General features: G+C 37.6%; 1 protein-coding gene across 2 annotated transcripts; it reads right to left on the reverse strand.

The window, feature by feature from the left end:
- Positions 1–360: 360 nt before the first annotated feature.
- efr3a (EFR3 homolog A (S. cerevisiae)) lies at positions 361–45,141 on the reverse strand. Of its 2 annotated transcripts, XM_056244478.1 has the most exons (18): positions 45,001–45,141; positions 44,704–44,817; positions 32,433–32,509; positions 29,126–29,253; positions 28,323–28,473; positions 27,151–27,272; positions 24,523–24,672; positions 22,794–22,898; positions 9,443–9,521; positions 9,175–9,310; positions 6,513–6,680; positions 6,307–6,421; positions 3,051–3,102; positions 1,962–2,134; positions 1,019–1,094; positions 773–934; positions 516–647; positions 361–432 (listed from the first exon to the last, which is right to left on the reverse strand). In XM_056244478.1, exons 2-18 carry the CDS (start codon positions 44,711–44,713, stop codon positions 361–363), a joined length of 1,908 nt encoding a protein of 635 aa, XP_056100453.1. In that variant the 5' UTR covers positions 44,714–44,817; positions 45,001–45,141. The 2 variants fall into 2 exon arrangements, with proteins under 2 accessions (XP_056100453.1, XP_056100452.1); XM_056244477.1 differs by lacking the exons at positions 44,704–44,817; positions 45,001–45,141 and adding an exon at positions 40,629–40,716.
- Between the last annotated feature and the right edge of the window lie 10,143 nt (positions 45,142–55,284).

Here is a 55,284-nt window from a genome sequence, read left to right on the forward strand (position 1 = left end):
GTTACTATGGAAGCTTGTTTCCGCCACAGAATAAAAAAGGTAACGGTGACTTTTTAATTCAAGATCACTTTTCACTTTTTTCAATTTTGAATTTGCATCTCGCAAATATTGCTTGATATAAACTCGCAATTACATGTTATAAAGTCAGAATTGCGAGTTATAAAATAAGAATCGTGAGCTATATCTCACAATTGTGAGAAAAAAAAGTACGAATTGCGAGTTTATATCTTGCAATTGTGAGAAAAAAAGTCTGAATTGTGAGATAAAAAGTTGCAATTATCTTTAAAAAAAAATGGCGGAAACAAGCTTCCATAGATTACTGATATAGTTCTGAGGAAAAACACATTTACACAGAAATACTCACACACACTTCTCTCTAAAAACGTGTTCAGGCAGAAGGTACGGAGCATCAAGATTTCTCATCTCAATCACCTGACAGGAAAAAAAGGAGTTACAGAAATTTGTATGTAGGGTGTATGTGTATGTGTGTGTGTGCCATAAGTGTATGCATTTACCTTGCTGACGTGTTGGCAAAAAAGGGGAATTGCAACCATCTGACTGAGGAAATTGAGATATGCGGCGACCAACGCCATGACGCCACAGCGAATAAACATGGGCATATTCTCCTCATTGACCAGGGCCATGTCCTTCAGCCAATCAAAACACAGAGATTAGCATAACAAATCTGAAATCTCAGATTAATTGCTTCTGGTACGTCGCTTCGGATTCAAGCATCTGCTAAATCTATAAATGTAATCGTAGGTGAGAATACCTGTAGTGCGATGGATAGGCGGATGAGGTCAATCACCACCTCTTCATTGGCCAGTTCAATAGTGATCAGAGCCAGAGCTGTGAAGAGCAGCTCAAAGTTCTTCTGCACGTTATCTTCCTCCTTACAGCCCAGATAGATGTGTCTGTATAACTGCTGCCCATGCTGGAGGGTGAAAGAGCAACAGTTTAAGGGCTGAGGTTCTACATGTGTGTGGTTGTGATGTCTGTGTGCATTTGTATCTTGTACCTTTTTCATGAAAACCACATCCTGTTTGGAGATTTTTTCTCTTTTGAACTTCAGAGCAGCTACATTAGGAATAATCCTGCGTACACACACACACTCAATTTTATTTAATTGAAATAAAAATATATATATATTAAATGAAAAACTGAAACTTAAAATAATTTAATAATAAACTGTAAAAAGATATCTATTCTATAACAAAATAACCCATTTAGATTGAAAAATACTAATAAAGGGTTGCTAAGAATTGTGTAAGTGAAGATGCACTGTAGTTCTGCTCAGTTTCAATCAGGCTTTACAAATCACACATAAAAGAATAAAACAGTTCTGTCAAATTGAACAAATGCATTTACAGCATTATAGTAAGTGAAACGCTGATGAAAGTGGATTGGAACGAGCACCACAACACACTTGTAGCCAATCAGCAGTAAGGGGCGTGTCCACTCATGATGGGGGAGGGGAGAGCGAGCAAGAGGGAGATTTGAAGATAGACTGTAGAAAGAGAGATGGCTGAGAGACATTACAAAAGAGAAAAGCTCAGAGGAATATCAGTGGAAAAAGAAGGGTTATCATCAGGCAAGAGCTTTAGGACCGGCTTTAATTAGAAAAGCTTTCCAGCGCTGAAAAGATAAAAGCTGGAAGGCCTGAAAACAGATGCAGAGGTTGTGTTGTTTCTGCTCCATACGTGAGTAACACTGGTATGCTGTTTCACAGAACCAAGATATGCTGTTGTTGTAATGTTAGCTATAGTAACAGGACAGTTTTGAGTGTCACTGAAGCATTATTTTGATTTTCAAATATCAAGTGTTTCTCAGAAATCACTTACTGCACCTTTAAATTATTAAGGTGTTAAATTATTCAATTTAATCACAGGCGTTAGCACATTGACTTTTGACACCCCTAGTTTTCACACTTTCACTTAAGGGTGTTAGTTGAGCATCCATACCGGATTCCCCTGAGCTTGGCTCTGTTGTCATGGCGATCGATGATGTTGTGCAGAATCTCCAAGACGAGTTGCCGGAGTTCGCTGTCTTCCATCAGAGAGATGGAGCACAACGGCTCCAGAAATGCTGCAGGCAGGCCAGCACAGATCGTTTTACACTTAAACCCCGACGTAACCTACACAAACAAAGAATCCATCAGATATGACCAGCACCCCCAGAACTAGAACCTATACACACCAGTAACTAGTAACACATTGTCACACTTCTGGAAATGGCCAGCAGTGGGAGATGGAGAGCAAAAGCTGTTGACATCCAAAATAACAATCATACGCCTCAACCTGCGGCCCATTTTACTGCCTGTTGCCGGGCAACGGTGCCTGAAAAGTTGCCCTGTCGAAAGCCAGCCATAAACCAGACTAAAGACAAAATTGGACATTACAAAAAAAGAAGAAAAAGGACACAAAGCACCACAGGCAGCTGTAATCTGATGTTATGATCTGTGTGTAGTCTGCTGTCTAGGAACCTTCAGAAACTCCCTTAAGGAGAGTGTGGATGGTTTTTACTAACAAACTCAGACACAATGTAAGTCTAAAATCTTCATTCTGATGTTATGCCTGATACAAGCCTGAGGATTTGCTTACATTAGCGAAATAACATTTTGGGGAAATCTTTCATCCTCATGCAAAATTCATAATAGCATGGATTCCTATTAAAATTACTGGATTTCACGGAGCAATGGTAAAGCAACTGCAATTTTAGTTTCCCTATATCGTTACTACCTTACAGTACACACATGTTGGGATTCGATGTTTTATGGGGACTTTCCATAGACTCCATGATTTTTATACTGTACAAACTGTATAATCTATCCTCTAACCCTAAACACAACGCTCACAGAAAACTTCCTGCATTTTTTCATTTTCAAAACATAATTTAATATGATTTACAAGCTGCTTTACTCATGGGGACCAAAAAATGTCCCCACAAGGCCAAAGATTTCTGGTATTACTATCCTTGTGGAGACATTTTGTCCCCTTAAAGTAGGGTTTTACAAGGACCACACACACACACACAAAAGATTAGAGATTTACCATAATGAGAGAACTTAACAGCATCATCTGGATTCTCTTAGTGCCCTGATGCCTGAGAAAGGAAGAGGAGAGAATTCAAAATCCTCAATATGAATACTTCACTGTAGTGGTAAACTAATTTTTTAGTTGTAAACCTACATACTTCAGCAATGCCAGCACAATACATACTTTTTGAAATATGCAACTTGGGAAAATAAAATACAAATAAAGAGCATAAATAGTAAAAGTATATGCAAAAACAAGACATTTCAGTGGTCGGTAGCAACATTAATAAAATTGAAATCCGAGACCACAGCAACATTTAACATACTCATTAATTAAAGCTGCAGTCCGCAGTTTTTCCTCTTTGTCGCCATCTCTGTTCGAAATCTGCAATTGCAGTTATTCGCGGAATTATCAACTTTACTTGAGTTGTACTTCGACACGGCACAGTGCGGATGAACACAATGTTTGAGGAGAGAGTGCAGCTGTCAGTCACCGCGCCGGTGTGGATACTGGCATTATTCTTTTTAGAAAGTATGACCAACATAAGAATTTTCACCGGAAAATGTCATCTGAACAAGTAAGTAACATCCACTTTTGTTCTGGTTCTGACATTGCAGTAAATCGCGCTGATTAAATCTAACAATCGCTTATCATATCACGCAAAAACGTGCAAATTATACTTTGCTGACGTTGTTAACATTAACAATTTGAGAACATTGCGTGACTACATGTAATGTCCTTCCAATATGTAACGTTATCCTTGTTTTCGCATGGGATCGGTTGCAGCCTCTTTTTTTCTGTAGCCACTCCGAAGTCCGAACGAAGTCTTTTGCATTTTACAGCGGGTGAATCTCTAGTTGTCACTGGTGATTGTCGTTTGAACCTTTCTGGATCCGCCATCAAATTGATAAGTTTAATTATATCAAGTGCTGTGAGAAAAGGCTATAAATCTCCACCTCCAGCATCCTCACACACAATATAGCCTACTAGCCGAGACTCCTTTATGTGTACAGATGTGTGTGTACAGATGTGACGTAATGACGCAAAGACATGTTTGACTCTCTAGCGGAAATCCACTAGTACCACTGGAATTAAAAACATTATTACAAGCTTACCGCTTTGAATCGAGCTACGGCAAGCAGATAGTTTTGAACACTGGCTGGTTATGTATTTTCTCAAATATGTATTTTGGATAATTTTTAACCCCAAAAAAGCTACGGACAGCAGCTTTTAAAAAGAAATTAATTAATTAAATATTATAAAAAAATATTAACAGATATTATTAAATTAGATAATTAGTGCCAGAAACGGCATTTTTAAAAGTGCTAAATGATCTCCTCCTGGCTTCTGATTCTGGTGCCCATAGTATTCTGGTTCTTCTTGATCTCAGTGCAGCAAGATAGGTGAGAATCGGTCCCATACCGTCACTATTTCTCATGGTGTTCCTCAAGGTTCTGTACTTGGTCCTCTTTTATTTCTCATTTATGTGCTGCCACTAAGTCAGATCATCAGACGGCATGGTCTCAATTTTCAGTTACGCTGATGATATTCAAATTTATTTCACGGTTAAACCCAACCCACTTTGTTCACCCACTTCTGTTGTCTCTTGCCTTCAGGAACTTAAAACATGGATGTCCAATAACTTCCTACAGCTTAATGCTGGGAAAACTGAAATCCTGTTGATTGGCCCTAAATCACAGAGCTTACCCAGGCATGACTTTTTCATTGATATTGATGGTGTCCAGATTAGGCCTTCAAAAACTGTGTGGAATCTGGGAGTTTTGTTCGATCCCTCGTTATGTTTTCACTCACACATCAGTCAGGTTGTTAAATCGTGCTTCTTTCACTTGCAGAATATTGTTCCCATACGCCCCTCTCTTAACTTTGGAGATGCGGAAACTGTTATACATGCTTTTATAACCTCCAGATTGGACTACTGTAACTCCCTAAATAGCGGCCTACCCACCAACGCTATACATCGCCTTCAAATGGTACAAAACTCTGCTGCTCGAGCCCTTACATCTAACAAAAAAACTGCACATATCACTCCTATCCTTTCCCAACTTCACTGGCTTCCTGTGGTCAATCGCATCCAGTTTAAACTGTTAATCTTAGTTTATAAAGCCTGTCATGGCCCTGCACCTAAATATCTCGCTGAGTTAGTGCAACCATATGTTCCTGCTCGGACCCTCAGATCCAGCAATGATAATCTGCTTGTTGTGCCCAGGTATAAACTATCTACTGTGGGTGGAAGGGCTTTTAGTGTTGTCGGCCCTAAGCTGTGGAATAAGCTGCCATCTGATCTTCGTGCCACCCCTAACCTACAGACCTTCAAATCTCAGCTTAAAACCAGCTTAAAATATTCACCATGCTCAGTAAATAACTGTTTTTCATTCTATCTCTCTGTCCTCCACTTTTTCACTTCTTTGTTACATGCTTTCTCTATCAAAATGTATGTTTTCTTTGCCTCTAATCTATTCATTATTGTTGTCTCCATCTGCTTTTCTGCTTGTTTAATTGTTATAACTAGCAGATTGCCTGTCTCTTGTCTGTCAACTGTTTGTATTATTTTGTGAAGCGACCTTGGGTTCTTGAAAGGCGCTATAAAAATAAACATATTATTATTATATTATTATTAGATAAATAAACTATGGCATATACCCTTCTCTCTGGCAGCTATTTCAGTCATACAAGTTCAGCTCCTGTCTCTTTGAATGGGGAAACAAGCTTTTCACCAAGCTTAAGATTAAATTCCAAAATTTTAAGACCCCCAATGAAATCTCACAACAATGTTCTCATAAATTTAGTTTCTAAATGCTCAAATCATGACAAAAAACTGATCAAACGGCAGCTGCAGTGACGCAATGACTTAACCAGTTTTTATTTAGAAAGCAGGACTTATTCCGGCATATTGGGCTTTGCACTTTCTCCCATTTATAGTAATATGAGTGCACCTATCTAAAGTCTTGGACATTACTTAAAGTCATTCAAGACAAGTAAACTGTAATGCTGTACAATAAACAACAAAAAAGGAATAGTACAAATAAAAACAACTAAACAAGGACAAAAATGAAATAAACAGTGCTTGAAGTTCTTCAGATCTGTAACAGCAATACTTTATCCTGCCTTTTTATACTCACTGAAGACAAACTTTGCATGTTGCAAATGTGCATGTGTCAGTTTAGCAATCTGCAATTATCATGGATTTAAGAAACTTTCTCCAAACACTACTACTGCCGATAATGACAAATGTAGAATCACACTGTCCTACCCGATCTTGACGGTGTCCAGCGTGTGGCACGGCGTGCCGTAAACAGGCACTTTCCCCATAATGAACATCATCACTTCTGCTCTCTGATAATCAGGAAGATTTCCTCCAAAGAAACCTAGACACACACATGAATCCATTTTATTGAATTTGTTCAGTGTTTGGGCATCACAAAAGGTCAGATCTTAGTGAGCACATGAAGCTGTCACCGATTGTTTGGATGATGGCGTTCTGGACGATCCGCTCCTCGCTCTCTTTGGTGCGGGTGGAGGAAAGGCTACTCGCGGAGTTCCTGCGGGAACCGTCGCCCAGCTCAAAATCCACACTCATACGCAGATGCTTCAGCAGGGTGTTAAACACCTCCAGGACCGTGGGACCTGAGAATACACACACAGCACAAAAGTAATTATGCAGAATTATGCTGATTTTGCTTCAAGCAAGCACAGAGGATGTCACACTCAAAATGTCACAGATGTCTGTGCCAACTTAAGCACTATATGATATAAAAAAAAAAATGTAAAAAAAAACAATCACAGCGTGTGACTCAGACTAGACACAGGAACTACAGAGCACTGCTAGGGGGAGCTGCAGTTACTCTACACAGCAAACCCATAAAACCTTCAGCCACTCAGCAAATACACATCCTTAAAGGGAAAGTTCACCCAAAAATAAAAATTCTGTCAATAATTACTCACCTCCCTCCATGACGTTCCAAACCTGAAAGACTTTCGTTCATCTTTGGAACACAAATGAAGATCTTTTTGATGAAATCTGAGAGATTTCTGTCTCTCCTTTGACAGCTGCACAACTGAAACTTTGACGCTTCAAGAGATCGTAAAACTAATCTAAATGAATTGAGCGGTTTAGTCCAAATTTTCTGAACACTCTATAGCTTTATATAATGAACAGATTGAATTTAGGCTTTTATTAACATATAAACATTCATCAACGCACACATCAGCTGTGGTAAACGGAAGCTCAAGCATGTTCGCTTGACGTGTGAGAACCAATGAGGTTCATTCTTGTTACGCAGCGCGTTTGAGCTTCTGCAAGAGGTTTGTTCTTGTGCATCAAGCAGCTTCTGTTTATGTTCGCTGATCAATGTTTATATGTGAATAAAAGCCTAAATTCAATCCGTTCATCATTTAAAGTGACCGAGTCTCTTCATAAAATTTGGACTAAACCGCTCAATTCATATGGATTAGTTTTACAATCTTTTTATGAACTTTTTGAAGCTTCAAAGTGGTAGTTGCGTAGCTGTCAATGGAAAGCTCTCATTTGATCTTCATTTGTGTTCTGAAGATGAACGAAAGTCTTACAGGTTTGAACTATCCCTTAAATAATCAATTCACCATCAATACCATATGACGGGACCCTAAACAGTTCACTAGTTCACCATATACGTGCCCAATTTAGTGACTGCCTGAAGGTTTTGATTGGGTGAGAACTGTGCTTGTTAACATACCCAACCACAGATTGGGTGGTGAAGAGATGGGACTGAGAAACGTGTAAGCATTGTGTTGAATAGGAGCAATATGACCTGTGAGAGAAAACAGATTTCAGGAAGGAGAGATGGAATAAAGACAAAAGACAACGAGGAATGAACACCAGGAGAGATTATGAGAGGAAAAGGGAAATGTGAGTGTTCGTTTGGTATTTTTTGGCATCTGTTTGTAGTTGTAGTGACTGACACATAAGCAAAAGAACAAACAGAATAACAAAATAATTATCTGAATAATGATAATAATCAGAGTAAATCAATGACAGGTTGAGTTTTACACTCTAAAGTTTGGGCTTTTTTTAATGAATACTACTTATTCAGCAAAGACATTTTTAATACTAAAAAATAATGCTGTTTTTAATGCAATTTCATTGAGAAAATTGTATCATGGTTTCCACAAAAATATGAAGCAGCACAACTGTTAGTTTTTTTAACATTGATAATAAAACATTTCTTAAGCAACAAATCAGCATATTACAATAATTTCTGAAGGATCATGTGACACTGAAGACAAAAATTCAGCTTTGCATCACAGGAATAACTTGCATTTAAAAAATATAGTTTATTTATATCATAACATTTTACAATATTACTGTTTTACGGTATTTTTGATCAAATAAAGATAGCCTTGGTGAGCATAAGATGCTTCTTTTATAAACATCCTTCTTTTCCTTTTTGGTGAGCAGAAGAGACTTCCTTTAAAAATGTAACCAACCCTAAACCTTTGAATATTAGAGTAAATATAACAAATGTAAAAGTAGATTTTTTTTTTTTTATCCAAGCTGCTAGGATGATTACTTACTAAGTCAAAACATACAAATCCCATGATATGCAAGTCCTCCGTTTGTGTATATTTAAGTCTTATCGCTCAGACTAATTCATCTCACCTCAAAAAGCCACACAATTTGAGTAACTATCAATGTTCGTAACACAAACCACGCAAGATGGGTTACGTGCCAAAGCTGAATACTTATGGTTAATGCTACTACTACATAATACTTATGGTTGATACTAATGGTTTGTAAACCACACACACAAAGTACGAGAAATAACAATCAAAATGCTCATCTTAGGGTACGTTTACACGACAACGATGTAATAAAAACCTTTGTGTTTTTCGTGTACTGACGACATCATTGTCAAAATGATCCCCATTCACATGGATCCACGAAAACGACTAAAAACGTTGTATTATGCTGTCAGTTGGGCGATATCACTTTGTAAAGAAACACTATGCACCCTATAGACTGAACAGGCCCCCAAAACGCCATTGTCAGTTAAATGAACAGCCAAAACGCATAAAAAGTTTTACGTTAGTTGAAAGCGGTGTCGTGTAAACGGCCCCTTAGATGGTCAATACTCAGTCTTACCGATGGAGCCCTTGGCTGCTATGGCAACCGTCTCCAGCAGCACCTGAACGATACCTGCCCTCACACGTGGGGTGTTCTTACTGTGGGTGTCAAGGTGAGACAACACTTGCTGGATCACGTGGTGAGAATGCTGGGCCTGAAACACACACAAACACTTCATAAAACATACTGTACAAGTGAATTTAATTTACTCTCCATTATAATTAAACGCTTCAACGGCCACACAGGATTAACACAAAGAGATGGAGTGAGAATATGTTCACCTTACCTGTATTGAGTACATGATTATCCTGAAACAGGAAACAGCAAAATCGTTCGGGTCCCAAAGACGATGGTTGTCTAAATGCCTGTAGGAAAACAATGCTGTGAATTACAGTACGCCCTCTTATAAGACAGCATATTTACCTAAATAGTCGTTTTTGACAACTTTTTGACATGCATCCCTTTTTCCTGTGTTTATCAAATATTTAGAATAATATGATAACCAAAACTGTTGAAGTGGGCTCAGTTCTGTTAAGCAAATTTGCCACATTTAAAAATCCGCAGAATTGAGCCTTTGCTAAGCCTTGCCGTAAAAATGGTCCTACGTTAGCACCCGTTGCAATACACAAAGGATGCTTTTGCTCTTTCATAAAGTAAGTCTTTGGAGGATCTGTGAGACGTTTTTTTTTATTTGACATTATGGGAATTATCCAAAGAAATGTTAAAATGTTGTCTTTTATAATAGTGACACAAGGTACTCAGAGATAAAAGTGGTCTTTTTGCCTCCTTTTCCAGAACTTTTAATGAATCTCCCAAAAGGGGACCAAAAATACAGCTTTTTTCCTCTACTGCAATTAGATTAAACATTGTCACCCCTGAATTTAGATTCAGTCTCCGCCATTTTTAATCATGCTACTGTGTAATTGGACAATTTCTTGAAAGAAAAGCAGTAGATAAAAAGCTCTGCAATGTCCCAATTTTTTCCAGCCCATTTAAGAATAATATCCAAACAACTTTTAGCACTTTTTCACAACGTTTACAAAAATCTCCGGCTGTTCTATAAAGCTTGCCTGAGTTTAATACTTGTGGGTAGAAGTTTTGGATTTTTTTATAAATAAATCAATGGTCACCAGCACCAGCATATTTTGATGCAGAAAAAAGTCATACAGGTTTGAAAGTCAAATGGCCAATTTCTATTTTTTAATGGAACGTTGCAGTTTATTATAATTGCTTCATCTGTGCATATCATTTTTGTTTGAATTAATTCTCTTCTCTTCGCATCTGAAATCGCATACTCTCTTGAGTAGGTACATGTTTTGAACAAGTACTTACTTTGTAAGCACTAAAAAAAGAATGTTCTATATAGTATGAATGTGTGTAATATGAATGTAATCCGGACATACTACATTCGTCATGTTGTCATTATCACAACCTATATAGTAGGGAAGTATGTGATTTCAGATGCAGCCAACGTGTTTACTAGCACTCACTCACATGAGATTAGAAATAGCAAACCACAACGATCCAATCAATTACCGCTGGACAAAATCAAGTCCTGCTACTCTACATTTTTTCTTGTTCGAGGAGCTCTTTCCCTAAGATATACACTCACCGGCCACTTTATTAGGTACACCTGTCCAACTGCTCGTTAACACTTAATTTCTAAGCAGCCAATCACATGGCGGCAACTCAGTGCATTTAGGCATGTAGACATGGTCAAGACAATCTCCTGCAGTTCAAACCGAGCATCAGTATGGGGAAGAAAGGTGATTTGAGTGACTTTGAACGTGGCATGATTGTTGGTGCCAGAAGGGCTGGTCTGAGTATTTCAGAAACTGCTAATCTACTGGGATTTTCACGCACAACCATCTCTAGGGTTTACAGAGAATGGTCCGAAAAAGAAAAAACATCCAGTGAGCGGCAGTTCTGTGGGCGGAAATGCCTTGTTGATGCCAGAGGTCAGAGGAGAATGGCCAGACTGGTTCGAGCTGATAGAAGGGCAACAGTGACTGAAATAACCACTCGTTACAACCGAGGTATGCAGCAAAGCATTTGTGAAGCCACAACACGCACAACCTTGAGGCGGATGGGCTACAACAGCAGAAGACTCCACCGGGTACCACTCATCTCCACTACAAATAGGAAAAAGAGGCTACAATTTGCAAGAGCTCACCAAAATTGAACAGTTGAAGACTGGAAAAATGTTGCCTGGTCTGATGAGTCTCGATTTCTGTTGAGACATTCAGATGTTAGAGTCAGAATTTGGCGTAAACAGAATGAGAACATGGAACCATCATGCCTTGTTACCACTGTGCAGGCTGGTGGTGGTGGTGTAATGGTGTGGGGGATGTTTTCCTGGCACACTTTAGGCCCCTTAGTGCCAATTGGGCATCGTTTAAATGCCACGGCCTACCTGAGCATTGTTTCTGACCATGTCCATCCCTTTATGGCCACCATGTACCCATCCTCTGATGGCTACTTCCACCATGTCACAAAGCTCTAATCATTTCAAATTGGTTTCTTGAACATGACAATGAGTTCACTGTACTAAAATGGCCTCCACAGTCACCAGATCTCAACCCAATAGAGCATCTTTGGGATGTGGTGGAACGGGAGATTCGCATCATGGATGTGCAGCCGACAAATCTGCGGCAACTGTGTGATGCCATCATGTCAATATGGACCAAACTCCCTGAGGAATGCTTCCAGCACCTTGTTGAATCTATGCCACGAAGAATTGAGGCAGTTCTGAAGGCAAAAGGGGGTCCAACCCGTTACTAGCATGGGGTACCTATTAAAGTGGCCGGTGAGTGTATGTCACAATAGGGAAGAAAAGGCTATCGCAACTTCTGTTTCACGCCGACTTTAAAGGCTCAAGTGGAAGTCTGCAGACAACTATGTGTAATACAGCTATTTGGAGTCGGTTCTGTCACTGGTGTCTGTCATATCGAGCACAGTGGTTCCATTCAACAGCAGCTGTGATGCGGAAAACCTGAGCATTCCTGCGCCGCAACACAAATCATGTTTCCACACCTTTATCTCTCCTCTTTTCCGCAGTCTGATCTAACTCTAAAACCTCTATGCCACCATCCTCTCCCTTCCTGCTGTCGCCATGGTAACGTCAATCTGATCTCACCCCCCATCCGATGAGAGCTATTTTTGGAACGCCTGAAATCCCCTTCCACCCAAAAAAAAAAGAGAAAGCTCTCGCTGTACGTCTCCGCGAACACCAGCCGTACGTGTTATCAGAGGTACAGATAACTACCCTGGAGCTCAACGTTCCCTCAAAACCTCACACAAGTTTAATAAATACAGAGCACACAGCGAAACAGTTTAATAAGGAGAGAGGGAGAGAGTTAGAGAAAGAGCGAGACACGAGAGACGATGGAGAAGGTGAGGGAGTGTGATAGAGAAAGAGACGTGCTCGAGAGCCCCTCGGCGCTTTGATATTCTCTTTTTACAGACATCTCACTCAGCGCTAATTGGCCAATGACTGAGATGAGCCAAAACGGTCTCATTAATGAGCTCTTAGAGTGTCTGCACACACACTGCATACGGCTGCATGTGTCTGAATTGTGTGCTAATAAGCTACAGATGGAGACCAGGTCAGGGCAGTCAAACCGAGAGCTGCTCATTTACACACGACGCCAAAGTCGTCAGATCTGAATCTAAAGTTTCACCTTCAGCCTCCGTTAAACTCACCGCAGACATACACGTTTACAGACCTATAGTAGAACATTTAGTCTTTAACTTAAAAAAAACGTAATGTGGCTTTTTTCCATTTCATCATCAATTTAGAATGTACACTACTGTTCAAAATATTGGATTCATTTATTAATTGTAAGATTTTTATTATGTTCTTGAAAGAAGCTATGCTCACCAAAGCTGCATTTATTTGATCAAAAATGCTGTAAAAATAGCAATAATGTTGTGAAATATTTTTACAATTTAAAAGAACTGTTCTTTTTTTTAAATATTTTAAAATGTCATTTATTCCTGTGATGCAAAGCTGAATATTCAGCATCCTTACAGTCTCACATGATCCTTCAGAAATCATTCTAATATGCTGATTTGCTGGTCTATTATTATCAATTTTTACTGGTGTTCAAATATTAAGAATGGTTCTTATTATTAGCAATGTTGAAAATAGTTTTTGCTGCTTAACATTTTTGTGGAAACCATGATACATTCACCATTTATTTGAAACATCAATGAAAATCAAAAATCATTCATTTTCTTACCCCAAACTTTTTAATGGTAGGGTATCACGGTTAATGTTAAAATATTAAGCAGCACAACAGTTTTCAACATTGATAATAATAATAAATGTTTCTTGAGCAGCAAATCAGCATTTTAGAATGATTTCTGAAGGATCATGTGACACTGAAGACTGGAGTAAATTAATTTCTCCATCAGAAAAATAAATTAAATTTGAAAATATGTTAAAATAGAAAAGAGTTTCAATATTACTTTGTACAGCTCAAATATAAACAGTTTATTTCAATACTTAAATCACATTTCAGTGCATTATAAAACCTTTTTTTTGTGTGGTTTTATTGCATCAAGCTCTGCGTCATAATGTAATAGTTATCATTAGACCATTCCCTCGCTTATAAAATGACCTGGAAATGACTTCAATGTTCCTCTAGACTTGCCTGGATGTGCGCTGCATGAAACAGGGGAACATTAGTGCTAATGGAGGAAAAAAACAGCTCTAATATGATATATGAGATATTCAAGTAATAAGCCACAAGAGGACAAGCTACAGATATTGTTAAGCATACAAAACGGGTAATGAATATAACAGAAATTTCAGCTACAGGTTTCTTTTGATAACGAGATCTATTAATTTATCATATATAGTTGTATTTCAATATTTAATACTGCTGAACTAATTCTAGCTGCATTAGAATAACCAATACTGCATTGCATTCATTGTGTACTGCCTACTTATGTAATACAGACGGTTTTTGTTGCTTGTCCAATTTAATTAAAATGAGCAGATACGATTGTTGCACATTTTATCATGCATGTAATTAATTTACATTTATAAAATGAAAGTTTGCTTAATCCATTTGCATTGAGATGAACAATTTTCACTGCCATAAGGGGATGTACATAAATCTAGTTCGACTGACCGACACTGGAAAATGATGCGTGGTTTTTAATCTAACATCATCCGACCATGTAGCTTACTTCATTCTGCTAGATTAAAATATGGTTATTTCCTTAATTATTTTTGTATGGCAGGAAAAAAAAAATCAATAGCTAATATTTGCCTATTTATAAATATCCAAAATCAAAATGTGTAACATCATTATGCAGTTATAATAAATATAATAAAGCTAAATAATAAAGTAATTGAATACAAAATCAAGCTTTATCCTATTAACTTTTTATTGAATCTTGAAATTAAGATAGCTAAATATATGCACTATATTACACATTACTGTTCTTCAATATCCGATGTATGTTTGAACAAATCCTCCATGAAAAAAAAGTTATGACAGCCAATCATTTAAATGTTTATATTTAAAAAAAATAAAAATAAAAAATCTGCGAAAAAAATAATGTAATTATAAAGTTAGTATTATAACATTATTATTATAAAACTACATTGTGTGTAATTTAAGTGTTTGTAGACAAATCAGTTTATTTTAACCAATATTATATGCATCAACGTATTATAGTAATGTAACAACTATAGTTTACAGCATTAGTAATTTTCTTTTCCTTGAGAAAATTTGTCATGTACTGTACTTTATATGAATCGAGATGGAAACGAATTGATTCGAAATCAGAATCGAATCACAAGCTTGTGAATAGAAATCAAATTGAATCTTTTTTTTTGCATTATTTAATTTAGTTTATAATTAATTTAATTGTTTTGTTTTTTTAAATTACATTTAATTACATTATTGAATAAAAAATAACGCCATTGTTGATGTCGTCTCATTACCGATTTAACAGTCTCAATGAAATGATAAAATACTTAAAATGTGACACAAATTTTGAGGATGTGAAATCAGGGAAAGCCCATATGAAGGGAAATATATGACAGGAAAGTCCCTAGGCTGCAGAGTCAGTGTGCAAACAGAGACACATATTTGCATCTGTAACCCATTTAACACCTAAATCAAGCTTAGAACAGCTGGATTCAGATCACAACAGTTCCTTTAACACAAAACAGAGGCACCTGGGCGCTGCTTGCATTTTCTGCATGGTGTTTGTGTTGAGAGTGGAATGAATGAATCCCATCATGCCCACAGCGTGAGAGGAAGCAGACGAGCAGCTGACAGCAGCATCAGCGTCTGGACACCTGAGCTCGCAGGCTAACACCGCGCCGCGTGCTTGTCTGAAAACATCTGCGCGTCTCTGTGTGTCTCAAAGTGCTCTGGCACCCTTTGCATACGGGTATGCGCTGCATATTTCAGACTAAGGTTCGCTTAGCTCATAAAACACCTGGGCCCGTATGTATAAAGCCACTCAGAGTAAAATTTTAGTCTCAAATCTGTCCAAATTCTAAGAATTACATAATTTTACTCTTATTCCTAAACTTAAGAATAAGTGTGATTCATAAAAGTTCCTAAGTGCTAAGACTTGGTCTCAGCTCCTAAATTATTTAAGAGAGCTGGAGAGGTCTCCTAACCTAGTTAGGAGTAACAAGATGGCAGCAGAGAGGTTAGGCCATGCACTTTTCAACGAAAATATGATGTATTGTAGTTAAATGAGTTGATCAAACAATAAAAAAAAAAAAAAAGTTTAATCATCAAGGTATTATTTTTGTAACTTACCTTTAAAAAGTTTCATAGCAATGAAATTAAAGTAATAATTATATTTTTGGCGACTGGAGAAATGCAGCAGTGCACCTGTGATGAAATATTTATTTGAATGGCTGGTGAGCCAAAGACAATTTTCCACCTTGGTGGACAATAAAGATATTACAATTATTACAATTAAAAAGCTCACAGGAGAAAGAAAAAAACATATATTGTCTGCAACATAATCATTTATTAATATTAGGGGTGGGAAAAAATTAATCGTGATTAATCGCATCCAAAATAAAAGTTTTGTTTACATAATATATGTGTGTGTAGTGTGTATAATTATTTTGTATATATAAATACACACATAAGCATGTATATATTTAAGAAATATTTGCATGTATATACTGTATATATATTTATACATCATTTATATTATATATAAATATACATATTTTTTATATTAATAACACATTTTTCTTAAATATATACATGCATGTGTGTGTATTTATATATACAAAATAATTATACACACTACACACACATATTTTATGTAAACAAAACTTTTATTTTGGATGCGATTAATCATGATTAATTTTTTCCCAGCCCTAATTAATATTTGATTTTCCTCTCCTGTTTTTTCACCTGTTCATAATTTATTTGTATGACAGCTTAGCTAAAAATTATGTCAATTTGGAATGTTTCATTGTGTTATCACAAATAAACAATTGACTCCAGGCACAACTACACAATACGCTTACAAAATATTGAACACATTTTTAATACTATTTGAATAAAGGGTGAATCTGACAATTTTCCTTCAATACTAAGTTGTGATAATTTTGCACAATGCAAAGCCATTTAAAAAAAATACATTTAAATATTAAAGTTTCAGTGTCTTAATTAAATTATTTTATTATAATTACATTAAATAATTGGTGTCATGCTGCTGTGACCTCACCCTTGCAGGCTCACTATTGGCTGATTCAGAGGTTGAGGGCGGCCATTTTGGGTTAACATCATTGTAGTCCTTAGTTTGCAGCACTTAAGTCCCACTTCAGTCAGCACTTAAGAATCAGTCTTATACTTTACTGAAAGTTGCTTTTAGCTGCTTTATAAAAGTCTCCTACTCTTAGAAAAGTCCTACTCTTTACTAAGTATTTTTTTACACTTAAGTCAAAGCTTAAGACTATTCTTAAGATCATTTCTTAGAAGTTTTATACATACGGGCCCTGGGGCCGTATTCACAAAGAATTTTAAGGCTAAAAGTAGCTCCTAACTGGCGAATTTAGGAGCAACTCCTAAAAATAATGGGCGTGTCACTCCTAAATCCTAAAAGGACTCCTAATTTTTTCACTAAGAGTAATTCACGAAGCATTTTAGCCCTAAAAGTAGCACCTAAGTCTGGGACAGCTTAAAAGAAGTCGAGAGGACTCCTAACTCACTAAGACCTATTCACAAAGGATCGTAGCGCACACCACTGCCTCTCGCAGTCGTCCGGGGTCCGCGACACAAGCGGGAATGCTGCATTGATCTGCAAACAAATCATCTCCCATTCTCACGCTTAGTTTTGCTTGATATCCCAGTGCCGAATTTCACTTTTATTATGTTTTTTTTTCTCTTTTTTTCAGCACCAACTCGGCCAGCAGCAGTAACTGATCCTGCGTCCAGTTGGGCTTTCTTTTACGTTTTGGCGACTTCATAATCCACTGTCATTCAACTATTACATTACTTCAATAAGAGCAACATTTCCTTGCTTTAAGTAGTCTATTTAGGCTAATAGGATGTCAATTAACCAAGCAAGTGTTAATGCAAGTGTTGTTTTTCATTATTAGGCAAGTGGAGGTTTTCATTAGGGTATTAGGCTACCTTGATTTAATTTATTTTAAGTGCCGGATGCTGCGTGCCGAAACCTTATATCTACCGCCGGTTACTGCGTTGCGCAACTCTGAACCTCCTGCCGGCTGCTGCGTGGCGCAGCATTTTGTATTCGTCATCCTTTTCATGACGCTTGCAGCATAGAACGCACTGTCATTGGTTCAAATACACATGAGGTGGGTCTTGTTGATTTTTTAAAGACCACGTGACCACCCAAATGTACTGTAGTTCGCTAAAAATCACGTCAATCAATCAGCTATACACGTGCATTTGTTTGGGATTTTTTTTGGAGACGCGAGCGAGAAAATGGCAACGACAGAGGCGTGTGCAAAGGCAAGAATACCGAAGGCAAGACACAGCCCGACAAATTAAGCGTCTGGGACTTACTTTCACTTTGATTTGCGATAGTTTGCAGCGCGTTGGCTTGATGAATAGATGCTCAGCTGCTCATCTGAGGTGATGCGTCGTGTCGCAGTAGCGTCGTCATATCTGACTATAACATGACATATAGCCTATAACACGCTCTCACACGTTTATCTTTTAGCATTTTTGGGAGGAGTAAATTTTACTTATGTGGTTTCAACAACCAGATGCATTTACACTTGTCCAGTTTCGTCTGGAATGCGGCCCAGACCTCCTCCTGAAGTGGTTTGAGCGATTGGATTCAAATCCATCTCGGAGGGCATTTACACCTGGTCTTTTCACGATCGGATAGCTATCCGATCACAGAAAACGCGTGAAGTGGCCAGGTGTAAACAGCCCCACACACACCGCGCGCGCCGAACAGACGCGCGGTCACCAACTCGAAGTGGAACCCTGTCTCCAAAACGGAGATGAAGACATTTGTCGGGCTGTGTCTTGCCTTCGGTATTTTGAAGCTGCCAGCACGCAGGGATTTCTGGAGGCCATGGCAAGGGACCGCTTCGACATGATCTGGAGGTAATTATTTGTGTTTTGTTGTTATAATGAATAACTAGCATAATAAATTGTAATATAATTATGTGATGATGGTTGATAATGATAATACTAAATACAATAATGTTAATATAAATACAATACTGGCATAATGAATAAATAGCATAATAAATAGTAATATAATTATGGCATAATGAATAAATATAAATACTATAAATATACATAAATAACATAATACATATGAATAAATAAATACAATGATGGCAATAAATGTTATGTTAGAAATTATTTTTATCATATGCATTTTCAGATATCTCCAAGATAACATCGATGCATGAGCCAGAGATGTGAGCCATGGAGCATTTATTTTATATAATTGATTTATATTTTTTTTCTTCCCCATATGATTTTGAGAATTTTTAGAAAAATGTGTTGTTATGTTAGTGCTAAGGGAGCATGTCTTAATAAAACCTGTGATTCTTACCTTTAAAATGTATTTTATTTCATGTTTCTAAGTACTACAGAGGCTGAGATATTAAGGTTTTGGTAGACGTTGACAATTCGAAGTATTTTTTCAGAAAACCCTCAGGAGATTAGGATATTTATCCTAGAATAACATAGGTTTTTATAGGCGTTTTTAGCAGGCGTTTTAGGAGTAAATGGGTTAATTCACGACTTTTCTCTCTCTACCTTTTTAGAATTACACTTCACTGGGGCCTGCACAAACATGTCATTATATATGCATTTCGATGACATTACTATTATTATTTTGTGTAGGACACAGACATATTTAGATGTCGTAATTCCATGATTTGTTGCGTCTGTGTTATGATCCGCATGATGGCCCTGTCATCTCACCCCGGATTTCCACCAACTGCAGAACGGCTGCGTATCCGCTCAGGAACGGCGGCGGAGTCAACAGGTTTCCATTAAAGTCAATGTGTGCATTTTCACTGACTGCGGAACGGCTGCGTTCCGACTCCGTCCCAGCTCCGGCGTCCCGCAGCCCTCCGGAGAAGATACGCAGAGTTTCTATTTTTGCCGGATGCCGGAGAGCGCCGCAGGAAGTCGAGCAGAAACTAAATAAAACATCCGGTAATTTCCAAAATAAAAATATAGTTTTCACTTTTCCAACAAGAACAATAGTTAACTTTATTTACACAGCCTACTACTTTCCCAATACATTCAAAAAGGAACCCAAATAAACATTTAGCATTTTATAAGTTGATTATATTTAATTATAAATATAGTATTAGAATCACAATAATCTCCACAAAAAAGGCGATCAGCAGGTCAGCACATAGTTGTTTCCCCTGTACTCCTCTGGATGGAAACAAACTGTTGCTGGTTTTGTGGTTCTGTTTATAGAAACTAAATCCTGTTATATCGCGCGATCAAACGTAAATTCGCGAGATATCGTGTGTCCTCGTGACTTCAGCTGTCAGTCATGGCCGCAGCCGTTCCGCAACAAATCCGTATCTGGTAGGTATTGAAGGACGGCGGAGCACGGATCCGACACGCAGCGGAGCCAATCCGCAGCCGTTCTGCAGTTGGTGGAAATCCGGGGTAACAACCAATCACCGTGATCACTGCGAGGAAGCTCGTGCATGAGAAGTGACGTCATCCATAGCAACGAAGACTCACTCTTAGTTTAGGAGTTGTCAATTTTCCTTACTAAGAGTAGGTCTGAAAGGCGCTGTGAATAACTTTTAAGAGAAAACTCCTAGCTAAAATATTTTAGTGCGATTTAGGAGTACTCCTAGTGGTAAGATAAAATTCTTTGTGAATACGGCCCCTGATCATTTTGAAAATGTTATCATCATTGTATTGTACGCTTTCAATTTTCACGGTCAACCCTGAAAAATGATTAATGGAAACTGACATGCTTGAAAAGCTGAAACGGCCACACATATTTTAGCCTGTGAGCTTGTGTGTGTGTAATTTAAAATGGTACAATACCAATATTTTGGGAATTAATGTGAAGCATAATAAGGCAGTTTTTATATCATCTTTTTAATGACGTAATTATGTTTCTACTCCAATTTGTCATGGAAATATAGACATTTAAATGATAGCTGTAATAAAAACTTATTCAGGTTTCAATGTTTTCATGACAGATGTATTCAAACATACATTAAATCATGACAACAGTAAGTAAAACTATACTGAATATGTAATATTGTGCTTATATACATATATTAAAAGTTTGTTATTAGCTAACTAACTAGATATGAACTTGGCTTTCATGAGGTAAATATCATTTTATGTGACAAGCTGTTTTTCCATGGTTGAAACACTGACTGAGTACCGGTAATTACATGAGACATGACACATTTCAGTAAGTAATAAGTTCAGTAAGTAGTAATGAAATAATCAGTTCACATGTCAAATTTTTGGTGCAGCACTAAAATCTAAACGAAATCAAAGTCTACTAAAGTGAATCCCATGATACATTGGATTCCCATAGCAAAAAAAACCCAGAAAGTTATAAAAATGATCTTTCAACTTTCCTGCTGGATCTGTCTGCTGCTTTTGACACAGTTAACCACCAGATCCTTCTGTCAATCCTAAAGACGAAGGGCATCTCGGGAACCGCAATCCAATGATTCAAGTCTTACCTCTCAGGTAGATCCTTTAGGGTGTCATGGAGGGTTGAGGTGTCTAAGACATCTAGCTACTGGGGTGCCTCAGGGTTCAGTGCTTGGACCACTTCTCTTCTCCATCTATATGACATCACTAGGATCTGTGATTCTGAAACATGGCTTTTCCTATCAGTGCTACGCTGATGACACACAACTCTACCTCTCATTCCAACCTGATGATCCGACTGTAGCTGCTCGCATCTCAGCCTGCCTGACAGACATTTCTGGCTGGATGAAGGACCACCACCTTCAATTAAACCTTGTGAGGACAGAGCTGCTTGTGGTCCCGGCCAACCCAACAATACACCACAACTTCTCCATTCAGCTAGGCTCATCATCCATAACTCCATCAAGGTCAGCCAGGAACCTTGGAGTTGTGATTAATGATTAATTGAACTTTACAGACCACATTGCCCGGTCCTGCAGATTTGCCTTGTACAACATTAGGAGGATCAGGCCCTTCCTATCGGAGCGTGCTACACAATTTTTTGTCCAAGCACTTGTTCTATCCAGACTGGACTATTGTAATGCTCTCCTGGCAGGTCTTCCAGCTTGCACTATCAAACCTCTGCAACTGATCCAGAATGCTGCTGCAAGAGTGATCTTTAATGAGCCGAAGAGAGCACACGTCACTCCTCTCCTCACAAAACTGCACTGGTTGCCAGTTGCTGCTCGCATCAAATTCAATTCACTGACTTTTGCCTACAGAACAAACACTGGCTCTGCTCCCTTTTACCTAAACTCATTACTTCAGACTTACGTGCAATCCAGAAACTTGCGCTCTGCAATTGAACGCCGTCTTGTGGTGCCATCTCAAAGAGGCACAAAATCTCTTTCTCAGACCTTTTTCTGGTCTGTTTTAATGCTGGTGGAATGATCTGCCTAACTCAACCAGAGCTGCTGAGTCCGTAGCCATTTTCAAGAAACGGCTGAAGACGCATCTTTTTCGGCAGCACCTGATCCATTAATACTAACACTTTATCATTTATTCTATATCTATCATCTTAAAAAAAAAAAAAAAAAAAAAGTACATGTACTGCGTTAGATAGCACTTGCATATTGTTGTCCTATTGTTAGTTTGACTGCTTCTATTGTTCTCATTTGTAAGTCGCTTTGGATAAAAGCGTCTGCTAAATGAATAAATGTAAATGTAAACTGCACTAGCAATGTCAAAATAGCTCCTTGTTGTGTGCATTTAAAAAAAAATAGGGCAAATTTTATAGTCATGGTACCCCGATCACAATGTGATGTTACCATAGCAACAAGCCCAGAAATAAAACAACAGCCTTAACTTAAAGTCAAGGCTTGAGTTATTAATTTTACTGTAATGAGTGAATAGTGAGTAAACCACTGCTGCCAGAGAGACTATTCAAACAATAGCACTGGATAATGGTACCTACAGCACAGTGTAGCCATTGCAATAGTACTTAGTACTTACACCAGTACAGGGCGCACAGCATTGTTCATGTTGCCGTAAGCAGCTCGACCCAGCAACTCTCGAAAGCAACTCTCTGCCAATGAAGCCGGATTTTCCTCTCCAGCCCTGAAAAAGAGACGCATACATATAAGAGCACATGTACTAAACTCGGTCATTTACAGCCCGTGGTTTTACGCTCTGCATTCTGATGTCAAATACACAAGTGTATTAAATGATGCATTAAAGACCTGTGAGGAAAAAATCCCAGCCACCTCTCTCTCTCTCACACACACACACACAATTCTTTGTCCCTTCAGCTCACCGACAGCCCATGGAAAGCAATTAACAGAATCTGACGACCTTGAAAAGCTGAAATAACCACACAACTCTGCAGGCACACACACATCAGCTGTGTCTATGTGTTTTCTGAGCCAATAATAGTCACAAACTGTATTCAACCTAATCAGAGTGCCGTATATTAAAACACTGCTCCAACAGCAAACAGTGGCTATGCTTTGTAAAGAAATACTAGTATACTGTTTACCTCACAGTATATTATACTGTATATTTCCTGCTATTTTTGTCAATAGTTTGTATAATAGTATGAAATAATGTTTTAAACTGTGTTGTGCTGCAAAATAAAATTATCATATTATTTTCCTGAGATACTTTTACTTTATTTTGCAGTGAAATATTACATTAGCAAAAGGTATTATTATAATTATTATTATTTTATAGTCATATGTCACAAAATTTTAGGCCAAATTGTGCAGCCCTACAAACTAATGTAGTACGTCTGGTTATACTATGCACACAGAAATTATGCATACTACTGCAAAAGTAGAATGAATAGTATAGCAGATTATGACATTTCTGAACATACTCTTTACAATTGTATGAATCTAGAAAGTAATTGCAGTAAATAATGAATTGAATTAAACATTTCTAAGGCGGTTTTAATTTATTCTGAGAGATAAGCTTTCAGATGAGAAGAGAGTCCTCTGTGACATCAGCAGGTCAGGTGTCATTCCAGCCAAGCTTACACACGTCAATCAAACACAGCCCTGTTTCGTGTTTGCAACCTTAATCACCGATCGATACACTAGATCGGATTTCAGCTCCTGATTATAGGGTAGAGGGGGACAATTGATGTTTCCATTCGCATAAACACAAACAGGCAATTAAACTTAAATATTCTGTGCACAAAGGAGCCATTATCTGAGACAAACTCACGTTTTATTCTCACACACAAACACACACACACACACACTTAAAGGAATCAGATATCCTTGATTGCCCTCTACATGTGGACCTCCAAAGATCTCTTATCAAGAAAATCTCTCTATCTCCCTGCCTCTCTGTGTTTGGTGGTGTTATTCAGTGTGTGGTACAGAACAAAAAAGTTGAATTGAAAAATTGAAAAGCAATTTGAGTATGAAAAATATTGATTATTAAAAATTAAATGATTTCCCCTGCTCGAGTGTGTGTGTGTGTGTGTGTGTGTTGTTCAGGTATACCAGAAATCTTTGACCTTGTGGGGACATTTTTTGGTCCTCAGGAAAACGGCTTTTAAATCACATTAAATTATGTTTTTTGAAAATGTAAAAATGCAGAAAGTTTTCTGTGAGGTTTGTGTTTAGGAGTAGTGATAGGAGATAGAATATACAGTTTGTGGAGTATAAAATCATTATGTCTATGGAAAGTCGCCATAAAACATGGAAACCAAACTTGTGTGTGTGTGTGTACCTACCTCTCTGAGTCGTCATTATCTTGCATGTTGAACAGCATAGAGGGGATGAGTTTATCCATGTGTTGAGGTTCCCAGATAATTGCCTGGAGTTCATCATTCACAGTTTTTCTGACGACACCCTGAAGACCCTTAATGCCTGCTACACGGATCCTACAGGAACACGTTAAACACAGTAAATAACGCACTCATTAGATCACATCAACTTTGGAATCGGACTGCATTAGTTAACACAATATCAAAAAGCAATTTGCATCTGAAAACAAATTATGCAAGACCTTTTCTCAATACTATGTTCATAAGTCACCTATGGGCTATTTTGGGCTTGTGGTTGAAAATTGTTACATATCTATTGTTTTTCTTTTATAAAATATTATAATAATATTAAAAATAGTATGTGCATATATATATATACACTCACCGGCCACTTTATTAGGTACCCCATGCTAGTAACGGGTTGGACCCCCTTTTGCCTTCAGAACTGCCTCAATTCTTCGTGGCATAGATTCAACAAGGTGCTGGAAGCATTCCTCAGGGAGTTTGGTCCATATTGACATGATGGCATCACACAGTTGCCGCAGATTTGTCGGCTGCACATCCATGATGCGAATCTCCCGTTCCACCACATCCCAAAGATGCTCTATTGGGTTGAGATCTGGTGACTGTGGAGGCCATTTTAGTACAGTGAACTCATTGTCATGTTCAAGAAAACCAATTTGAAATGATTCGAGCTTTGTGCCATGGTGCATTATCCTGCTGGAAGTAGCCATCAGAGGATGGGTACATGGTGGCCATAAAGGGATGGACATGGTCAGAAACAATGCTCAGGTAGGCCGTGGCATTTAAACGATGCCCAATTGGCACTAAGGGGCCTAAAGTGTGCCAAGAAAACATCCCCCACACCATTACACCACCACCACCAGCCTGCTCAGTGGTAACAAGGCATGATGGATCCATGTTCTCATTCTGTTTACGCCAAATTCTGACTCTACCATCTGAATGTCTCAACAGAAATCGAGACTCATCAGACCAGGCAACATTTTTCCAGTCTTCAACTGTCCAATTTTGGTGAGCTCTTGCAAATTGTAGCCTCTTTTTCCTATTTGTAGTGGAGATGAGTGGTACCCGGTGGGGTCTTCTGCTGTTGTAGCCCATCTGCCTCAAAGTTCGACGTACTGTGCGTTCAGAGATGCTCTTCTGCCCACCTTGGTTGTAACGGGTGGTTATTTGAGTCACTGTTGCCCTTCTATCAGCTCGAACCAGTCTGGCCATTCTCCTCTGACCTCTGGCATCAACAAGGCATTTCCGCCCACAGAACTGCTGCTCACTGGATGTTTTTTCTTTTTCGGACCATTCTCTGTAAACCCTAGAGATGGTTGTGCGTGAAAATCCCAGTAGATTAGCAGTTTCTGAAATACTCAGACCAGCCCTTCTGGCACCAACAATCATGCCACGTTCAAAGTCACTCAAATCACCTTTCTTCCCCATACTGATGCTCGGTTTGAACTGCAGGAGATTGTCTTGACCATGTCTACATGCCTAAATGCACTGAGTTGCCGCCATGTGATTGGCTGCTTAGAAATTAAGTGTTAACGAGCAGTTGGACAGGTGTACCTAATAAAGTGGCCGGTGAGTGTATATATATATATATATATATATATATATATATATATATATATACAGGGTTTAAAATGGACTTTTCCAGTCAAACCGGCCAATTTGGTTACAAACATTTTAAGTAACTGGCCATTCAGAACTTCTACTAGCCAAAAACATAAAAAGAAAAAGAAAAGAAATTAACCAGATTAACTACGTCACAGCTTATATATATATTGTAAAATTTGGATTTCATACATTCATTTATTCAAACAAAATCCTGTCATCCAGCCGTCTCCTCCCTTCCTCTTTCATCCTCATCACCAAAAATGTGTTTTAGGTAGACAGATCAATACAGTACAAAGAACTTTTCAATTTTCGCTACTTCTTCAATGCAAATGAACAAACGCGCCATTATTTGTTGCGTAGTGATGGGCATGTTCAAGTAAGCCAGATATGTGCAGATTCTACGCAATACACTGTATTTATATCATGATGACTCACGAGTTGAGTATTTGCGCTAAATCTGCGCAGATTTGGCTTACACAAACTTCCCCAGCAAAGTGAGTAATAAAGTAACATGCCAAATTGGCAAGTGATTTGACAGCGTTACCCACCACAGTTGATTTTTACCCGGGTTGGCGGGTGTTCATTTCAAACCCTGTGTATACACATACACATACACACTGTTCAAAAGTTTGTGGTTGGTAAGATTGCTAGATGTTTATTTTTGGCAAAGCTAAATTTTCAATCTTTAGAAATCATTCTTCTTAATATGCTGATTTGCTGCTCAAGAAACAATTCTTATTATTTTCAATGTTGAAAACAGTTGTGCTGCATAATATTTTGTGTTACATTTTTTAAAGGATTCTTTGACGACAGTTCAGCATATTATGTATATTATATTTTATTATAATTTATTATTAAATTACACTAAAAGTCAAATTATAGTTTTTTCTTTTCTTTTCTTTAAATTCTTTTCATTTATTGACAGCCCAACATAAAACAACCATAGACAGACACTAATGCACACACCTGCTGCGAGTTTCGGGGTCCTCATATGTGGAATGACACATGGCACTGAACTGTGAGACGAAAAAGTCATATCTGCGATGGTAAGAGGGTGTATCCTCCTCGATGTTCGCGAACTTCACAAACTACAAGGAATCAGACACACGCTCAGAATTTGTCCGAAAAACACACAACCACGCCCAGTCTTTTGCAAATTTGCAGTCTCACACAATGACAGAATCAAAAACACCCCCAAACAAAGGTGTGATGGCGATATTCCCTTTCCATGATGTGCGGAGGAAGTTACTGCTATCAGCCAGACAAGTGTGACATCTCGTTAGATGAACTAACGTGTGTTCATGTGCATATGTGTGAATCATTGTCTGTTTGAAATAAATCGGGGGTCCATATTTAACATTTGTAGTGCTGATTTCACAGACAGGGCTTAGATTAAGCCATGATTAGACATTAGTTCAATTAGGACATTTATAAACGTGCCTTAGAAAAAACATCACTGGTGTGCATCTTGAGATAATACAATGGCACTGACATTTTAAGATATGTCATTGCAAGTTGCTTTCAGTTAAAACAGCTCAAACATGCATTTTGGTCTGGGACCAGCTTAAGCCTTGTCTGTTAAACCGAGCAATAGCATTTTATTTCACAGAAATTCGCCAAAGCAGCAATAAATGAACATTTGCCACCCATTCCTTGACTCTCAGTATTTAACATACATTAAACAACCTCTGTATTGACTGGCTTCTGTTTTCAAAATTTCCTATATAAATGATGTGAGTCATCATATGTTGATGCACAGAATTCTTTCTGAATGACCTGCTTTTGCGAGGACATTAAATAATATCTCATGTTACTGAGAAATGTAGTTTCAGGCTTCAATAGATGATGCAATGTTCAAAACACACAAACAATTCAATGCAGTAGAATCTTTGCAATGAAATGCTTCAGATCCTCTGTGAGCAGATATGAGAAACCCAGATGAGGAATAATACAGCAGAAAATTGAGTGAGCAGAGAGAGCGAGAGGGAGAGCAAGAGACTGAAAGAGTGAGAAAAAAGAAAAAAGCACCATAACAAATGGCAAAATAACAGTCAAAGCCATTTCTCATCTTCCACCTGAATCTCTCACGTCTCCTGCTGAGATCACTCAGGCTCCTTCAGTCACACACACAAACTTACCGAGTTGGTGCCCAGCACTTGTAAATCTGGTTCTCTGGATTCCAGCAGTTTGGCTACCATGTGTAAGAAGCTCTCCACAAATGGCTTGATACTCTGGGAATGACAGGCCATCAACAACTGATCCAAAGCCTCCATCGCTATCACCACGTACCTGTGCGTACACACACACACAGAGAGAGAGAGAGAGAGAGAGAGAGAGAGAGAGAGAGAGAGAGAGAGAGAGAGAGAGAGAGAGAGAGAGAGAGAGAGAGAGAGAGAGAGAGAGAGAGAGAGAGAGAGAGAGAGAGAGAGAGAGAGAGAGAAGAAACAGGGTCCAAAATGAACACTTGCCAAGCTCCAAATATAAGTCAAAATTAAAGTGTAAGAACAAAAATAGTATAAATAATTCAATTGTAAGAAATAAAATAAACAATACAATTTTAAGAATGATAGTCTGAACATCTTTGATGTGATATTCAAAGCATATACACTCTTAAAAATAAAGGTTTCAAAAAGGGGTTTTTGCAGTGCGTCCAAAGAAAAAACATTTTTTGGGCTCCCCAAAGAACCTTTCAATGAACAGTTCTTAAAAGAATTATTTTAATATGATTTTAGTTAGGTAGGGTTGGGTACCAAACTCGGTTATTTTGAGGGCACTGACCGAATTACGTTGGTACTACCAAGCACAGATTCACATTAAATCAATCGGTGCCAAATTTCGGTACCCGAGAACGCATCTGGGCGTGAGAGTAAGGTACGTTATATATATTACTCCACAAAAGCGGTGTGGGAAATAACTGTGTGTGTATTTGTGTGCGTCTTACCCATAGCGATGTCGTACCACATCTCTGCTAAGACGTTCAGCCAGGTATGCTCCAATGCGGTCCAGCTTCTCTGGTGCCGACACCGCATAAAACGTCAACTTCTCCATGTCAGATTTCACCAGTCCATCCTGGGGAACAAAACAAAGAACAATGAACATTTGTTAAAAAAAAACAAAAAAAACAACATCTAAACCTTGACTGGAATTTTACGAATAAAATCAAAGCCAAACTGTTTGCACTCTTCAAAAACATTGCTAATTGTTGACACACTAAAATATATATATTGAAACGTGTATATATATATATATATAAATGAAATGACCAGGTAACCACGTTAGTTAATCTGTGATGCTGTTTACGAATGCAAGTTTAAACTATGGTTTTGGGAAACATCGAATCGTTGAACTACTGTGTTGGTAACAATGGAACTTGCGACCATAGTTAGCTAAGTATTTTAGGAAACGCACCCCTGGTCTATAATGGTGCCTAGCGATGTCTACGTAAACTGACTGTGCAGAATATTTGAAGTGAATATTTTTTGGAAAAAGTGTTTACAGTCTAATAAAAGGCGTCAGAAGTAGAAACTCACTTCTACCCAAAATCCATTTGGAGAAATAAACTCCTGAAGCTCTCAAAGTGCTAATTAACTTAACACGATTTTAACATATGGTACATAACATAACTGTGGGGAATCTGTGTGTGTGTCAGTGGAAACAGTCACACCCTCTCATGAGAAAATTACTCACACTTCAGAGAAAACAATTGTGTGGGTGTGTGTGTGTGTCTCACTCTAATCAACAGAGCTGAATGTAAATGATGAATATGGAGTAACAGCAAGGTTAAAAAGCTTCCCAGTGTGTATGTTGTTGTATATCAAACTGTTGAGAAGGTCAAAGGTCAAAATTAAAGCATTAATACATATTCATAATGACAGTGCCATAACATTTCTCTCCAACAATATGAATAACAAGCAACAGCTGCCAGTCAACTGCGCTTTAAATTTAGATTGATAGTCCAAGCAGCTTCTTTCTTATTATGCCGTGGCATTTACTTTACCGAGTCTCTGAGGACGGGAAGAGCCAATGAGAATATATTTTGATCACAGCACTTGAACTTGAATGCATCTGAAGCGCAGTGCATCAACTCTGATATAACTATGGTATTTAAAGATTTTATTTAAAGTCTCTGTCAAAAACCTGAGTTTATTATGTAAATGAGCAAGACCTCCTGTGGTGAAAATCAAGTTTTTAAATGTTGTATATATGTCTATGTGGTGTTTTTAATATGCTTTAAAAGAGATAGTTCACCCAAAAATTTAAATTATCATATGATTTACTCACCCTCAAGCCATCCTAGGTGTATATGACTTTCTTCTTTCAGACGAACACAATCGGAGATACATTTTAAAATATAAAAATACTTCCAAGCTTTATAAAGGTAGTGAATGGGGGCAGAGATTTTGAAACCCAAAAAATGCATCCATCCATTATAAAAAGTAATCCATACCACTCCATGGGGTTAATAAAGGCCTACTGAAGCGAAGCGATGGGTTTTTGTAAGAAAAAAAAATCCATATTTAAAACTAAACTAAAATAGCTTCCGACACATGCCCGTACGCATCGATTTACGGCGAAAGAGTCACCTCTGACCTGACGCATGATGTATTGATGAATGAGGAAGTGCAGAGAATAGAGCTAAACAAAAAACCGGTCACAAAGTCTAAAACGAGAAATTTTAAAGAGACATGTTGGAGGATATGGATATTTTTCTTACACAAATGCATCGCTTCGCTTCAGAAGCCCTTTATTAACCCCCTGGAGTTGTATGGGTTACTTTTATGATGGATGGATGCATTTTTCAGGGCTTCAAAATCTCGCCCCCCATTCACTACCATTATAAAAGAGGATATTTTTTAAATATATCTCCGATTGTGTTCGTCTGAAAGAAGAAAGTCAAATACACCTAGGATGGCTTGAGGGTGAGTAAATCATGGGATAATTTTCATTTTTGGGTGAACTGTACCTTAAGACAACCCATTCATAAGTTCATAAGTCAACAGCATTTCTGAGTATTTTCTGAGAAACCAACTGTTTCCTACAGTCACAAACATGTAGCCAATCCCGTCAACTTGCGTGGCAAGCTTTTCTCTAATGACTTTCTACGTTTTTCAAAGCGTTTCTAAGGATGCTGATTTTTAGAAGGCAGCTGTCTGACATCGAGATGGCAAACGGGAACATGGTTTGTGTTTAACATCAGCAACACATTATTAGCTGTTTGATAATGTAGTCAAGCCAAAGGCTAATCATGTCAATTACCGTTATGTGTCCGATACTGTAGAGAGCGATACATAAAACGCATTGCCATTTTGAGACATGGACTTGTAGACGAGCCTGTATAATTCACTCTTCCACTTTTTCTGATTCAGTTTCTGGTTCAAACATATATGGTTGAATGAAACCAATATTTCCACTTGCCACTGCGTAGCGTTTACTACATTGAGTGGAGGCGGAGCTAATTTGCATATTCATGAAACCACGTATACTAAATGATGCAAGGGTGTAGAGTTAAATTTAAGCTATTTTAAGGCATGAGGAAATTATTTTCACAGAAAAAAAAAAAAAAAAAACGTTTAAATAGGTCCATTTTCATTACCAAAGATGGGTTTTAAGGGATAAAATTATTGACTGCAGAGGGACTTTAATCTCAGCTATTCAACTACAGATGATAGAGTGAAACACTGATCAGGCTAATATTTTGTCCATTTTGAGATTAACAGCTAAAATTGCTTAGCCAATTAACCATTCTATCAGTTACAAAATCAGTTAAAAATTCTAATATTATTTAAATTTTAATTTTAAAATATTTGTGTGAATTTAGACACTCATTTTATATTTTTATTTTCAAAAACTATAATTAAAAAACTTATTAAATAATTGTAATTTATTTCAATTTTGTGTGTGTCTCATTTTCCTCATTACACACATAAACATAAACACACATATACATATATATATATATATATATATATATATACACATATATAATGCTGTCTACATACACATATGTATATTACAAGCAATATGTTATAATTTTTATATTATAAATCTTACACAAATTGTGTTTAAGAAAATGTAACAAATTCAAGACGTTTCAGAATCAGGATGTCTGACAAACTAAAAATAGCCTATGTGTACAGTAATGCACTTAAAATGGAGGCCTAGCAGACAAGCTGGCAACCTGGTAGCCTATATTCAATTTATTCCAATATCCCAGAATTCAATTTCCATCTATTCCAGTGATATGTTACCTTGGGGTCCTCTGGAAAAATATTGTCCACTAGTCGCTTGTAGCGTGGTCGCAAAGGACCGCAACATCCACACACACCTGTAAAAAAAAGAAAAGAAAAAAAGTAAGTGTTACGCATATAATAGAAACACAATATTGACTTTTTAAAATCAACTTTGTATGTTTTCTGTTCAAACTGCAGAAGCACAAATGATTCTAGTGAGTTTGTGCATTGAATGAAATAGATCCAGGGTGGCGTTCTTGCATCCATCTGCACTGTATTCTAAATGTTTTTCTATTTTAATATGTGCTAGACTGATGTCTATGTTGTGTTGCATGATTGCATCTGGCAAGTTTTTCATGCCATAGCACCACGTTTTAAGATGGTTTGTTAAGTTCAAAGAAGTTCAGCATTACAATCGTGCCTTATAACACTATCTCTTGGTTCCATTCCGCTGCGCTGTGTCTGGCAGTTTCTGAATGGCCCTAATGAGCTAGGACAGATATGCAACATAAGCAGTCCTACACCATACATTCAAACTTCACCCGCTCGAGCCAATAAGAATCTACATACACATGATATTAAAATGAGCTGTCAGGATGAAATGTGTATGTGCACTGGTGAAAGGAACAATGCAAACTGCAGTGTGTGTGTGTGATGCCACACAGTTTGAAGGGATAATGAATTATTAAAAAAAGTCAAAGAAGAAATCCGAGAGCAGCAAAGCAACTAGTACACACACACACTTCTCATATTCAACACACACAAGCTGCTCTGACAGTCCTTCACCAGCTAGAGCTGAAATTGCTCATTCATCCAGTTCAACATGGATAATAAATCTGAATTGCATGTGCATGCATGTGTATATACCAACAGAACATGTTTGTGTGCGCAAGTGTGTGTGTGTGTGCAGGGATTGTAAAGTGAGATGTGGAAAAGGAGCCGCCATTATCAGCTCAAACACCTGATCCAACTTCTGAAAGACGGAAAAAGCGAGAGATGCTGCGAGGGGGGGGAAAGGGAAAGCGAAAGAGAGCGGGCTTGCGAGCTCTACTGCAAAGTGACAAATGCATCAACATTCTTATTACCAAAGCGTGTGCAACACCCTTGTATTAATCATCAGGATCTCACACAAACAAACACACACATAGATACCAAGTCTGCTGAGGATAGATCTCCTCTCCCAGGTGTGTCTAAATCGGAAGGTTCCGTCAGCTTCCGAGCGCGGCACCTGTCTGTACCTCCTCATCATGACCTCTGTCCTTTGATGACTCCTTTAGCCCCCCAAAACCTCAAACCTGGTCAAAACAGTGACCTCTCTGCCTCCTGCCACAACCCTGGTCTGAGACTCACACACACCTGAACGGAATACCTGCACGAGGACTCGCCCTCCACTGGGACTGACAGCAGAGCTGACCAATTACAGATTAAAGGAAGTTACGTCTACTGTGGTCTGTCTGTGAGGTGACAGACAGCAATAAGACCGTTTACTGTGCACTTTAACAAACAGGAAGCTTAATGAATAATCTAAAAAATAATAAGATGTCATGCAAGAAAACAAAAAAAGAATTTTCAGCAGTGAATAATGAAAGGTGAGACTGGAGTTGATTGGAAAAAGTGGGGTGCATCTATGGGTACGTGTCATTTAGCTCCCTAGTTCCATAGTCAGGGCACTGATCAGGGAGTCGGCCATTTTAAGGGCTGTCTCAATCGCAAAATCTTACCAGTACACTGAAACGTTCGCTCCCTAAAAAGTCCCACAATGCACTGTGAAAACCAGGGAGCATCGGTGCTCACTATGTTCCCTTAACGGAAGTTCTGAAGTATGAAACATAAATCACTTGAGCCAACTCACTACATATAATGACTCGCAATGTTTTTTATATAAATACAAACCATTATTTAATTATACTTCAGCATAAACATACAACGCTAGACAGGAAATGAACAATCTAACTAACATTTATCATTTATTTACGGCTGAAATGTTGCATGTACATGTAACAAGCAGAGTATTTATCACTTTAAATAGCATTAAAAAAAGAATGTCAGAAAGATATCAGTTCTGCTGTTGTTCATAAATACCAGTAGTGATGTTGTACAACAAAGATGTTGTTATGTCACAGGAAATAGAGTGTCCCAATGTGTGTGGTAAGCCAGGGTTCTTACAGTGCCTGAATTCGTATACATGATATACTGATACATGACCTATAGGAAGCTAGGGAGCTGATTGTGACGCACCCTATAACTTTTGGCCCTCTAGCGATTAAAAAACAAAACTGCATGCATTTTGCGGAAGAACATTGTTTAGGTTGTGCTTTGGCAAAGATATAAACAGTTTAGATGGAAAAGATCTCAAGCTGACTAGCTGAAGACTTACTGTAGCTACACCTATCAAAGGGTTAGTTCACTCAAAAATGAAAACTCTGCAGTAAAAAACGGAAGAGCTGTACTTTGTGAATAGCCCAACAAAGTGAATAGCGTAAGAGAGTGGCAGGGAAGAGAGGAGAGTTAGTTGAATAAAGTCAGGTTTTTTTGTGTGTTTTTTTGCGCACAAAAAGTATTCTCGTCGCTTGGTAAACTTAAGGTTGAGCCACTGTAGTCACTCTGACTATTTTAACGCAGGGATCCTATCTTTACTATTTTTTCTGGGCCGGCAGATGCAATTACCTTGCAGCCTATGGAGGAGTGAGCCAGCTCTCAGATTTCATCAGAAATATCTTAATTTGTGTTCCAAAGATGAACGAAAGTCTTACAGGGTTGGAACAACATGAAGGTGAGTAATTACTGACAGAATTTCCATTTTTGGGTGAACTAACCCTTTAATAGACACGGTACTTCCTTGAAAATAAATTGCAGCACAGTGCTACATATCCGAAAAGCCAAGCCAATGTTGATTCTCGTTTTATTACGAGCTGTGACAACTAACCTATGCCACTCACACACCACACACGAAGTAGCCAGAGCAACTTTTCTTTATTTACGGATATGATGAGACACACATTGGCGGGTGACATATGTATGCAATTTCCTGTGAAAACTATCCCGTCAGGTCTAAAATTTAAACCCTTGTAATAGGCTTACCATAGTGAATCAGGGTAAGACAAAAACACGTTTTGGAAGAAGAATTTCTCATTATTTAATGGGGTACATTACTGTTAAAAATGATATTTCCCTGCCCATATGAACTTTTTTAAATTATCAGACCAAAGGAAGTAAAGAAAGTTATCATATTTTGAGGAAAAATTCTAAAAACATTTTTGTTCAGAATAACATACACTAAAATGTGCACAATATGATTCGCTTAAGGATTTTTCTGCTGACCCAGTTGATATTTTCAATGATCACAATACACCACACTACAAATCTTGATTAAAATTAGATTTTTTTACATTCAATTTAATATTTATTTATTTAATATTTATATTCTAATATTTAGACTATTTAACGTTAAGATTGCTTTAATAAAAAATAGTATAACAAATAATTAAATTTCATTAAACATTCATATTAGACTATTAGGTTTTTAATTAGCAATTATAACGGAATTATGATATATATATATATACACTATAAATGCGCTATTTAAATTATGACTATAATGTCCCTCTATGACAGCTATAAATTAATAAACACAACTCTGGAAAATTAAGTAATACCATTAACAACATTACTTGATTTGTTTATAATACTCAACCCCTTTCCAAATGAAATATCAAAAGTCAATCACAATTTCTAGATTATGAGCCATGTTCAATACATCATAGAGTAAACAGTATTTAAGTAGGAAAGGCATAAATGGCACATGAACATGATCAGCAGAACATAAGGTCCTAATAAGGCAAACCAAATGAAGTTAGCAAGCCCAGGCTAAAACTATCAAATACAAAGTAAGAGACAATATAAATAAATAATACTAATGCCAAGTTCATTCTGAAAACAAAATAATTGAGTTTGTTTTCTCCATCTACATTAGCACAAAAAAAGGTCCATTTCATAGCAGCCACTGCCACCAGGGGGCGCTCACCCTGTGCGGGCCACCCCAGAGCTGGGTGCAAATCCTGCTTCCAACCGGTGCCTGTTGAATCCCCATTACTGCCAACACAAGATCGTCTGGGGAAATGAAGAGATTGATTCAGCGCCTGCAGAGAAAATCCTCTTAACCTTATGAGGACCTGAAATAGCTTAAGAGTTTGAAGAGCGAGAGCAGAGCCCGAGAGAAAGCTGCCATAACAGAATTACCATCTATCCTAAAAGAGAGATCATGATGTATAATAATGAAGGCAGAACTTTAAGACCTTTGTGTGCACATGACCTAAAATAAGCAGAAATAAGTAAGCAGTTCTAAATATTTGCTTGAGTAAAGCTCACTTCTATCTTTGGAAGTCAATTTTCGAACAAGGAACCTTCATAAAAAACATCACAGATTAGGCAGATGTGTTTGGTTTCAGACACAGCCAATGTAAAACCTCGTCTGTCTAAGATTACAATTGTCGTCCTGTTCTTTTGAAACACAGTGAATGTTCTAACTGTTCCACTTGAGATTTTAATGACCACAGATGCGTGTGTGTTTGCTATATACCCGGCTTTCTGTTCTAATTTCAAGCTGAAGACTATGATGTAAAAACCCATAATCCTTTGCCATCCGACAGAATACAGGTAGTGTCTATACAAATACACTCTCCCAAACTCGCCGATACACACACTGTACTAAATTTACCCCGGCATGGGTCGATGGAGTGGAGGGTAGATAACAAAATATGCATGAGTTAGTCAATACGGAGAGAAAAAGGAAGAGAGTAGGGAGCTAGAGAAACGGAAAACCATCTTATCTCTTGCTACAATCCGACCGGTTTCACATTTGAGAGAAATTCAACCATTTACATTTACATTGTACATGCGTAGTCTGCACATTTGCAGGGCACTAATTAGATCATAAGCCCAGTTACTATTTCTCATAACACAATGCAACTGTCTCTAAACTTATAGCTTTTAAAAATATGACTGACATCTGGGAACACTGCAGGCAGCGACAATTTAGTTTACTACAAACAAAATCACGCGTGCCATACTGTGTATTGTTTATGCAAACAACATGAAGGGTGACATTTACTTAGGCAGTATGAAAATATGCTGTTTTTCAACAAATTATCCTTTTTTTTCTTTTCCCCATGTTTTTCATGGTTCTAATTAGTGTTCGACCAATCTTGTTCGTCCAATGTTTTCGAACAAACAAGAACTATGGTACATTTTTATAAGGGCAAGTACAAAGTAGAATCAAGAGCTTTAAATTCTGGACCTTCATATAGACCAAGCTATGTGTAAAATGTGTTCTGTTCTAATGATGAAGGATATTAGGAAAAACCTGGCTTTCTGATATCCAAAAAGATTAGATAAATCATTAATTTTATTATCATAAAAACCTGATGAAATGAAAACAATATCTGTTAAGAGTAGGAAATAAGCATTTTCAATAGAAGGAGATGTGAATATACACAAGTCAAATTTGACTTTCCATGGCAGTTTGAAATAGAAAATTCTGTCAAACTGATAGAATAAACAGGTATGATCATCTGGAGCCTTAGAATAGCTATATGTTAATTATTAATTAGCTGCAGTAATCAACTTCGCATGTGCGAGTTATAAGTAAGCTACCACAAAATTAATTAGTTAAATAAATAAATAAATCTTAAGACTATGCTAAATTAAATGCTACACACTTTAAACCCCACATTTTCAAACCAAATATACACCCTTGCCTTTTATGTTCCATAGAAGAAAGAAAGTCATGAGTAGTAGAGTAGTAGTAGTAGTAGTAGAAGAGGATGAGTATTTGGAAGCATTTTTGGAAAAGAACTATCCCTGTAATTGAAAATAGATGGGATAAAACATCTGATTTTTGATCATGTTATTGTTAATAATACCATAAACACTGAAAAAAAAAATTCTGTTTCGGCTGAAACAGTGACGTTTAAAGGTGGGGTAGGCAATTTCAGAGAGGCTAGCAATAGCAAGTTAGCTTTGAAAGCATTAGATCCCACCCTCTCTTCAGAGCGTCTCCAAAGCCACGCCTCCTCCAAAACACATAAACGCACACAACAGATTCTGCAAAGTGTCACGAGAGATGTCTCAAAGCATAGGCCTATAACATTACAATAATAATGAACACCTGACTGCTGCGGATTAATTTCGGCGCTGATGGTGTTGACATAGAAACACATAAATCCGAGTCTGAGGTTATGACTTCTGGTTATGACATGGCTTGAAAACAGCATAAGCTTGTTGTTTTGGTTCAGAAGGAACTGTAAAAGGTGGCTGCTGTTTGTTTGTGGCGCTGGGTGACTCCCTGTCTACAACTCTGGATAGCCTAACAGAACACGCTGATGATGCGTGATGTCTGCGCGAGCAGGGTGCGGGCAGGTATGGAAATACATATGTTGACAGGCAGGTAGGACAGTGTGTCATTGCATTCGGACCGAATGCAATGGTTTGACGAATATGTTTTGGTCCTGAGACTTTCACAGAAGATATGTTAGGGGTGGAACGGTACATGTATTCGTATTGAACCGAAACGGTACGGGCGTCACGGTTCGGTGCACGAATTTACACGGAGAATACACGGTATAAAAATAAAAAAAACTTGCGTGCAAATTAATTAATGTAATGCGGAACTACTGTTAGATACGCGGGTTCTTTAGGGACACATAATCTGTACCATCGGCTTAGCTCTGAACGCGCGTTCACTTCAAATGTTGGCTTTATACGCGCGTCCTATTCGCTTTAGACTAGCGTCGAACTAGACGCGAATTTGACGCTCTATTCGCGTTTGGTGTGACCGTGACCGCATAATGAACAGGCTGCGATGTCAAGATTGCAATGCTGGAGTGTGTGTGTGTGTGTGTGTGCGCGAGAGAGAGAGAGAGAGAGAGAGAGAGAGAGAGAGAGAGAGAGAGAGAGGCGCGGGCGCGATATAGGCGCGAGATCGAACAGTGGAAACATAAAAAACATACTCTGTCATTTTGTTCATACAGATCATTAAACCTGCAAAGTGTTTACTTATATTTGTGTACACTCGCAATAAAACACAACATTGTGCTTTTGTCACACTGTAAACTCTTGTCAAACTGTAACCTGCAACTGTCACCCAACCAAAATCACACACACACACACTGTTTTAAAAGCAAAACATATTTATCCAACTCCATTTCAAAAGGTCCCATCTTTTGGACATTCATCATATTGCATTGGTTTTCATTTATTGTCCTCGGAGCACTAATCTTACACATTCTACATTGATTAAAAAAGAAAATCAAATGTGTTTTAATGGTAGTATTATTTTATACATAAATCAATTATTTATAATTCAGATGAGAATAATGTTACATTGTTAATTAATAATGTTAATTAAAATTAAGGAAAACAAATATATTGATCTGAAATATAGCAAATTAATTTTAAATTAATTCAGGTACAATTACCAAACATATCGCAAGGTCTTTTTGTTTTTTTATTAATTTAATTAATAAACTAATTATATAAAACTATTGTCAGTGCACTACAAATAAACTGGTTCTATGCCTTTATTAATAAAACTTATTTAAAAAATACGATGCCTTCTGCATTTTTGTTTTGCTTTTTCCCTCCATTGTACCGAAATCATACCGAACCGTGATGTCTGAACCGAGGTATGAACCGAACCGTGACTTCTGTGTACCGTTCCATCCCTAATATATGTACATGTTTTAATATTTAGACTTTCTATTACTGATTGGTATCAGGATGTGAAGAGAGTTTCAACCAATATAACAAAAAGTGTTTATAAAATAAAATTGCCTACCCTGCCTTTAATTAGCGCTCCTTCAATGACACATTTTTGCAAAAGGTAAAACTCTAGTTGCCAAATAACATCACTACAAAATTGTCACTGCTACAATCATACACATTCAGATGGACATTTTTTGTACATAGGGGAACTACCACCTCTGTTAATAGGCCAAGAAGGCTGTTATCAGCCAATGACTTCAAAATGGCCAAATATCGGCCTTGTCGATTGTTACTTCTACTCAAGGTTTTCCCGCCATTTAAGACATTCTCAACAAACTGTTTAGCTGTATATTTCAATATTTATATCATACATGCTTTCAAATGATCTGAAAGGAAGCAATCAAGGGCACACAGACAAAAAAACAAGCACACAAACACGCCGATCAGACCTACCAGCATCAGCGTTCTCTGAGTCCATGTCTGTGTCTCTGTCTGCTCACTGGAACTGGGAGACAATCGCTCTCTTTCTGTCTTACTATCTTTCTCTCTCTAGGTGCTGTACAGTGCAGGAAGTCTAACCATCTTCTATAACACACACACACACACACACGCACACACACGAGCATCTGCATGAGGACAGAGGGGTAAGCTGTATTTAATTCTGATGATGCTGATGTTTTGGCACACTGAATATTTCACTGCGGTGTCGACACAAGCATCTGTCCGAATAATGCCACCATGCACGCGCACACTCTTGACCAACACAAAACACACACGCCGCCCCTTTCCCTTGATGTTTTCCCTCACACAGAATCTACACTAGCACGTCGTCCACCGCGCATATGAATGAGACACTGCTGAAAGGAGAGCGAGAAACACCAATACAAAACACATGACAGATCAAACACACACAAACACACACAGATCAAACTCTCTCACGCACTCAAAACGGCCAACGGAAGATCAAACTTTGCTTTGCGAATGGGCACATTATCATCTCAAAGCCATGAGAGAGGGAGAAAGATCCTTGAGAGAGAGAGAGAGAGAGAGAGAGAGACAGAGAGGGATCCTTCAGAGAGAGAGAGAGAGAGAGAGACCCTTGAGAAAGAGAGAGGCTGGTCATTGTCCCATGCACACAGACTTAAACTGTCAATCTAAATGGCAAAAACACCTGAGCAAGTCTGTACGATTTGATCAATATTACAAAAAAATTTGACATCACAATTTTAACTGCAATATGAGAAACATTTAACATCTCATATTGCTGCTTAGATATCTTATCTGAAAGAACAAAAAGGCATAAAATCACACTGAAACAGCAGTTCTCATGTTCAGCAGGGTGTGCAAACTGCAAACTAGCAAACAATGACTCCAAAGTCCGGTTTTGCCAACGCTTTGCTGCCAACAGAAACTGTTAAGGGTGTGCAAACTCAAGTTGAAATAATAATAATAATAATAATAATAATAATTCTCCTTTATTTTAGCGATGAACAGTGTGGTTGACAAAAGTTTGTAATTAATGCGCTCCAGATTCCAAAAACTGTTTCTAGTTTGTTGTCCTATTGCTTGTAATTCGTTTTTTTGTTCTTATTTTAACACTGACTGTTTACTTGTCTTCAGTAAGCTTGAGTTTTGTGTTGTGAGAAGTATTTGTTTTTTAAAATAAATATTAAAATTGGTCACAAGAATTATGAAATTTCAATGTTTGGTCATATCATCCACCCCTAGCCTGTGTGAATGCAGCCTTATAGAACATTTACAGAATCTCTTTTCTCTCCATTTTCCTCTCTCATCCCATGTCAAGGATAAAGGGCTCGTCTTACAGGGTCCTGACTGCCCAGAAATAGACTGTGTGTGTGTCAGAGAAGAGAGGTTATCATACTCCCTCTGAGGGGTGTGGGAGTTGTTTGTACTTCAGTGGAGAGGTCATCCTACTCTCAGACTGTGTGTGTGTGTGTGTGTGTGTGTGTGTTGTACTTCTCTGTGCAGAGCGTCAGCAGCAATAACCCTTAGGGGTGTCTGGTCTACTGCGTCAAACTACACATTACGCAATCTGATGAAACAATGCAACACTAAACTATATCACAAATGGCAAACTAAATGGTACGTAAAACTATATTTTACGCTAAATTAAATGTCGCAGACTACAATGTCATAAACACCAGGAAAAAATATGGCTAATTAGACAATGTCTAAAAACAGCCAAAATGAAGCAACAACACCATTTCCAAATAAACAATACCAAAGGAATCTTGCAAGCTATAACAACAAAACAAAATTACAAATGTTGGTAACACTGTACTAAGGCCTTATTTGTTAACATTAGTTAATGTATTAAATAACATGAACTAAAAAAGAACAAACTATTTTTGCATTAATTGTTAATGTTAATAAAAATGTTCATGTTAGTTCACAGTGTATTAACTAATTAACTAATAAACATTAACTAATTAACTAATAAACATTTTAAAAATGTATCATTAAAGACTTAAAATGTTGTAGAAATATTGTTCATTTCATAGTTAACTAATCTAGGTAACTAATGTTAACAAATAAAACCTTATCGTAACATGTTACCCAAATGTTAAAACCAACAACAGCAACCCCAATCAAACAACCCTCATGCAAATCGAAGCCAAAAATAGTCTTGCAAGCTAATAAACACCAAAACGTCCACCAATGGCAATCTAAATGGCACACAAAACTATACACTATGCTAAACTAAACATCACAGACACCAAACAAAAAAGCAGTCAATAAAGTAAACACCAAAACATTAAAACATGACAGTATGCCTGGCAACTTACTGTTGCAATGGCAGTATTGACTCAAATAAACATCCGTTCGATTTAGCTTATACTGGTTACAAAACGTCAGATATATTTACACAGCTAACAGTGGGAAGGACTACTTTATGTTATTTATTTACACATACGGAGTGGCTGTGACATTAAACATTGATACAGAAAGTAGCAACTTGCCAAATTATTATAGAATTTAACTTGCGTGGTCACATCACAATATTAGCTATTCAAACTGTACACATAACGTTATCATCATTTGTGCATTTGACACCGCAAAAACAAATATCGTAAACAACAAAAATCTCGTAAATGGCAACAACAACATTTGCCCAAACAAAACACAAAAACAGTTGGAAACGGCAAACTAAACAACATCAAAGTCTCACAAACACCAGGAAAAAAAAACATACAGTATGGCAAATTAAACAATGATAAAAAAAACATGCTAAACTAAACTACCCATAATATACAACCATAAACTAAACAATACCAAAGCAATCTTGCAAGCTAATTTACAACAACATCAGCAGCACAATGGGTTGCAAAGTTTACAGAAACTTTCCAGGATTTTTGAAATATTTTGGAAGGTTTCCGGAAATGTTAATTCCCTTTGCAGCCCTAGCCACAACACTGAAGTTAAGTCGGTTGCAACTTCCTGTTTCAAGGGGACTTGAACATTAAAAAAAAATTTTATGGAATATTGTAGTGTTTATGTTAAACACTGTTTCACTAGTGTTTAATATAAATTATTTATCCATGCACATTGCACATCATTAGGCTACTGTTTAAACACTGTTTCACTAGTGTTTATTATAAATTATTAATTCATGCACATCATTACTTTTTAAAAGCACGTGTCCTCTTTAATCATAACTTAACTAAAAATAACTTCCTGTCACTCTTATATCTCTTCTCTTTTCTGATGACATGTTTACTGGTGTGAGTGTGGGACGGCCTGTCACTCACATGACATCACAGCAATAGCAAACCATAACCATCCAACCAATTCCCAATGGACAAAATCAAGTCCCAGCCAACATTCTTTTCTCATTCGAGAAGCCGTTTCACTCAAAATATGTCACAATAGGGTAAGAAAGGAATATTACAACTTCTGTTTCCCGCCAACTTTTATAAAAACTATAATAGGGTCTCAATGATACAAAAAATAACACTGAAGAATGAAGCACAACAATGTCTCTTGGCTGCAGGAGACTCTCATTAGATTTTCAGAAACACTACAATCATAGACGTCCAAATATATTATGTAAGATGTCCGTCTTGGACTCTGCTGAGTAGGAATTTTGTGCTGACACTAAATCACATGCCAGTGCCACCTGCTGTCAAGGTATAAGGCATCAATGCCAACACCTCAACAGAGACTGATGTGAGTCACTGTCCTGCACGGGATCATGGGTAAAATAAACTGCAATGCCAATGACCGTGGGAAATGGGAACTCTGGGAAAACCATGGTAGTAAATGATTAACATATTCATGTACCTTGGTAAGAGAACCAAAACTATGGTTATACAATAGGATTTTTTTTTTTTTTGTGTGATTTTCTGTTAATACAGAAGTAGCAGGGATGAGCTGAGATCCGCAAAACCCCAGTAATGACACCGACTTATTCTCACATACACACTGCAGCAGAACATTTGCAGCATAAACCGTCTTAAGTGAATGACAGAGGGTCGAGGCTGTGACCGGCGAGGGTTCGGCTTCTTACCGGCAGGCATTCCTCCAGTCGGTTCCGTCCAACCCGCGTCCGAGGCACTGCGTCTGGTTCGGATCAGATCAGCTTGGAAGGGGGGTTGGCTTCGACATATGGATAGGAGCACGGCTGGATCACACACATACAAACACACACAAGCACAGATATACGGATTAAACGAATCCGATCAGAACCCCTCAACGATATCTACCTTAAACTGACGGCTACGAGCACACATTATCAAACATGGCGGAACTGTGTCAGTGTTGTTAAGAATTAAAGAAGTAAAGAAAGGGAGTTGTGTGTGAATACCTGTAGATGCAGATTAAGCGCAACACATCCGCGTTTCCTGCTTCACATTCCGCGTGACGTCGGGACACGCCAACACGGAAGTGACAGTCGAGAGCGGAGAGGAGAGGAGAGCGCGCGCAGCGCACGCGTCGAGGTTGAAAAAAAAGAAGGAAAAACCCACGCTGCAGGGATTCACAAAGTGGAACAGGTGGGTAAAATAGAAAACGTGTTCATTTTATTTAATTTCATTATAAAAAGTCTCTGGACAGTGAATTTTATCTGCTCCCTCATCCAGCTTCTAAAATTAATAAACAGGACAATCTCAGTTGCCTTTTATTTAGGTTAATGAACTGCCCAAATGTGTGTGTGTGTGTGTGTGTGTGTGTGCGTGTCATTAAAATATCTATTACATCTCAGAGTTTTGCATGGCATGTGAGCAGAATATCACTTTCAATTTCTTAAAGGAATCGCTCAACCAAAAATGAAATTGCTAATATCATTTACTCATTAATGAATAATGACTTTGTTTGTTGTTCTTTGGCACTTTACCAGAGAATTTTTGAAGGCTATTACTTGTTAGTTTTTTTTCTTCCCCCATGCAAATGGGACCTTTTAAACTGCAAAAAGGACACAAAAGCACCATAAGCATCATCAATGTGGTTTATACCGGGGGTATTCAATTTTTTTAGATGCCACTGAGCCCCAAATATGATCACACTTGTGCTTCCATCCTATGTAAAATGTATATATATATATATATATATATATATTATTCATGTAAAAAGATGGATTTATAATTAATATTATAAATATGTGTTAAATATTCTTTGGAAATGTTACATTAATTTTTATGTTACATTATTATGTTTTTTTCTTCTCGCTATAGTACTGTACTGTTGAATGTATTATATATTTCTTTATTTTAATCAAGTCATTTATTTATTCATTTAAATTATTTAAAAATTATCTATTTACTTAATTCTTAATTTTTAAATGTATTTTTTAGGGCTGTCAAACGATTAATCACGATTAATCGCATCCAAAATAAAAGTTTGTGGTTACATAATATATGTGTGTGTACTGTGTATAATTATTTTGTATATAAATGCACACATGTATATATTTAAGAAAAATATGTTATTTATATATAAAATGTTTATATTTATATAAAATATACATTATATAGGCTACATTCGGTCTATATACAGTATGCAAATATTTCTTAAATACACATGCATGTGTGGGTATTTATGTATTAAAAATAATTATACACAGTACACACACATATAGTATGTAAACACAAACTTTTATTTTGGATGCGATTAATCGTTTGACAGCCCTAGTATTTTTCATTTTTTTCTAAATTTTCCCCCTGTTCTGCTATACATTGTGACCTCGTTTTGCTAATATTCAAATTCCTCTGAAGATAAGAAACAGATCGAAATTGAAATCATTATTCACAAAAAATCTTTACTATACGTACTTGAGCTTCCTTGGTCTGTTTATGTGAGTTCATGACAGAAGATTCGTTAACCAATCATTCTTTTGAGTCAGATCTTTTCAATGCTTTTCAATCAGGTTCATAAAACTGACTGATCAGGTCCTCAAGTTCAACTTACTTAAAGGTGACCTATAATTCAAAATTGAATTTACCTTGGTATAGTCAAATAACAAGAGTTCAGTGCATGGACATGACATAGAGTGAATCTCAAACTGGACTGTTTTCGCGTTCTCATTTAATTCACGTTTATGAAAAACACCCCTGAAAAATGGTCGGTTCTCCACACAATACCGACTGTGACGCAATAGTCGGGATCATTGATATGTACGCCTCCAAATATTTGCATAATGCCAGCCCTCAATGCCAGGCGGAACTGCGCAGCCGAAGCATGGCAGTTGCTCAGTGTGGATGTACACATGAACACAAAAGTATTTTTTAGTTCCTTCATCTGAGCCTCTGAAGAAACAATGGGTTAATTTTATTTTCTCTGGAAATTTCCAAACATTTCACCGAGTGTTTCCTCAACTTGGGCCAATACAGAGCTGGCCTCGGATCGAGCTACCAAGCAACACTTTCTGATGTGTAATTGTTCAAGTTCAGACAGGTAATCTTTCTCTCAAAATCGTTCAATACTGTTTATGCATCAGTAAGTCAAGCCAGTGACTAAAATATCAGCTTCACATCGTTTCTTTTAGTAGGATGAAAATAATCGTATTTAAATTGTGAACAAATTATATACAGAAAGCGATCAAAGAACAATCTTTCCACACAGCGCGAGTTTATCTGGACACTTGCCAAACTCGTTATGAAATCAATGATGCACGTTACTGCACAACGAAGCTCTTACTGTATTTACATCATCGTGTTTGCATTGGTGAAAGCAGAGAGAGTGCAGAAACTGTTTTGCAATGATAAGATCTTCATTCTCGCGATCAACACACTGTCATCTGCTCAATGCTCATCACGGCAACATTTTATGTGATGGGAATAGATCTAAATACTTTAAAAACATCTCACGATTCGTTAATCTCGATAGCTGTTATAGTAAAAACGTATAATAGCAGTAGTAAAAGTATTTACGGGAGAGAGTTTCACATGTAATGCGTTGCTATTTCATATGCAAGCATGTCAGCCAATCACAGCAGTGGCCGCGGTTACACTGAATCCCACAGCAGACACGCCCCTTCAAACAGAGTGTTCAAATCAGAGGCTAAAAGCAGGCTAGGAAAAATGCCATTTATTTCTAAATTATGAATATTTTTTTATCTAAAAAACATACTAACATTATAAGGGTAACCCAGGAAACATTATAAAAAATAAAAATAAAAACATTCTAGGGCACCTTTAATGTTTCCGTTGCAGCCAGCAGTTAATGGTCCGCTATAGGGAAAGATTATCACTGAATAACTTTTAAATTTTGCTTGAAAGCTTTGGGTTGATCCATTGTTACTGAATTGAAAAGAGTACAACATGCCTACATAATTCAAGTCTTCATAATTTCTCCTTTTGTGTTCCACAGAAGAACAAATGCATTTGAAATAACATGAGATGTAAGTAAATAATGACAATTTTAATTATTGGGTGTATGATTTCTTTAATATAAAAACCTGTGGCCTGACCAGTTAAAACTTCAGAGCACATGTACCCAGTTACAAAAACAACAGCTTCAGATTGGAAAACCCTTTGTAATAATTTAAGAGTATTACTGATGGATTTAAGGGGTTTGTTGCAACTGGTTGTTGATATATTTGTTGTTACAAAAGCCTGCCGTTTCATTACGACAGAATCCAATCATTTACAGTGGTCATAATAAATAATAATACAAAGCTCAGTAATGTCTGCCTCTGTCAGACCTACCGTGTATAACTGGATTATTTTGGGATAAGCTGAAACCATCCAGTCAAACAGCCAAAGATGACGTGTGTGTGTGTTTGTGTGTGTTTGTGTGTGAGAGAGTGAGAGAGAGAGAGAAAAAAAATACACAGTATTAAGATAAAGACCTTTGCTTTACAGGAATTATGTGTGATTAAGCTCCATTTTATCTATCTGTTAAACACTGAAAAAACATATCAATCACTCACTCATGTGCACATGTCTCATAACTAAATGCTTTTACATTGTATTGGCTCAAAAGTTTAACACAATGTGTTTAAGTTGCACAAACTGGTTTGATGCATAGCTGAGATCCAGATGCAAACATTTGCATAACGATTACTGAAATGCTGGCCAAATAATCATATTTCACCAATAATCTCCATCAAATCTGTGTGGTTATTTCTCTCTGTGGTCACACACACACACGCACACATTTTCTGCCTCATTGATATTGGTGGTTTAATGAAGCTTGAAAGTTTGGGCAGTTTGATTGATTGAGTAATGGAGGAGCTGTGTGCAGCTGGTATTGCCAGTCATTCAGTAAAGTGCCGTAGTTATTTGAATATTGAATGCACACCCATGCATTGCAGTGATTGCTTCTTAAACACTTTCCTTTGCATATATGCATGGTAACCTAAAATATTGATGTTGAATAATTAAGTTAATGGATATATTATTTGTCAGCTACCCACATATATACAGACAAACCCACACATACTCATTATTCATACTCATTCATTATTCTCTTAATCAATCTGAAGATAGTAATTTAATACACTTCAATTTGTGTGAAGCTAAAACCTAATTATGTTCATTTCAAACTTTTATATGGGGACTTCCAATGTGGAAATATTTTTATGATTTGATAAAATTGCAAATTGTTTCTTTGATTGGAAAGCTTGTTTGTAGCAACTAAACATAAGTAAACTTGGACACTCTAAACTCACTTGTATGATTTTCTATCTTATCTGAAAACAAAAGTATGTTCAGGACTTTTAAGTGTATAACAAAAACATTGGTCTGTTTTATGGTATGCCTTCAGAAATGGTGAAAATGTTTTGCACGAGTAATACTTGCACAGACTACTTTTTGGGGTTTTGTTTCTTTGTATTTTCACTTTTATTGACAGTCTGTGGTGACCAGTCACGTTTATCGTATAGAGAGACGAAGCATCCTTTTGTTGTCTATGGAAGAAGTAAGGTTTGCAATGACTTGAGGATGTGTAAATGAAGACAGAATTTTCATTTTTGGACAATGTATATTTTATGTGACATGAAATAGCCTATATTAAATGCTGTTATTTCCCATCAACATTGATTATATATACACTCACCTAAAGGATTATTAGGAACACCTGTTAAATTTGTCATTAATGCAATTATCTAATCAACCAATCACATGGCAGTTGCTTCAATGCATTTAGGGGTGTGGTCCTGGTCAAGACAATCTCCTGAACTCCAAACTGAATGTCAGAATGGGAAAGAAAGGTGATTTAAGCAATTTAGAGCGTGGCATGGTTGTTGGCCAGTATTTCACAATCTGCTCAGTTACTGGGATTTTCATGCACAACCATTTCTAGGGTTTACAAAGAATGGTGTGAAAAGAGAAAAACATCCAGTATGCGGCAGTCCTGTGGGCGAAAATGCCTTGTTGATGCTAGAGGTCAGAGGAGAATGGTCCGACTGATTCAAGCTGATAGAAGAGCAACTTTGACTGAAATAACCACTCGTTACAACCGAGGTATGCAGCAAAGCATTTGTGAAGCCACAACACGCTCAACCTCGAGGCGGATGGGCAAAAACAGCAGAAGACCCCACCGGGTACCACTCATCTCCACTACAAATAGGAAAAAGAGGCTACAATTTGCAAGAGCTCACGAAAATTGGACAGTTGAAGACTGGAAAAATGTTGCCTGGTCTGATGAGTCTCGATTTCTGTTGAGACATTCAGATGGTAGAGTCAGAATTTGGCGTAAACAGAATGAGAACATGGATCCATCATGCCTTGTTACCACTGTGCAGGCTGGTGGTGGTGGTGTAATGGTGTGGGGGATGTTTTATTGGCACAAGGCCCCTTAGTGCCAATTGGGCATCGTTTAAATGCCACGGCCTACCTGAGCATTGTTTCTGACCATGTCCATCCCTTTATGGCCACCATGTACCCATCCTCTGATGGCTACTTCCAGCAGGATAATGCACCATGTCACAAAGCTCAAGTCATTTCAAATTGGTTTCTTGAACATGACAATGAGTTCACTGTACTAAAATGGCCCCCTTGGTCACCAGATCTCAACCCAATAGAGCATCTTTGGGATGTGGTGGAACGGGAGCTTCGTGCCCTGGATGTGCATCCCACAAATCTCCATCAACTGCAAGATGCTATCCTATCAATATGGGCCAACATTTCTAAAGAATGCTTTCAGCACCTTGTTGAATCAATGCCACGTAGAATTAAGGCAGTTCTGAAGGCGAAAGGGGGTCAAACACAGTATTAGTATGGTGTTCCTAATAATCCTTTAGGTGAGTGTATATATATGCTTTGAAAACATGGAGATTTCATTTTTCAACCTATAAAGCGAGTCAATCTAACGTATACAGCTCACCCATTATTTACATTCTTACACAACATGTCCACCTTTAAGGATTTCCAGTTTTCCACCTCCAAGCTTCACACTGAGCTTCAGATCAATGTTGACCCAGAACAACTGTTTGTGTGTGAGAGAAACAGACAGTTTGATTTTTTTCTCTCCAGAGGGGGTTTGACATTTTTCACAAACTCTTAACATTTGGACCCAATGTCTATTCAGTGGTCTTCGGACAGAATTGATTTATGGATGGATTGCATAATAAACACACGAATGGTATTTGCAATTGAGAGTGACTTCAGAATATTCTCTTCAAAAAAAAAATCGGACTCCTCCTACGCGATGATTCAATTGATTTTATACAAAAATAAAGCTGAATGACTGGACATTTTATTTTTTATAAAATGCCTAAGAAGCGCCCACAAATATTATTATGTTTCTGAGAGATCAGATCACTCTGTCAGAGCAGATTTAAAGAATGAAGATCAAGAAAGACATTAAAATGTTGCTGGCTGGAACATTTTGTATTGATTGGGTATTTATGTAATATTTATAGTTAGCTGCGTGCAACATTTGTATAGTCAGCTGCGTGCAGAAGGCTTTATAGAAAATGGATAAAGTGGCAACTACTAGGACAGGTAGCAAACAACTCAAGTCAAGTGCTAAATTTAGACCCCCGGTGCCTGGAATAATAACAAGATCATGATGTAGGAAAGACAGAACCTGTCAGGAAACACTAGTAGTCATTAAGAATGAGTCAATAGGTCTTGTAATGTGACTGTAGAGCAGCTCTATGGGGGAGGACGAGCACTTTCGAGGTAGAGATGAGGCAGTCATATGCTTAAGAGCTGAGTCTTTTCTGAGATATTTTCTGAGTCGAGCAGAGATAGAAAGGTGAATTGTACTGAGTGTTAGTTTAATGGACTGGAATGTGTAAAGATGCAGGATGAGTTTGAAATCAAGCAGGAATACAGCGAATTGGATTTCTGAGAGCTCCACTCGCCATTCTGAAATTGTCATTGGTCAATTGATGCCTACGGTTGCTTTTTTTGACATCCTTGTATGAATTATTGGCTAATGCAGTGTACACTGATGTGCTAAAACCTTATGACTTCCTGCCTTATATGTAGAGGCATGGACTCTACAAGACCCCTGAAGGTGTCTTTTGAGATCTGTCACCAAAGCCCCTTTCACACAGCGCTTTGAACCCGGCAAATTGCCAGAGTGCCTTCTGTGTGAACGCAAACACGACCCGGGATTGATGCCGGGATCGATGCCGGGTTGGGGACCAAGTAACATTGCCGTGTTCAGACCCGGAACACGCGCTGTGTGAACAAAAGCCAGAACCAATGCCGTATAAGGGGTGTGTCGTAGTGAGGATTCACGAGCCTTTGCAATGGCGTAGTTATCGTGCGGCTCAGTTACTCTAGAAGAAAGTTTGTGTTCGTCATCGATACAAGAAAGAACGAAAAAATGTCTGCAAACTGGACTGAAGTAGAGACCCGTCACATCCAACGTCACGCGTCTTTCCGGAACATACACGGGTTGTGTGTGAACGCGCTCTCTGATTCCGGCAAATCACTGGCAGTGTGAATGAAGCAAAATCAAACGAACCCGGGTCAAATCCCGGGTCACTTTATCCGTGTATTTTCTGGAATCTCTGTGTGAAAGGGGCTCAAGACGTATAGCAGCAGATCCTTCAAGTTGGAGCCGCTGTGGATCAAACTTGTTGGTCCAGCATATCCCACAGATGCTCAACTAGAGGCACTATGATTGGTCTCCATCTGCAACGCCATAAGCAGCAGAATACGATGACACATTCCTCCCACACCCCTCATTAAAATCTTGTGTCACTCGTGCCACAGCAGACCCTCTGTTAGCTTGGACAAGACGGAATAGCCTTCTTTGACCTTGTGCATTGATGAGCCTTGTGCGCCCAACACCCTGTCTCCGATTTGTAGTTTCCTCGGACCACTGTTGGTAAATTCTCACTATACTGCTGACCTGGAGCAACACACGATCCTTGGCGTTTCACAGATACTTTGACCCAATGGCCTTGCCATAATAATTTGTCCCTTTTCAAAGTCGCTCAGATCTTCATTCCTGCCTATTTCTCCTGCATGCAACACATTAATTACGAGAACTGATTGTTTGCTTAATCTAATCTACCCAGACCTTAATATGTGGCCTTGTTAGGAGATGATTAATGATATTTGCTTCACCTGTGACTGGTCGTAATGTTTTGGCTCATCAGTGTAAAGTATGTGCTCTTAGTACAACAGTAAAAGTTAATTCTGCCATTTCGTTCATTTTTACTTGTCATGATCATTTTGAAAGTTGTCATGCTCTTACATGTAACTGGTCTTTTTGTGTAGAATACTTTAGTGTGTGTTGCACACAGAATGCTTGCCTTCGGAATATTTCATTAAAATGTCAAAACATTTTCAAGGTCTAATCTGGATAAAACAATGAATTATCCCTACATTTATACTCATTGAATATCAATTTAATTTATATATTCAATTGAATAATTCTAGTATAATTCTTAATTTGTACTTAATACTTTGACTCTCAGACACTTGGGAAGACACTCTCAGACACTTGTCTTGGGAAGTGGCGAGGTGTTGTGTGCAATATTAACAAACAACACAACTAAAACTCCTTTATAAAAAATGTATGCAGTATTAAAACATTCCTTTCTTATATTAAATACATTGAGTAGTGTTTCTTTCAAACAATTAATTAAAAATCACAAGACAACTGAATCCCGAGTTGTAAGCTTCAGTAAAAATAGCTGATCTATTTTGAATGATTAAAAACCATATGCAATTAACTTGAGACAAAAAGGAATTAGCGTCTGCCTGTGTGAAAAGTGGGGGATTTAACAGTCTGGGTCTGGGTTCACATTGAGCAAAATGCTTCAAAGCTATGAGAATGAGATGCAGTTTTCCTAAAGCATTATCAATGTACTTGTGGAACTGTCAATCATTATTTTGTGCCAATGGAAAAGATTTTGAACATTATTAAGAAGGGAACAACTAGGTTTTGTGCAGCCATCAGCCTTTGAATGAAATAAGCTAAAAGTACTTGGACACTCTGAGCGAACAGGAACATTGCAGTAATAGACTGCAGAGAGAACAGATGATGGTTGGTCATTTTACTTTTTAACCTTAAAGAAACAATTTGTCAAAATTGTGCTATTTAGAAAAAGAAGATTTCTCTTTTGCAATAGGTCAGTTATGTCACATTAGACTTATTACGTCTCCATAAAGTCTCAGAGTAGTAATAGTAGTAGAAGTGAGGTAATGCATACATGAATATTAATGTGACACATTTGCCCTACTGTTCTTTCATCCTTTTGTTTAAAACTGCAGTGTGTAATTTCACCAAACCAAATTGCAAAAATAATGTTTCAAACAGGTTTCCCAAAGGTGACCCTCTAACTGAAACTGAACCCGGGACATGGAGACTGAAGGTCACGGTTACCCTCCAGACTCAGAGAGAGCATTTCCTCATATCCCAATGGTAACACTTCTTTTTCTGATCTATTGTTATTTATTACATACCTTTTATTATATTTGTGTCAAATCAGGGTTAACCACCATTAAAATGCTGCATTGCCAATATCAATACTTTAAAACAATGTCCAAATAGCTATTTGGCTTTAACATTTTTCCCACCGTCACGGCCTAGATGGCGTCAGTCGAAAGAAAAAGTCATCGCGGAAGCAGAGCATGAGATAGATGATTTTAAACATATTTTTCAAAAATACTATTATTTTCTTTGTTTAAAATTGTTAATAAGGGACAAAATACTGCGTGTTTGTGGATGTTAAAGAAAATACTTTAGGGTCAGTTTCGATTTTATGAAAGTTATACAGTAGCTTTAATATTTGAATCGAATTACTGAAAAATCCAAGTTGATTGTACTTAAAAATTTAAGGCAGCAACTTTTCTTTTAAAGTAATTTCAACTTAAATTACATTAAACGGACTTTGGACCCCATTGCCTTCTTATTCTTCAAAATATCTGCTATCCAAAATAGCAGAAGAAAGAAACTGATGAGTAACTGATGACAGATTTGTTTTTGGGGTGAACTAACCCTTTAAAATTATAAATGCTGCTATTCATCAAAGAATCCTGAAAAAAAAGTATCACGGTCGGTTTCCACAAAAATATTAAGCAGCACAACTCTTTTCGACATTGATAATCATGAATGATTTCTGAAGGATCTTGTGAAATGTGCAATGATGCTGAAAATTCAGATTTGCATCACAGGAATAAAGGTTTTTTTTTACAGGAATAAAGTGTTTTACTGTATTTTGATCAAATAACTGCAGCCTTGC

The sequence above is a fragment of the Rhinichthys klamathensis genome, unplaced genomic scaffold (genome assembly GCF_029890125.1).
Source record: "Rhinichthys klamathensis goyatoka isolate OS25496 unplaced genomic scaffold, OSU_Roscu_1.1 h1tg000978l_1, whole genome shotgun sequence".
Classification (NCBI taxonomy): domain Eukaryota; kingdom Metazoa; phylum Chordata; class Actinopteri; order Cypriniformes; family Leuciscidae; genus Rhinichthys; species Rhinichthys klamathensis.

What these genes read in the sequence shown, in the direction of transcription:
- efr3a (XM_056244477.1), bottom strand. Translation starts at nt 40,653, where the DNA reads ATGGACTCAGAGAACGCTGATGCTG. An exon ending in GCCAAGCTCAGGGGAATCCG is followed by an intron (nt 1,095 to 1,961) that starts GTATGGATGCTC and finishes GTGTGTACGCAG; the next exon opens with GATTATTCCTAATGTAGCTG. An exon ending in ATGTGGTTTTCATGAAAAAG is followed by an intron (nt 935 to 1,018) that starts GTACAAGATACA and finishes TTCACCCTCCAG; the next exon opens with CATGGGCAGCAGTTATACAG.